This window comes from Notamacropus eugenii, chromosome X (assembly GCF_028372415.1).
Source record: "Notamacropus eugenii isolate mMacEug1 chromosome X, mMacEug1.pri_v2, whole genome shotgun sequence".
Taxonomy (NCBI): Eukaryota; Metazoa; Chordata; class Mammalia; order Diprotodontia; family Macropodidae; genus Notamacropus; species Notamacropus eugenii.
In genome coordinates, this window is record NC_092879.1 from 21894460 (window position 1) to 21966035 (window position 71576).

Below are 71576 nucleotides of genomic sequence, written 5' to 3' on the forward strand. Positions count from 1 at the left end.
TCTTGTTCTTTTAATCTGCCCATTTTATGTTTTGGTTATCAGTTTTATGGTCATGTAGTTGGCCAAGAGAGTTTCTAATAATTTCCTTTATTTCTTCATTTGTTAGGAATTTTCCTTTTTCATTTTTACACTGGTGGTCTGGTTTTCTTTTATCTGTTTTAATCAAATTAGCTAATGGTTTATTTTACTGGACTCCTCCCCCAATCCACCCCCCAAAATAACTCCTACCTTTGTATATTAAATCAATTATTTGGGGATCTTCTTTTTGCTTTTAATCTTGTTAAACTCTGATTTTCAGAATTTCTCTTCTACTGTTTAGTTGGCATTTTTAATTTGTTCATTTCCTAGTTGTTGTTGTTTTTACTTGCATGCTCAATTCGTTGATCAGTTCTTTCTCTCTTTTGTTTATCAAAGTCTTTAGAAATATAAACTTTCCCCAAGGACTGCATCTCAAAAATGTTGCTACGTTGTCTCATTATTGTCATTTTCTTTGATAAAATTATCTATTATTTCTATGATTATCTCTTTTACTCACCAATTCTTTCAGGTTAAGTTATTTGGTGTCTAACTTCTACTCCTTTCTTTAATGGAACTTTATTAAATAGAAACTTTATTTCACTGTAGTCAATGAAGAATGTGTTCAGTAATTTTGCTTTTATGTAGTTGTGTCTGAGGTTTTTATGTCCTAATACATGGTCAGTTTCTGTAAGGGTGACATAAACAGCTAAGAAATACATATACACACACACACACACACACACACACACACACCTATAAAACTTTCTATTCCTATTCAATAATCACAAGAGATGTAACATATCTAACTTTCTAAAATTCTATTAAGGGCCTTAATTTCTTTTTGTGTGTGTTAAATTTGCATAGATCTCAATGTAGGTACCTTGAGTTTCCCTGCTCTGCATCTGCTGCTCTGCCTGGTTTCAGCTCCTTGGAACAGATGCCGTTATACCAGGTACTCCCTGGTCTCCCCTCCCCCTGCTCTCCTGCCTCCTTTTGTGTGCATTTTCCCTCGGCTAGATTGTGAGGCAAGGATATTTTTATTCGTTGTATCTCTAGCACTTAGCACAGTACCAGATACATAGTAGAAATTTAATAAATATTTATTGGATTTGGATTACTATAATTTTATTATCTGTATCTCCATGTAAATTGTTTAGTTTTACCTTTATATATCTAGATGCAATGCCATTTGGTGCATATACATTAAGTATTGCTATTAATTCGTTGTCTATGATACTATTCAGTATAATGTAGTTTCCTTGTTTATAGTTTCCCTGTTTATCTTTTTTTATTCATCTATTTTTGCTATTGTGTTATCTGAAATTATGATTGCCACCCTGATTTTTTTTAGTTCAGCTGAAGATGATAGATTTGGCTCCAATTCCTTATTGTAACTGAGTCTTTATGTATCAAGTGTATTTCTTCTCAATATGTTGGATTTTGATTTCTAATCCATTCTCTATCTTCTTCCATTTTATGTGTGAGTTCATCCCATCCACATCCACAGTTATGATCATAAACTATATATTTCCCTCCCTCCTATTTTCTTCCTCTCTTTACTCCGCATTTCCCATTTACAAAGAACAGGGTGGTGAAAGAGTACTCCTTCTGACTCCCTGACCCTCTTCTCCTTGGCTAGACACCAATTACAAGCTCTCTCTCTCTCTCTCCCTTTCTCCCTCCCTTTATCTGTGTGTATCTGCCTGTCTGTGTCTCTCACTCTCTCTGTCTCTGTCCCTCTCTATGTCTGGGTCTCTGTCTCTCCACCCGCCCTCTCCATGACATTAGAGTGTTTGTTTGGTTTATGACTAATCCTCATTCTCCCTTTTCCCTTCTGTTACCCTGTTGAGTTGAATGTGTTTGTGTTTAGATGTGCTTTATCCTCTTTTGAGTGATGTATTGGGTTCAGTGAAGACTAGCACCTCTGGTGTGAGGGCTGCTCATTCACTTTTGGTGTGCACCTGGCACTCAACCTTCACCTATGGTTCCAAGAAGCTGTAGCACGCTCAGTGGCTACACTCTGGTAAACCCTCTTGGCAGATGAGCTAAACCAGGTTGAGGATAAGCAACAGGCCTCAGACCCATCAGTAAGTTAGGGGAGTGTCTACCCCAAGCATGTGAAATTTTCCCTTGGCAGAACGGGCAGATGAGAACAATTTGTTCCAGTGGCCATGAAGGTGACTGAAGCAGGCTCTGTGGAGTTCTTAGAGCTTCGTCAGACATGGAAGATGCTACAGTCATCCACTACATCCCAAGCCATCAATCGTTGTCCTGACTTTTGTCTCATCACTGGACTTCGATGACTCTGGAAGAGAGTGTTGAGGTTGAGTGTGTAACTCTGTTTCACTTAAACCCAGTTCATGCAAAAATCAAGATATTAACCCATAATGTCACCGGTCCTCTTTGAAAAAGGGGGATTAAGCACAGGAACAGGAACAACATCCTCCTTTGAGCAGTTCAGATTAAATCAAGGTTCAAGTGGCATGGACACTTCCCCTTTCTTTGTTGGTTGCATAGTCTTCTGATTAGGTGGGGTAAGCTCCCTCATTCTTCCTCCTCTTTCTTGCCTAGTGTATTTCTTTTCTCTTACTTTTATTTTGAGAACATCAAAATGTAACAATTTCCATGCTCTCTGCCTTGTTTAACTCCCTCTATGACCCTTGATCACATTGGGATTCTGAGGAAACATTTTTATCATCTTTCCTGATCCCTCTTTAATTCAAGTGCCTTCCCCATATTGGTTATCTCTAATTTATCCTGTATATAGCCTGTTTGTACACAGCTATTTGCATGTAGTCTCCCTCATTCAATTATGAACTCCTCAAGAGCAGAAACTGTCTTTTGCCTTTTTTGTACCCCTAGTACTTAGCACAGTGTGTGGCACGGAGCAAATGTTTAATAAATTCTCATTGACTGACAAATGGCCATTAATACAATATAGTACAAATAAGACCTAGGTATTGGCTCTGGTTCTACCACTAACTCATTGAGTAACCTTGACCAAGTCATTTTTCCCTCTCTGGGCCTCAGTTTCCTTAGTGAAGATTAGAACAGATACTCTCTAAGGGCCTTTCTAATCACAAAGACACTTGCCTTCTTACTAATTGCGTCTTCAACAATTCCAAAATCCACCAATGTTTCAGAACATGAACCCACGTGGCACTGTGAGATAGGTATAATATTTATTAGGAGGGAGGTAGAGAGGAAGAGAGGGGAGAGAGACAGAGACAGACAGAGACAGAGAGAGAAGAGAGACACTGAGAGAAAAAGATAGACAGACAGAGAGTGAGAGAGACACAGAGAGACAGACACAGAGAGATGGGGGGAGGGAAGGAGGAAGGGAGGAAGAGAGGAAGAGAGAAGAGAGAGAGACACCGAGAGAGAGAGAGACAGACAGAGAGAGATAGACACAGACAGACAGACAGACAGAGAGGGGGAGAGAGAGAGAGAGGGAGAGAGAGAGAGAGAGAGAGAGAGAGAGAGAGAGAGAGAGAGAGACTGCACTGTAATAACCCCTTGGCTACACAGAGAGCCCCCTACTTGGAGGAGTGAGAAGCATAACTTTCATACCTTTCACTATGAAGTAAACATACAAGTTATGGGGGGAAAAGACATATTCAGTGTTCTTCAACAATCTATGTTTGGCCCCAAGGACAAAGAGAAACAAGATTGTTAGTTCAGTCACTACCTTCCCAAACTTTTCACTAGAAACCACAAAGTTATTAATGATCTTTTAATTGACAAATCTCATGGCCTTTTGTCAGTCCTCATGCTTCTTGACCTCTTGGCAGCCTTTGACACTGGATACTCTCTTCTCTTTGGGTTTTCATGACACCCCTCTCTCCTGGTGCTCCTCCTACCTATCTGATTATTCCCTTCTCAGTCTCTATTGTTGGATCTTCATCCATGGGTATCCCACAGGGCTTTGTCCTGGACCCTCTTCTCTTTTCTCTCTAGACTATTTCACTTGGTGATTTCGTCAGCTTCCATGGATTGAATGACCATCTCTATGCTGGTGATTCTCAGATCTACTGTCCAGTCCTAACCTCTCCTTACCTCCAGTCTCCCATCTCTAACTGCCTATTGGACATCTCAAACTAGATGTCTTTTAGACAATGTACACTTAAATTGTCCATAACTGAACTCATATTTTCCCCAAAACCTTCCCCTCTTCCTAACTCCCCTATTACTGCTAAGGGCACCACCATCCTTCCAGTCACTGAGGCTCACAACCTTACCATCATCCTCAACTCCTCACTCTCTCACCCTCTATATCTAAACTGTTGCCAAAGTCTATTGATTTTCCATTTGTAACATCTCTCCAATATGCCCACTGTTCTCCTCTGAAATGGCTGCCACCTTGGGGCAGGCCCTCATCACCTCCCACCTGGACTATTGCAATAGCTTCCGGTGGGTCTGCCTGCCTCAAGCCTCTTCCCACTCCAAATCATCCTCTATGCAACTCTCAAAGTGATCTGCCTTAATTAAATACAGGTCTGGCACATTACTGCTTCCCCCCATCCCATACACACACTCAATAAACTCCAGTGTGTGTTATGACTGGTCCATAGGTATGCCTATCAGCTCATGGAGCAAATATAAAATCCTCTGTTTGATATTCAAAGGCCTTCATGGCATTCTTTCCCACAAACTTTTCCAGTCTTCTTACATTTTCTATCCCACCACCTTCTCTGTAGTACAGTGATACTGACCTCCTTGTTGTTCCTCAAACAAGACCCTCCATTTCCTAAATGGACATTTCCTCTGTCTGGTTGTCTTCCATGCCTGGAATGCTCTTGCTTCTCATCTCCACCTCCTGACTTCCCTGGCTTCCTTCAAGTCCCTGCTAAAATCCCACCTTCTACAGAAAGCCTTTCCTGATCTTTTTTAATTCTAGTGTCTTCCTTCTGTTAATAATTCTCTATTTATCTTGTTATGGCTTGCTTGTACAAAGATTTTGCATGGTGACTCTCTCATTATATTGCGAACTCCTTGAGGACAAGGATGGTCTTTTGCTTTTCTTTATATCCCCAGTGCCTAGCATAGTGCTTGATACAGTAGGTGTTTAATAAATGTTTTATTGACTGATTATATTGAGTGACTGGCCAGTGCTTTTGATGAGGGCTCCTTCAGATGGCCTCAAAACACCAGTCCCAAGACTCTAGTGCCTCAAGGATCCATGAGGTAATCCCTTACCATTTTTTCCAGCCTACCAAACCAGCCCAGAAGCAAGCCAGTTGATCACATATAGCTTTGTGTTATAATTTTCATATACCCCCTATTCTCATCTAGGCTGGACATTCTCTGAGCACAAATCTTTACATGTAGTAAGATGGAAGATAGATCTAGCCCTGTGATTTACTGATATAGGAAACTCCTACATAAGGACATACTATAAGGACATCTTTTCTTGGAATTTGTAATTTTTTAAAAAGTTCCAAAAGTCATATGGTCAATATGTATCAGAGGTAGGACTTGAACCCAAGTCTTCATGATTTGGAGACTGTCTGTCATAGTGGGTACAGTATAAATACTTATTGGGTAACTGATCAGGGAGTGACCTACTTGTGGATAATTGAATGAGATGACCACACTGATATCCCTCTCCCTAGCCAAAGGATATTAACAGACTCAGGAGGATTTAGATAGCTTCATGGATGACAGAACTATGACAAGTTACGGAGTTTGGGGTTCCTCCTCAAGCTATGAAGATGGTATCAGAGATGGTTACCATAGCCTCCCCTAGACTGTGCCTTGGTGTCTGATTCTGGGAGAACTTCTCAGATGCATATTCTTTAAGCTATTGGGCTTTCAAATATAATCCAACAGATCCATGATTCATGACTGAGTGTTCTAATTCATCTATGCCTGGCCATCCTATGAGATGTTGGTCTGTGTCCTCCTCTACATTCACCACAGGAAGTCACCCCAATGGATAGTACCCCCCCACACACACATATATGAATACACATATACACACAAACATATGGCAGAGAGAGAGACAGAGAAACAGCAAAAAATAGGGATAAGCAAGCTCAGTAGTTTGGTCATACTAATGTATAACATAGTCTGACCAAGGATGGGGAAAATGAGGCCTTGCGGCTGCGTGTAGCCCTCTAGGTCCTCAAGTGCAGTCCTTTGATTGAATCCAAACTTCACAGAACAAATATCCTTCATAAAAGTATTTGTTCCGTAAAACTTGGACTCAGTCAAAAGGCCACACCCAAGGACCTAGAGGGTCATATGTGACCTTGAGGCTGTTATAAACTGTTGTAAACTGTTATACGAACCAATAAAAATGATAATATGCTTTGTTATAAGGGAATGTGGAGAGAGGTGCTATTTCCAAAAATGGCTAATGTGAAAGAGCATCAATAAAATGATTTTTTTAAGAAAAGAGAAAGAACAAGTTTCAATGGAAGTGTATTTTGGTCCTTGCTCTTGAGGATACCAAAAGAGTTGCCCAGCCTCCTCAAGAGCAGGGACTGCCTTTTACCTTTCTTTGTATTTGCAACACTTAGCAGGTATGTAAAGTAGAAGTCAATGTTTATTTACTAAGTGTTTGTTGACTGATGGACTTCTCCATTCTTCTTTTTCTTTGTTCTCCCCAAAGCTCATTCTAATAAAGCTACTCTGCTTTCTCTTCTGAACAGTCAGTGCCTTTGCCTGTGATGTCCTCCCTACTCTTCTATCCAAAGCTTACCTACCTGCTCCCACCTCCTCCATGAAGCCTTTTCCATCAACCTCAGGCTACACTGATTTCTCTTTTCCTCGGATGCCCATTGAGGGAAGTGTCCATTGGGTATTTCGTCAGGTGGCACCTCGTATTGTTGCTTAACTAGACTGAGTTCATGAGGTCAGAGAGGGCTGCTTCTTCTCATCTACAAACACCTTTGGACAAGGCAGCAGATGTAAAAGGCCTTAAATGTTCACCAATCAGCATATACCTACAAAGTACTCACAATACTTGCAACACGCTGAGAATCCAAAGACAAAAGCGAAACAGTTTCTACTCTCAAGGAGCCTATATTCTAATGGGGAAATAACATGTGCATTTATAAATATAAACACAATGTGTGGAAATGAATAAAAGGTAGTTTGGGGAAGGACAGCAGGAGCACCCGAGTTTGGTGCCTGAATGGAGGATGGATTAGAGTGGGGAGAGACTTAAGGCAGGTAGATCCACCCACAAGCTATTACCATAGCACAGGCTTGAAAGGATGAGGGCCTGAAGTAGAATGTGGGCAGTATTAGAGTGCCAGAGGAGAAAAGGGCCAGGGCCGGGGTATTTGAAAGATGTTGCAAAGGTGAAATCGACAAGCCTTGGCAACAAGTTGGATCTGGGGAGTGAGGAGTCCAGGATAACACTTAGGTTTTGAGCTGGAAAGACTGGGAAGATGGTGGTACCCTCAACAATAGCAACAAAGTAAGGAAGAGGGGAAGGTTTGGGAGAAAATGAGTTTAAGTTATCTAAAAGATATCCAGTTTGAGATGTCCAATAGGCAGTTGGAGAGGCAAGAGACTGGAGGTCAGCAGAGAGATTAGGGCTGGATAAGTAGATTTAGGAATCATCAGCATAGCTAATTGAATCCATAGAAGCTGATGAGCTCACCAAGTGAAATAGCCTAGAGCAGAGGTTCCCTAACTTATTTGGCCTACCACCCCTTTTCAAAAAAAAATATTACTTAGCACTCCCATGGAAATCTACTTTCTTTAATCCTTTAGTGTTGCTTTTTTATTAATTTGCATCATTTCAAAAAATGTATTTTTTAAAAATGACGCATCTTAAATTTAATAATTTATTGTAAATTTGTGGAGTTTTTCCTACATTGAAATTTTGATGATGCAACATTGTGTCATATAGTATCACATAGTAAACAATATATAGTATCATATTGTAAACAAGTCATTACATGCACACATTTCTGCTGATGCATGCTGGACCTCCCAACAATGCGAGACATGCTCGTCTGCCATCATCTGCCAACACTTGCTTTTTAAGACCTGTTGGCCAACTTGACCACTGATTGGTTATAGCTTGCATTTTGTTGTGTTTATGTGGAAAATAATATAATCGCTATGACTTGTGTTACACAACAAATGAGACATGTGTGAATGGTTTTTCAAAATTCTCTTCTCTTCTTTCCTTATGCTTCCACCAACTGCTTATTTTTATTCAATGTCCCTCAATTGCACTGGAGGCTACTTCCATATCCCTGGATGGTTCCAGTGCCCCCCCCAGGGGGCAGCATCACCCACTTTTGGAACCTCTGGTAGAGGGAGAAGAGAGCCCAAGATAGAGCCCTGGGGGACACCCATGGATGAAGACCCAATAATAGAGACTAAGAAGGGAATGGTCAGGTAGGAGGAGCACCAGGAGAGAGGGGTGTCATGAAAACCTAGAAAGAAGAGAATATCAAATTGAAGAGGGTGATTGGCCAGTGTCAAAGGCTGCCAAGAGGTCAAGAAGTATGAGGACAGAAAAGGTCATGAGATCTGGTGATTAAGAAATCATTAGTAACTTTGGAAAGAGCAGTTTAGATTGTATAATGAGGTCAGAAGTCAGACTGTAGGTATCTTAAGAAGAGAGTGAGAGGAAAAGGAGTAGAGGCACCTATTTTAGACAACCTTCTCAAGGAGTTTGGCCCCAACATGAGGAGGGATATGGCATGATAGCTAGTGGTAATGGATATGGCATGATAGCTAGTGGTAATGGATGTCTCAAGGGGGAATTTTTGGAGGATGGGGGCTACATGGTCATGATGGTAGGGAGTAAAAAAGCAGAAAATAGATATAGAAAAATTAATGACAAGTGAGAGAGTGGGAATGTTAAACGGGAAATCTTCTAGAGAAGAGAGAATAGAATGGGATCACTCATGCATGGAATGGGGTTTGCTTTGGTACAGAGAAAGGCCACCTCATTTTGAGAGGTGAAGCAGACAGTAGCAGAAAACATCTGAGTGATAAGAATTGAGGAGAAAGGGAGAAGAAGCATCTCTTAGAGAATGGCCTCGGGTTTTTTTTTCAGTAAAATATGAGGCAAGGCTCTCAGCTGAAAACCTTGGTGGGATCCAGGGGGTCCATGGGAGGTTTAAGAAGACAGTGAATTAATTAGGGAGGGGTAAAGGGATTGTCTTGCAGCAGTAAAGACCCAGTTGAGGTGATGTAGTATAAATTTGTAGTGGACCCAGCTAGGGGAGTTCTGTGATTCACTCAAGTTTCCTTCAGCAGTCCATGCATAAAAGTGAAGGCAATGAGTGGACAGTGGAGCGATTCAAGGCTGAGGCCTGGCAGGGCAACATCATCAATAGGGTAAGAAAACAAGGGATTCAAGATGGTGGTATAGAGTTGAATTGATTTATGAATGGGTCAAGATGGAGAAGGGCGCTAGTAGCTAGTATAGGGGTAATAGGGCTGAGGGATTAAAAGTCATGGTGCACAGAAAGGCAGAAGGGGAGGGGGAATGACAATAAATTGAGATCAGATAAAAGATGGTAGAAGGAGAGAGGTGGTAAAGAGGTTTAAATGCCAAACAGGAATTGATATTTGATCTTGAGAGTAACAGGAAACCATTGGAATTTGGGTGGGGAGGATGAGATGGTAGGAAAATCACTTTGGTAACTATGTGAAGGATGGACTGGAGTGGGAGAGACCAGAAGCAGGGAGGAAAAATAGATATTATTGCAATAGTCCAGGTGATTAGGGCATGAATTGAAGTAGTGGCCAGGTGAGTAGTGAGGAGAGGACACGCCCAAGAGATATCACAGAGAGAGAAGCAGCAGGATTTGGTGATGGATTGGCCAGCTATGTGGTGCAGTGGATGAAGAGCTAGGCCTGGAGTCAGGAAGACCAGGTCAAAACCAACTTCGGATACTTAACTAACTGTGTGACCCTGGGCAAGTTACCTCACTTCTGTTTTCCTCAGTTGCTCCATCTTTCAACTGGAGATAATTATAATATCTGCCTCCCAGGGTTATTGTGGAGATCAAATGAGATGACAAAGTGCTTAGCACAGTCCCTGATGCCTAGTAAGCACCCTCTAAATATTAACTGTTATTATTAGTAGTAGTAGTATATGTGGGGTAAGAGTGAGTCACTGAGGATAGCCTAGAGGTTACAAACCTGGGTGATATGCCCATATGGTTATGACAATAATAGAAGTTCAAAATAGAAGTTCAAAAGAATGGTGCATTTTGGGGAAAAGAGAATTAGTTATGCTTTAGACTCAATTGCATTTGAGATGCCTCCTGGAAGGCTATCCAGTTCAAGATGCTCAGAAGGTGATTGGTAGTAAATGTAGAACTCAGGAAAGAGATCAGTACTGGCTATGTAGTTCCATAGGGAGCTGTAATGGAACTGTACTAGATTGGAGTATAGTCAAACGGTCTGACCAGATTTGTGTTCATCTCTGTGCAACATCAATGACTTGAATAAAGGAGTAGGTGACATGTTTCAATACAAAGCTAGAAGCAAAGAGATCTCAACATGATAAAACAGTGGGCCAAATCTAATGTTACATTTATTTGGGTTAAAAGTCAACATCACAAGCCCAAGCTGGAAGAGGCATGAATGGGTAGACAGCAATACATCTGAGAAAGATTTGGGGGTCTCAGTGGATTACAAACTCAATATGAGTCAATAGGGTGGCATGGTAACCCCTAAAGCTAATTTTGAAAGACTCCACTGAGAGGCACAATGTCCAGAGTGAGGGTGGTGATAGCCCTGCTGAGCCCTAGCTAGACATTTGGAGTCTTCTTTCAGTTCTAACTCTAAAGTGTTCAAAAGAGCAAGATGAGATGATGACAGGCCTCAAGATCATGCTGTATACCAAAATCAGTTGAAGGAATTGGGGATGAGTAGCCTAAAGAAGCCTTAGGAGGAACATAAGAGCTATCAATTTTTTGAAGGGCTATCACAGGGAGGAACAACGGGTTAGACTTATTCCGCTTGGCCTCAGAGAGCAGAACCAGGATTGATGGGGAATATGTTGCTAGGAGGCAGGTTTCGGCCCAATTTCTACCAGTTGCGGATTTCCAAAACTGGACTGGCCTACCTCATGAGGTAGTAGGTTTCCCCTCACTAGAGGTCTTCAAGAAAATGCTGGATGACATCCTGTCAAAGATGTTGTTGAAGAGATTCTGTCAGGTATGGACTTTTGTTGGCTTTAATGACTTCTAAAGTCTCTTCCAACTCATATTCCAAAAGCCTCTCCTCCTTCTCTTTCAGAGCTGTCAACTCAGTAGTGTCCAGGGTAATGCTGATCCTCTTCTCACCTAGATACCTAAAACACAGCCTTTGACTATAAAACCTCAGAGGTAGGGGTGGAGATAGGACATCTCAGGCATTGTGGCCTCGGCTACTGAATCTTCTGGTAGTAGCGGTATACATGGGTTGGATCTCATCCCAGCTCTGGGCTTCATCATCAGAACACTGAAGGAGCTCCGGAGCCCGATGAAGAAAGACCATGACTAGCGTGTAAACATCTCCCTCAGCCGAATGGGCAGCTTTGGGTTCATCATTAAAATATCGGCGGTACAGGTTACCAAGGCTGTAGCTCTTCCTGCCATGGTTAGCCCTGGTACTGTGGTGGTGGGCTTTATCCAAGCCCCTCAGTGCAGGGAGTGTGTCAAAGCAGATGGTACCTTCAGGCATGTCTGCACCCAGACGCTGCAGTTCAGTCCGAAGGAGGGGAAAGTCATAGTCGAAACCATTGTGGGCGACTAGACAGATTGGAAATTCCTGTCGCTTCAGGAACTCCTGAAGGGCTTTGATCACGGTGCTATCAAAGCCTGGCTTGTGGTTGCTGGTCAGGTTTCGATTACTCAGGCCTGTGATCTCTGAAGCCTTTGGGGTGAAGTCCCGCTCCGGGCACATGCACAGGGTCAGTTTATCTAGGACCCGAGGCAGCTGTAGGGCACCTGACTCATCCCTCTCCGGGTGCTCCAAAGAAAAGCGATGGATGGCAAACATAGAGATCTCTGCAATTTCAGGATAAGCATTGGGAAGGCCTGTGGCCTCCAAGTCCATGAAGACAAAGGTCTCACACCTTGATGATTCAGCCATTGGGAAGAATCTGGTACAACTAGAGCATGTAAAAACAATTTTTTTTTTAAATTGCATATTCAACCTTGTATAAAAAAGGAGTGTTTTTAAAACTCAGAATTAAGAGACCTGGGTTCTAGTCCAGGTTCTGATACCTGTGCTTATTCCCTTCCCTTGTCTAGGCCTCAGTAGTCCCCTTGGTAAAATGAGAAGGTTGGGTTAGGCAATCTCTTCCAGTTGCAAAAAAGTAAAAATTCTCAGTGTTCATCTTTGCCCTTTTGCTCCCATTATTCCCCCTCCCCCTTGAATGCTCTGATTTTCCCTCTCTTCTTGTCAAAATCCTCATAATCCTATTTATTCTTCAAGGCTCAGGTCAAGTCCCACCCTCACCTGGAGATCTTAAGCAGCTATTGCAGTCTTCATGCATCTCTGTTCCCAAGTCAGCAATCAATGCCAGAAGTACTTTTGCATCATGCACAGTAATGCTACATAGACCATGTAGAAGGCATTCACACACCATCGATGGTCCCTGGATCACACTGTGGGAACTACTACTAAATCCTTTATCACTATGCAGGGGGCTTGGGCCTTGAGGAATAGACACTGAATGCCTTCAGAACTTGCTCCACCGGGTCTGTGTTGGCCATTGAGTTTAGTGTGGCTCCTTGAGTGGGTGGTAAATGTGGGACACTCCACCTGGGATAGGTGGGAGTAGATCAGTCTTTTCCATGACTCAGCTGTTTTGGGGAAGCCTATAACTGATTTCTGGAAGCTTACTCAGGTGGACACTGCTTTGGAAGGTAAGGGTAACTCTAACTCTCTTACCAGAAAGATTCCTATCTATCCTATCTATCTTATTCCTATCTATCATTGTCTATGGTCTTCATTCTTCTATCCTACCAGTGACCAAGAGAGCTACTACCAAGTCTAGCATAAGGAAGGTAGGGGATAGAGATGGAAAATGGCTCAAGAAGGATGCACATGCTTTCACTTGGCTCTACCACCACCACTAACTCCTTACATATTTTGGTATCACCCCCACAGTGAGGACTAACTTCAATTTCCAACGAAGTGGAAAGATTAAACTGCTTTGGGCTTCCATTCTCTACTTCTCAGCCTCCTTTCTTGCTCCCCCCTCACTTCCTTATAAATCACAAAGACTTAAAAAGAAAAAAAAAGCAGCTACCAAGTATATGATTCATCACCGAAGAGACAATGAAAGTGCACCAACCTCCTGATTCTCCTACAGCACACGACAATCTGTGTCTCTCAGGTTGAAAGACTACAATACACTGTAGTGCACAGAGTACTCTCCTCAATGAAAGTAGAACAAGCATTCCCAGAAGCCAAGTCTGGGAACCAAGTATGTAAAAGGCTGTCTCAAGACTTAACTTCAGATTCTATTGCTGACTCACTGTACTGCCCTAGGCAATAAACTGGTTTGCCCACCTGGGAATGTGATCAAGTTTCACCCACAAAGGGTATGGCTCCAGAGATGAAAGGCGTATGGGAAAAAAGGTCCCTAAGTCAGTCAATGGATTTATCATCAAGCAGAGGTTGTGTGAATGCTTATTAGAAAAACTGAAATTTCCCAACCCAAACGTTTCCCCTTGGTTAAGTCCCTTTGGTAGCTGAATTAGGATTGCTGAGGATATAGATAAATCTGGCTTTCTGAAAATGTGCATAATCAAAAGGCAGGAGGAAAAAGGATGGTAAAAATCTCAGGACAAGCCACCAAAAAATAACCATTTGGAATACCCAGACCAGCTTTGTTACTTAAGATACTTTTAGGGCTACTGAAGAGTTACTTTCACAGAGCTGGAAGGGATTGTAGCAGTCATCCAATCCAATCACTCAAGATGATTGGAAGATCTGAGTGACAGCTCCTCACAGCATTACAGACCTGACAGGGACTTTAGCAACTGTATCTAGTCCAAACCCCTTATTTTATAGGAAAGGAAGTTGAGGCACAGAAAAAAAGGAATTGACTTACACAGGGTCTCAAAGTAAAAACTCAAATGTCTAAGAAATATTTGCTTTAATTTAGTACATATACATTACCTGTTGATTCATGATGAAAATAAATCCATCCCAGATATCGACACTGGCAAAGAAATGAACTGAAAGCCAGTTGGAAAGAGGGGCATTGGAGACGTCACAGTTTTGAGGGAAGTGGAAGTAATAGTTTGGGTTTGGGTTTTTTTGCCTTAATGCATCCCCAAACATTTCACACCGAAGATGCCATTTACCTACAGGGGTAGGGAACCTGCAGCCTCAGAGCCACATGTAGCCTTCTAAGTCCTCAGATACAGCCTTTTGACTGAGTCCAAATTTTCCAGAATAAATCCTTTTCTTAAGGGGATTTGTTCTGTGAAGTTTAGATTCAGTCAAAGGGCCACACTCAAGGACCTAGAGGGGATTTGTTCTGTGAAGTCTGGATTCAATCAAAGGGCTGCACTTGAGGACCTAGAAGGGATTTGTTCTGTAAAGTTTAGATTCAGTCAAAAGGCTACACTTGAAGCTCAGCTCAAGCCCCACCCTCACCTGGCGGTCTTAAGCAGCTACCTCAGTCTTCATGCATCTCTACTTTCTCTGCCCTCCTAGGGAGGGCACTTATAGGCAGAATCATACAGTATATTAGAGGGTCATAGGTGGCCTCGAGGCTGCAGGTTCCCCGCCCCTGGTCTAGAACAAAGGCAGCAGATAAAGCCCTGGATATGAAATCACAGGATCACAGAATTTAGGAAGAGAAGAAACTTCATCTCAACCTCCTCATTTTACACATAAGGAAATCAAGGCTCAGCTACAGGAAATGATGCAAGGCCACACTGGCAGCAAGTAGCAGAGCTGGGATTTGAACCCGATCTCCTGACTCCAAATTCTGTGTTCTTTCCGCTACATTGCCCTTCCAGCTTTAGTCAGAGGCCCTGGATTCAAAAGTCAGGTCTACTACTTTCTACCAACATGAACTCCCCCTCTAGGCCTCAGTTTCCTCCCCTGTAAAATGAAGAGGTTTACCTCTGCTATTCCTTCTAGCTCTGGATCTGATGACATGCCAGTTTCAAAGGAATATTATGAAGGAAACATCTATTTCTCACTGAAGGCTACTCCTATTTACAGAAAGTGGCTCCACTGAAATCTTCCCTTGAGGAAACCCTGGGAGCTAATTAACAACTAAGAAGACAGAGGTAAATTAGCCACCCACATGCTTGATGAAGGAGAAGAGGACTTACCAGTGGAAGAATATTCTGCTGACTTTCTGCCCTTCTAAAGTAATTCTTTGAATTGGTTTATGGGGACAAGTCCAGGGAAGTCTTATAATGATTGGCTGCTTGACCACACCCCCCATGTCATCACCGGCAGAATCTCTTGGGAAATTTCTTCTTTAAAAGACATTATGAATACCAGTGCTTCAGGAATGACAGCTTTACCACCCCCTTATTTTTATTTAAATGAGCTCTCTCTGACTCCCAGGCAGGATATGCCGGCAATGCTAATATGGACTGGAAAGGAACGTGTCATGTCATCCGATGAAATATCAAGTGTGGCCTTACAACTGGCTGTGGGACCTTACATAAGTCTTTTTACTCTTTGGGCCTGAGTTTGATCAACTGCTAAATGAAAAGAGGGGAGGAACCATAGAATATCAGAGTTAGAAAGGACTTCTGAGGTTGTGGAATCTGACCCATATGGGAATTGGAATTTCCTTCACAAGGCAATGGCTGTCCGGTCTTCGATAGAAGAATTCCAGGGATGAGCAAATCATTCCTCTTTAAGGTTGCCCATTTCTCCTTGTTAGAATTTTTTTTCTTCACCTTGAGCCAACATCTAGCTATCTGCTTATGACTTTTACTCCTTGTTGTTAGTTTTACCTTTTGAGGCCAAGTAGAATAAGCCTAACCCAAATTCTACAATGTTTGGTGGCCCCTCTCACGGCCCTGAGTCTTTTCCATGCTAAACACCCACAGTTCCTTCAGTCAATCCTCAGACGACGGTGCCTCCAGCATGCTCATTTGAAATGAGTTCTTAAGAGTCCCTGCCAGCTCAAAAAATACAAAAGGCTATGTTATATTTGACTGGAGAAGGGTATCACACAGGCAATTCAGTCAACAATGCTACTACTCCTTTGAAATCAAAGTACAGAAGAGACTGGGGGTGGGGAGGAAGCAGTTTACTGTAGGGGGCCTAGGTATGACTGGGATCATACCTCAGCCAGAATTGCAGAGCAGCTCCAAGGGAAGAAAGCAGAATTAAGTGTCCAAAATCCCTGGTCTAAGGTCCAGAACTCTGCCACTTAGCTTCCTGGCTTTGACCAAGCTTGTTTGCTCATCTGTAAAATGGGGGCATTAGTGTATTCCAAGCACATTGTCTACCCTAAGGCATTAGGCAAACCTAAGCTATTTTTCTTCTTTCCTGGATGGATTTAAAGCCAGTTACTTCCTAGACTTGGCTTCCCATTGGTTAATCATTCAATCAACAAGCATTTCTTAAGCACTACTAGAGGCCAGGCATTGTACTAAGCCCTGGGGATGCAGAAAAAGTTGAAACAACCCCTACCTTCAAGTAGCCTACATTTTAAGGAGAGGAAGGCAACATACAGATATAGATATAGATTGCTATTTATGTCTTTCATTTTCAAAGAGGACCAATGACATCACAGGATGATGTCCCGACTTGTGTGTGAACTGGATTTAAGTGAGGCAGAGTTGCACAAAGTCGTCAACCTTACTCTTTCTTCCAGTCATTGAAGTCCAGTGTCAAGACAAAAGTCAGGGTGACTGGCGATGTCCTGGGATGCAGTAGATGACCTTGGAGTCTTTGATGTGTGATGAAGTTCTAAGTGCTCCACAGTGCCTGCTTCAGCCACCTTCATGCCCCTTGGAACAAACTGTTCACATCTGCCCATTCTGCCAGGGGTAATCTGCACATGCTTGGGGTAGACAGCCCCCTAACTTACCAATGGATTTGAGGCCTGCCACTTACTCTCAACCTGGTTTAGCCCATCTGTTGACAGGCTTTACCACTGAGCAGGCTATAGCTTTTTGGAGTCACAGGTGAGAGTTGAGTGATATATCTATATCACGATATATATATATGTCTCTATATATATATCTATATCTATATCTAGCTCTATGCATCTATAAAACTATATCTAAAACAAAAACAAGGCAACCTTAGGGCTGGGGGAGGGTAAGACACTAGCAACCTAGAGGACCAAGGGAAGCCTCCCTTAGGCAGAAAAATGGTCCATGATGAAGATATCTGCTACACAAGAGTATAATTAGTGTTAAAGATAGAGACTGATTTTATCAGTAATGGGACCTACCAAGGGAGGAAACTCTCTACTAATGCTGATTGGTACCTTCTCTGCAACTTAGAGAGCTGAACCACAAGCCAGAGGTGTCAAACACACAGCAACACTCCTGAGTGTGCCTGGACCAGACGAAAATGTAATTGGCAAGTATTTAAGGAAATAAGTAAAAATACAATAAACCAGAGATAACATTGTGTTTTAAAATGAAGCCAAAATGCAGCCAGCAGGGATCCTTATATAAATATATTTCTATTGGATTTTGGCACCACTGGTCTCAATCAGTAAGAGGTTAAGTGACCTGCCCAGGGTCACACAGATCGAATGTATCAGAGGCAGGACTGGAACCCAAGACTTCCTGGTTTCAAGACTAGCTCTCTATCCAATTACTGAACTGCCTCTCAGTCAGTGTGAATGTAGAACAAGTACCTAGAACTGGTTTCAGAGAATCGTCACAGAAGCAATATCTATGAAGAAATGGCATTTGGAAAGGGAAAAGAATAAAACCAGCCAAAACAGTCACTGCTTGACAATGAATGTAACATATTGCACTGACTGCTACTTCCCCTACTTCTCAAACAAAATGGGGAAGAGGGATTCTCTTGTCTCCTCTTGCGGGGGGTCACAATTCAACCTTGGGTCCTGGAAGGCTATGGTGGAAGAGCCCCAGCTCTGTAAAGCCAGATCTGGCTGGAAAGATTTCAGGCACAGGCCCAGCAATAGACAGGGTCTGCCACCTGATCATCATCATCAGCCTAGCATTTTTGAGAACCTTATCACCAGGTGGTGAATATTTTTATCTACACCGATTCATGAAGTCATCTACTTAGGCACAGAAAGCTTACATGTTGAATCAGTGAAGGGAATACCCAAGTAGATTCAAGATACGAAGATACTGGATACTAAGCACCTGGGATTTTAATGTTAGGGGAACTCCTCCTATCCATGCATGTCACAACCCATCTACACCTTAGCCTTAAGTCTTGACTTGCCCAAGGCTCAGCATTTGCTCAACCTCACACGCTGGATCAAGTGTCAAAGGCAGGATTTGAAACTAGGTCAAATCATCTTTGTGTGAGACTTGGCAGAGAGGAGTAGTAGGGATCAAGGAAGTGGGACTTTCTGGTAAGAGTAGCTGCTGTCTTCCACTTTGCCTGTCCAAGCAAGCCTACTCTCTGGGCACTATTTCCGACTTTCCATAAGATACACAGTTTTTATTTCGTTCAGGAACTGTAAAGTTGACCCATCAATCAAGTATTTGAGTGTCTACTGGGCAAAGATAACTGCACTCACTTGGGAGAAGGGCTACTCAAACTATGACTGCTGCTATCCAGTTCATAGTGCCTGTGGTTGCCATGACTTTTCTCAGAATGTGTCCAAGATATTGCAAATTTGCTTCTTAGAATTTTGTAACTGCAAGTGCCATCCTCCTTCTGAAGGATGCTTGAGAACATACACCTGCAGACACCCATTCATACAGTCATAGTCATAACTGAGGCCACAGCTCCCACATCACCATCTTTGTGTAGCAGAAGTTTATTCCCCCTTCTATATAGCAGAGCTTCTTAAACTGTGGGTCATGACCCCATTTAGGGTCATGAAAAATTTGGCAACAGTAAAAGGTTTCCGAATGTGCAATGACCAAAAATTCATTGAAAATCAAACACATAATGAATCCAAGATGTTTCTGGCAGTGTTTGCGCGTGTTGCATCACACGACTTCACTGCAGCCTTGGTTCTGAACACACAGCATGTGCACTTTGCCCTGCATGTGCCCTCTGGCAACTCAAAGGCCAAAAGGGGTCGAAGTTGGAAAAGGGGTAGCAGTAGAAAAAAGTTTAAGAAGCCCAGCTCTATAGAATCTGAGTTAGCATTCCTATGTAGAAGAATCCCAAGGGGGAGGAAGGCCTACAATCACGTCCAAGAGAGAACCTTTGATCCTGACTTCAGAGAGCAGCCCAAGGTCATCTTCCTGGCAATGGTCACGTGAGTTAATGGCAGAACTCCCTGGGAAGAATTACATTTGTGTTCATTGGCTACTATCCCGGCTGCTATTCATCTAGCTCTAATTGCCTGTTATTTTTCCTTTGCTTTCACCCCTTGAAGTGGCCAAGGTCTGCCTAATTTTATCTTCATAGATAAAATTCATAGACATGTGTCTCCCTGGTTCCCGAACAGTACCCTAGTACCTGAGAAGCTAAGATCTTGCACATCCTGTTAAGGTAGCCAACCTTGAGCAGGTGGGGCTAGGGGAAGGCATGATCATGGGACCAAATCATGGGACTCCTTTAAATTATGAAAACCTGTTATGTATTAAGCCCTGGGCTTGGTGGAAGTGGAAAAGATACATTATTTTCTTTAAAGGTTCATAAAATTGAGTTGAGGAATAACACAAGATAAAGAAATGTAAAATGACTTAAGACTGAACAAAAGTGACTGAATCTGACTGGACCAGTCTCGCAGGATAGTTTAGGTTTGTTGACGGAACAAAATGACACACTCATAGGCCATTCAATAGTTAATAAAAACATTTCTCTAGCTATTCAACAAGGATATGTGATGAGGACACCTAGAGTTGATTCAGCTGAGCTAAGCTTCCTTGTCTGAGTTGTCCATTGTTATCAACAAACCTAGTATCAGAGAGCCCCAGAGCTCCTCCTGGATGCTTTGTACTCAGGTGACAAGGATGTGATATCAACGGTCTGAGTCTTTATTCCTCTGAGGCAACAAAGACTAGAGGGTGCTCTCAATGCCTTTTAAGGAAAAATTAGCCAAACTTGCATGAGGAGAGTGGTTAGGATACTACCACAACTGCTCCTAACTTGGAGTTGATAACTAACACAAGTATAAGAGCACTCAGCTTCTTCCTCTGATGAATTCAAGTCACTTAGCTCAAATGAAATACACATTATCTGTGAGGTTTCTCTATAAAAATATCTTTTATCATATGGATGGCACTCCCATGGCAGAGGAAGGGATACTTGAAATAAATACAGTAATGTAAGTAAGAAAATATCAATAAAAACTTATTTTTTTAAAAAAAGAGAAGTGGTGGTTAGGAAGAGTCAATATGGTTTCATCCAGAACAAATCATACCAGAAAATAACCTCATTTCCTTTTTTGACAGGATTCATAAACTAGGAGATGATGGGAATGCTGTGAATATGGTTTGGCTAGATTTCTTTTAGCAAAGCTTCTGATACAATGTCTCAATCTAGTCTTGTGGAAAAGATGGAGGGATGTGGACCAGAACACAATCAGACCAATTCAGAATGGGCTGAATGTCTGAACTCAAAGAGAGATTGGTAATGGGATCAGTGTGAACTCTCTAGTGGAATATTGTGGGGATTTGTGCTTGGCCCCTGTACCGCTTAACATCTGTATCAGGTCTTCCTGACTCCAGGCCTGGAGCTCTCTCTACTGGACTGCCTAGCTGCCTCAAATTTGTAAGCGACATCAAAGCCGGAAGGGATAGTTAACACGCTGGCTGACAATCAGGATCTAAGAGAGTCTGGAAGGGCTACATCAGTAGGTTGAATCTAATAAAAGAAAATGGAGATAAATGTTGAACTTGGGTACCAAAAATAAATACCACAGATAGATGGGAGAGGCACAGATAGGCAGCAGTTGTTCAGAAAGAGTCAGGGGTTAGTGGACTGCGATATGCACAAGCAATACAATATAGAAACCAAAAAAAGCTAAAGCAATTTTGTTCTGCATTAGGAAGGATGTAGCTTCCAGGAATAGTGAGATGCTAAGCACATATCACATCCATCAGACTGGCAAAGACGATGGGAAAGGAAAATTACAATTGTTCAAAGGACTGTGGAAGGAAAGGAACCTTAATGCCATGTTGATGCAAGAGTGGACTTTCATGCTACTTTGGAAAACACTTTAGGACTCTGAAGTCATTAACTGTGCATAGCCTTCCATCCAGTGATACAACTACAAAGCCTGTACTCGAAGGGGATCAAAGAGGGAAAAGACCTACATGTATAAATATATTTATAGCAGCTCTTTGCATTGTAGCAAAGAACTTGAAACAATGGTGGTGTCCCTCAACTGGGGAATGTCTGAACAGATTGTGGCATAAGAATGTAATGGAATATTATTTTACCAAATGAAATTATTAAAGTGATAGAGTCAGAAAAACTTAGGAAGACTTAAATGAACCGATGAGAGTGAAGTGAGCAGAATAAGGAGAACAACTCATACAACAACTAATACTGTGAAGAAAAACAAAGAAAAATTTAAGAAATCCAACTGATGCGATGAGCAAGCATAACTCCAGATGACAGGTGACAAAGCAGGCTACGAACTTCCTGATGCAGAGGTGATGAAATCATGGTACAGAACACTTTTGGACATAACCAACCAACGTATAGATTTGTTCTGTTGTGATAAAACTGTTGTTTTCTTTTTTGAAACTGGACAGAAGAGGAGGTTCTGTCAAAAAAAAAGGAGAAAAGAAAGAAAAAAGGTAACAATCTTTTTTTAAAAATATGCAGGAGGACAGAAGGCAGTTCAGAAAGAGACAAAATACGCAAGATCGGTTGGAAAATAAGGTGATGATTTTATTATTTGGTTCTTAAAAAGTACATGTTCTATGTGTTCCGTGTTGGTGCTTCTCAGATTCATACTGACAGAACAAAATGGTTTTTAAAAGAGCAAATAGATGCTTATCTCATGATCAAAGTCTTCCTCCTCATGTCCCAAACACCAGTGGCAGTCAAGTTGCAAGGAGCTGGGGAACCAGGGAATAGACACTTAGCTTTCATCCATACTTTCATCAGGTGTCCAAGGACAGTCTCAGGAGAGCATATATTTCTGTTTTAACTCTTTCAATTTTTCAACTGGGGGGGGGGGGGGGGGAGAAGAGAGAAGAAAATCAAGAAGTTGCATGAGTATGTGATTCTTGGGAAACTCCTCAGGTTTCCATCAGGAACCTGTCCCTTTGATCATTGCCCCACAACTGCCCCAAGATGGGCTCCTCCCTAAAAGCACTGCTGCTCAATGCTGCCCAGCCTGAGAAAGCAAGTCCCAGATAAAGAAAATCAGCTTTGCCACAGACACTGACACCTGCTCAAGCTCTTCTGATACCAACCTGCTGAATTTGAGAGAGAGAGAGACCTTTGGTGTTTCTGACCTTTAGTGCCACTGACTCTTCCCACAGCCCCCACTGTGCTGAAGCCACTCTCTCTAAAGGTCATTGTGGACCTTTTCCCTTTTTAAATCAAAGGGTCTTGCTCAAGTCTTCTTCCTCCTGCAAACTGCTGTGACATTTGCTACTGAGTTGACAACCCCACCCCAGTGTCTCACCTCTGAGGTTTCCATGACTTTACACTTACAAGTCCTACTCATGTGGCCACTCTCTCAGTCATGTTCATTGTCCTCATCCTGCTCTCTAACTGGGGGTGCTCCCTAAAACTGGGGGTGTTCCAGGCCCCCTTCTCCTCTCTCCCCACTCTTTTCCTTGATGAGCTCATTCAATCCTAAAGGTTCACTTCTCTCTCTGCAGGTGACTCTGAAACCTACATATCCAGGCCTACTGCTCTCCTTCCCTCTAATCTCTCACCTCCAACTCTAGCTCTAGGACACCACCACTGGAGAGGTCCTGTTGGCATCTCAGACTCTGGCTGCATCCTCATCTTCCTCCCTAAACCCACCCCTCCTCCAAACTTACCCTCTTCTATTAAAGTTCTCCAGCTCTTGGCCCAGTCTTTGACTCTTCCCCACCCCCCATTATCCAATACAAAGCCAAGTCATATCAGTCCTAACCTGACCCTCTCTCCTGTACACCTGCCTGCCCTTCTCTCCAGTCCCCAAAGTCCCCACCCTCATTCAGGCCCTCATGGCTTCTCACTCATTCCACAAGTATGGAGTAAACATGTACTACTAAATGGGGAGCCTGGGCCTCGGAGAGCCTCTCACCTGGGCAACTGACATAGTGTTCCCAGGGGAGATCCTGCCTCCACCCTTTGCCCTCTCCAAGCTGACAAAATGATCTTCCTAAGGCACAGTTCTGGTCACATCCTTCCCTTGCTCAACATCCCCCCATGGCTTCCTCTTGTTTACAAGATGAAGGAGGGACTCTCAGCCTGGCCTTTAAGGCTCTCTACAATCTCTCCATCCTATCTTTCCAGGCTTATTTCACACTGCTCCCCTTCACGCATTCCATATTCCATCCAAACATGAGGTGTCCTCTGAATTCAATAGCCCAGCTCCAGTCTCTAGGCATTTGCCTGGGCTGTCCTCCCCTCCCACACACTTGGAATGTCCTCCTCCTCCCTCCCCCTTCACCTCAGGTGCCAAATCTTGGGTCAAGTCTTTCCTGATTCCCTCCATACAATTTCGAACTCTGCCACTCCCAACCCCACCCAAAGCTGACAGGGTCTTCTCTCTCTTCATCAGTCTTCACTTTGTCTTGGTCTCTCCCTGAGTGCCAATGCCACCCACTTCAAAATACCAAGTATCTGGGAAGACATTGGCCCACCCTAGTAAAATAGCAGCTCCTTCATGGTGGTCTGAGTCTTTAAAATGCTTCTATGACTGGCACCTTGCACAAGAGCCACCACATGAATGAATAAGGCAGCCCACACCCCACTGCCCCAGAGATGGCAATAACCACTCCCATTTATAGAGCTCTGGAAGGTTTTCAAAGTACTTTCCTTCAAATAAGATAAAATTGGCAAAGTGCTCAGCAAACTTTAAAGTGTTATATAAATGACAGGCATTTTTAAAAAATCAATGTTCCTGTTAAGAAATGGATGGTAGGCCAGATGGATTGTCAAATCGTGGCCCATGATGGAGAAAACCCTAATTCACTTTCCAAGCTGGGGATGTCACTGGGCATAATCTGGCTTGTTGCTGGTTTGGGGAGCAAAGGTTACCTACCCAAGGTCACCATGTGGTTGCCTTCACCCAAGTAAGCTCTCTCCCGTTGTGACTGCTCTGTTATATCCTCCACCTTCATGGAGGTATCCAGGACTTCAGAGATAGCTTTCAGCTCCTGTGGAAGAAGCAGAGAAACAAAGGCCTTCATGCTGGGAACGTCAACCCTGAAAATGCCCTGCAGTGCACCCCATACCATCCACTGGGACATATCCCAACTTATCACCCACGATTAGGCACAACATCATACAGACCTGTTCCTCTGCTCCAAGCCTGCCACACATCAGTTCCAGAATGCCCAAAGGAGGGCACCCCTCCTTACTTGTGGATTCCTGGGGAAGCTCCAAATATCTGCAATGTGTCACAACACCCCTACATTGTCCTCCCCCGCTACAACCTTCCCCACAGGTCTCTATGTTCTCCTTAAGTATTCATATGTTTTGGATACTGTGCCTCTGTGATGCTGGAGACAGTTCAAATTAGCTCCTAAGAGCTGTGTAGGTTTCAGTGGGAACATTCACATACACCTCCAAAATCAACAAATGCTGACTTGTTTTGTTGATTGTCTAGACTTAAGCAATGGAGAAAATGTTAAGGAAGAAGACTAAACATAGAAGATTGTCATGTATACATTTTGTTCCTCAAAGAGTCAATTTAAACACTAACCAGCACACCATTGCAAATTATCCACAAACACGCAACTCTGTCAAAGGTGTGGAGTCCTTGGCAAGCTTCTACAGGACCCAATGGAAAAATGCAGCTTTAGGACATACTCTGGACAAGTGGGGAGGGGAGGGGGACCACCTGTATTCCCATCTGGCCCTGAGAACATCACCCTGACTCCACAGAGGTTACTGTCTAAACGACATAATGACAAGTCCCAGTTCAGATCAATATTCATCAGGGATGGGGCTGGCAGGGAGGTCACACAGGGCTTACCTGGTTACAGATGGTCAGATTCTCATGTACAGATTGAAAGAATGGGCCACACGGGTTGATGTTGGGGGCTGGGCGGTTACAGTGCTCATGAAGCTCATCCTCGAAAATGCGTATAAAACCAATCATAAGATGATGAAAATCTGAGAGAGTCAAGCCCAAGGTGCCATTACTTTGGCTGGAGATTTTCCCGTGACAGGAAGAACTCTGCAAAACCAGAAGCAAGAGACCAAGGCCTTCATTCTGTGAGCTTCCCAGAGCCTTTCTGGGGGCTTCCCCATTGCCTCAGGGCACACTGATACAACAGGCAGCCTGTGTGTATCAGTGTCTCCCTCTGTGTGACCCATTGGCATGAGTTCATTCCTGTAGCTCTAATGGAACCACCAAGCACTAACTGAACTCTTCCTGGGTGCTCAGGGCTGGGCTGGGTTGGGTGTTGTGGGGACTACAGAAGGACACATGGATGCTGCACCTGGGTGCAAGGCATGGGGCTAAGAAGACAAACACCAGACAGTGCTGTGACACTCAAGCTAGGGGCCCAACTAACCCATTTCCCGATAGGAAGGGAAACCAGATAAAGAGCACACATGGTCAGCAAGCAATGCACGTCAATGGCTGGATGAACTCCATTTATTTCCAAGGCAGAAGACCAGTACTGAAGGATTCCCTTCATCAGAACAGAAGCTCCCTGAGAGCAGGGGCTGACTCTGTGTTTGTCTTCATGGCCCCAGTACCTGGCCCCCAGGCACCTAAGAAATGTTTAGGGAGTGGAATTCTCTCCCAAGCTCTGTGAGGGGCCGTTCCTTCTGGTAGCCAGAGCAAGTCCCAACCCTGTTCTGGCTTCTGTGGGATCATCCCTTTACCTCTCTCAGACTCAGTTTACTCACCTGAATGGTGCGCCTGGTGACATTGGGCAAAAACAGTTTGTTGGCGCTGTCCTGGTGACCGAGGACCTGGACAAGGAAAGAGCCGGCATGTGAGTTCTATTCTTTTAGTCCCTCATCTTCTCCCAATTCAGCCCTGTCATCCCAAATTCCTGGGGTGGGGGATACTTGGCAGAGCACTCAGTACCCCAGCTGTCTCCTTCCCCTTCTTGTCTCACCTCTCCCTTATGTGCCTGCAGCATTTCAGTGAGCTTGGTCAGTTTTTCAGAAAGCTCTTCCACCTTCGTTTCCTTTGCCTCCAGGGGCCTAGGAGGAGAAACAAGCATCAGCTTCCTAAGCATACTCTCGCCACAGACCGACAGACGGGGCCGAGGATGTGGCAGACGGCTCAGGTGAGGGCAATGGGATGTACAGAGACTGGGGAGGTGGAGATTGAAAACAACCTCAGGACAGAACAGGGAGCAGATCTTCCCGGGAAGAGAATGAGTACCGGAGAAGAATGCTACATGGAGTGGGAGGGGAGGGCCCGCTTCTGAGGGGCTTTCCGACCTGAGGGAGGATCACTGTTTGGGACGGTTCCCATGGACTAGGTTGCAGGCAGTGAGGTCCCCAGAAAGGGAGTATAGGCAGATCGGATTGCATGCCTGGCTATTCCCAAATGTCTGTCTCTCAATGAAATCAGGCTAGGATGAACATCAAGCAGGGACAGAAACCAGTGGTCACAAAATCAGTGGTGTTGGGGGTGAGAGGACGGGGGCCGGAGAGCAACAGGAGATCATTTTGGTACTTCCTACGTCTCCAAAAGAGCAACGTGAAGCCTTGAGGGCAGGATGTTCTACAGAAAGGGCTTTGCCTAGTCAAGGTCCTGGGGGGCTTGGCAGGGCTGAGAGATGCTCTGTGTGTATGAAATCCTCCGGCTGGGGGTGAGGGCAGCTTAGAGCTCTGGAAAGGGGGAACCATCTCACTTCTCCCAATCCCCATGCCCTCTGTCAAAGTCCCTGCCTATCCATCTCCACTGCAGGGCCCTTTAAGGCACAAGGCCCAGAGATATGGCCCGCAAACGTTGGGGAAGGTACCCATCCATTCAATCCAATAAAACACTTCCTATGTGCTAGGCCCTGGAAACAGCATTGCTAGCTAAACAATGTGGGGACCAGGCTGTAGCTCCAGCACGGTGGTCCCTAGGATCATCGCTGGAGTGCAGTGAGCAGAGTGTGTCATTTGGAGACAGAGGAACTGGGGGGGAGGGGTCCAGGCCTGGCTCTACCACTTAACTAGCTGTGTGACCCAGAACAGGTCCCTTCTTCTATTTTAGCCTCAGTTTCCTCATGTATAAAGCACAAATAATCTGTACATGTCCTACTTCCAAGTACCAAAGGAGCATGTGCTTTGTAAACCCTAATGCATGAAACATGCCAGCCCTCAGCATTATGGTAGGTCTCCTTTTCTACATGATGAAGATGGTCTAGAGGCAAATTCAGCCTTGTCACTTGGCAGAGTGGCCCAGCCCACCTCTGGCTTCTTGGCTGGAGCTCACACTAATGATGGTGAGAAGGTACCAGGTCTCTCAATTACCCAAGAGCTGGGTGGGATTTTTATCAGGAGCCCTGCAGGGAATGTTCTGCCCTCTTCAACTCCCCTGGCTCAGCCTTACCCTCACCTAGCCTATCTTAACTCGGGGAACTTGCCAGGGATTCAAAACACCCTATGGCATTCATTCTGAGTACATCAGTGGCCTAAAGTCCAAACTTGACCCAACGTACAGCCAACTTGGGTTGCCCTTCTTAATAGGGGCAGATATTTTCACTGGGCAGGCCTATTTCTGGAAGGCTTCTCACAATGCCAAGCAGAAACTGGGTGGTGTTGAAGGAAGAAAAAAAGTGAGGACAGCTAAGGAGGCAGGGAAGGGAGTTCATTTTAGGTGGACTTAATTTTCAGTGAATTTGGAGTCCAAAAGTCATGTGCTGGGAAGGGTCTAGCATTCTTTCCACTCTACCTCTTGGGATGAGGCTTTGCCAAAAAGGAGGCGGAGAAAACCGCCAATTAAGTGTAGCCTGACCCTGCAGGTCACTGGAGGGCTCTGGACACTGGCTTTTCTTTCCCAGTCTCCAAGTACATACATTCTATGCAGGTTTTCCTTTGTCCCACGGGAGGGCTCCATGTCCAAAGGCAAGGGATTCAACTTGGGGTCTAGGATCTTGTGGACACGGGAATTGAAAACTTTCTTCAGCAGCGTCTCATTGTCCTTTGCTAACTTGCGGAAGTTCTCCTCCACACTGCAAACATCATAAATCACAGGGAGTTCCCCAGAGTCAGAGGTGGGGTAACTGGGGGCCACACCCTTCCCCATACCAGCCTTCAACCTCACCTGAGTGCCAGGGACAATCCTGGGCCTCGTGGAGGAAATTCCTTCCTTCAAAGCCACAGTTCTCCACAGGCCCTTGCTTCCTGCCCAGCCTCACCTAGCCAGCTCCCATGGGTCCCCAAAGCATCCTGACCATTCCAGCTCAGTGGCAGAGCCTTCCTGCAAGCCCTAAGAGATGCGCTGACTGAGCCACTCCTGGAACAATCAATCCCAGACTGCCCAGCGTTATTTTCTCGTCTCTTCTACCCTTTTTGCTCTCTTCCCATGATGCTGCTTAATCTTTCATGAATATATTTTGTCTAACAATGAGATCGTTACTTCTTTGAAACCCGAGGCCATGTCTTAAAATTCTGTCTCCCCCAGAGCATATAGCACAGAGCTAGACACAGAGTTGTTGCTCAATAGATATCTGTGCATTCAAGTCGTTTCAATCACCTATGAGCCCTGATGTGACAGAAGGGGAGTTGCCCTCTGAAGTCAGGCCTGGATTCCTGCATTGGGTGGGAAGTTTTATTGTATGACCTCTATCATCCTTTCCAACTGTGAGAATCTACACATGTGAGCCTGAGTGAACAGAACTGAAATCAAGGGAGTAGAATGGATCTCTGCCCTGACTCCCCCATTTCCCTTCCAGTAAGGGACCTCCTAGGAAAGCATCTCCCGGTTTTTTACCTGAAGAAACCGGTGACATATTCAGGACCCAGACTCATGACCTGATCCAGTAACTGATTAAAGAAATAAAGCTGTTCCTTCACACCAGTAGAGCCCTGGACAAAGAAAGTCAAATATAAGACCAAAAAGAGGCCCAGCTTTCACCACCATCTCTTAGCCTCAAAACTCATTGCCTCATGCTCTGTAGTGCTAGAAAGAATTCTGGATGGGGAGTTGGAAGACCAGAGGTCTTGTCTGGCTCTGTCGTTAACTCTGTGTAACCTTAGGCATATTAGCTCTTGGGGCCTCAGTTTCCTCTTTCGTCAAATGGGTATAACAATATCTGTCTCACCTCACCTGCACAGCCATTGGGGGAGATCCCAACATCCTTGAGGAGGATGGTGCTTAATTCTGTAAATGCAGACAAACACATAGAAACGCAGCTACTCCTACGTATACCTAGCTAAAAATCCCTTTTATCAAATCCCCAAAAAGTCATTCAACATCTGAGGTGACCCATTCCAAAAGAGTCAAGTCTGTAAACAAGGCCAATGGGCTTGGGTTTGATCCCTGAATTTATTCTGAAAGGGAAAGGGAAAGTGAACAAACACTTCCTAGAAAAAAGTGAACAGGAATCCTAAAGAGCCAGGATGAGTCCCACCAACCTGACCTCATTTCTTCTACTTTTTTTTTTTAATATGGTTTCATTGGTCGATTTTCTTTTTCTATCAACCACATTTCCCAAGGTTATCTCACTTCTCCTTCTCCTACCAGAGGGCCATCCTTTATAACAAACAACAGAAGCTAAAAAAAACACACAGCTAAACAAACTAACATTTCTCCCACCTCTTCTTCAGGCCAGCTCGCCTGTTCTGATTGGGCAGTTTTAATTGGATTGTGGTTATTTCATTTACGTTGTTTTGTTCGTTTTTCTGCTTACTTCCGTTTACATCGGTGTAGGACAGTAATAACAGCCTTTACATTCATGGCCCACGACCTGGTAAGTCATGCTCTAAGCAACGAATGTCTGTCTACCTTGTTTCCAGTCTGGGGCTGGAAAGTAAAAAATTACTGTTGGAAATATTGGTGGTGAGGGCACCTGGGCTGTTTCTTTTTAACATTACCTTCTTTGGCATATATGTCCAGCATTGAACTCTCTGGGCTAGACAGCAGTACAGTTGTGTGAATTTGGAGATGGTTGAAGAGCCAGAGCCCAACCAGTTCGGCTTAGAAGAAGGCCGCTGGTGGAAGCTCCCAGGGATCTTTGCTTGGTCCTGAGCTATTTCTGTTTAGAGTTAGAACACACTTAAGAGGTCACCTAGTCCAATCCCTTCATTTTACAGGAGGGGAAATGAAGGCCTCCCAGGGTACCTGCTCTTCAAGGCAATCTAAGAAAGAAGGTAGACCCGGTTCCCTCTCTGCTCTTTCACCCCCTTCTCAGTTACTCTTTCCCTGGTGCCAATGCTGTCAGAGTCCCCCTCCTATCTCACACATAAGAAAATAACTGGAACTGTATTCACAGCAAGGTATTACCTTTCCCAGGAATACTTACATTTATAAGAGACTGAGAAGGGTAAAAACTTAAGCCAAGTGAGTGAAATCTCTAACGGTGACATCTCTGCCCTTCCCACCTAGAAGGGCCATCATGTTGTGATGCAGAACAGCATTTCTCTGGCTTCAGATCCTATTTCTCCTACTTGGCCTATGCCCAAATTGAGATCTGCCTAGCGCCTGGGACAATAGTCTTGAGGAAAGCATTCAGGCCATTTTCAGGGAGCATTTCATTTAGCCCCACGGCCATCAACCCCTTCAAAGCCCAAGCAAACTCAGGCCACAGAGCCCAGGAAATGGCCAGATGATTAAGCCTCCAGGCTCAAGAGAAGCCTTCCATTCTAGAGGGCCCTCACTCTAACCCAGCTCCACTCAAGAAGACACTAAAGAATAGTTTAAAAAAGGAAGACATTATATATATTCTTGTCAAATGTCACCTGAACTGGGGGTAAGATGAAAACCAATTGCCTCCAAGTTAATGAAAGTCCCAGAATCTGTCACCCCTAGCCAGACATGGCTACTGGGCTACCGAGGGGTGCAGGCCTCCCCACAATACCCCAATGGGGGCTGGGCCTGCGTGGGAGGCCTCTTAGGAACCTTAGGCTGAGCAGTAAGCTTCAGTCCTGCAACTGTGCCCTCCTCACTCAAACCTCTATGCTAGATCCTGGTTCAGGAACATCCACTTTTCAGCAAGACTTCCCTGTCCAGAACCAATGCTCAAGTTCTCAGTCTCTCTTGTCCATTCTCCTGAGACCCCAGTTTCCTGATCTTTAAAATGCAGGAGTGGGCCTTATGGCTGCCATGGAAGGAGCAGAGGAAAGGTGGACTTAAATCAGAAAAAAATGGTATAGGCAATCTAGGGAGGCTTTGACTTGTAAAGGAGGCTAGCAATTGAATTTGGGAGAAACTGAGGAAACTTAGCAGGACTGGGGAATAACCCCAGGACCAGATTCTACTTCTGGTTTCTAGGAGAGAAGACTGAGGAAGCAGTATAGTACATTGGCAAAAGTGCTGGATTGGTATGAGAAGACCTGAGTTCCATTACTGGCTGTGTAATCTTGGGCAAGTCACTTAACATCTAAGCCTGAGAGGGATAAAGATGGCAGGGATGGTGTGCTCATGGAACATGAAAATGCCACAATGCTAGCATGGGGAGACAGTGAGTGACAACGTCAGGATCCCCAAAGCTTGTGACAGGCCAGGCCAGGGGGCTGATGCATGGAGAACTCACAGGATGGTAAGAATGTGGGCAGGCAGCAGTTTGAAAAGGATATGAGGATGTCAGTGGACCACTAGGTCAATGAGTGAGCAGTCAACAAAGTCCAGTGTGGCTAGAGTGTCGTGTGGATTGGCAGAGGATGAAAATCGGCTGGAACCGAATAACACTAGGTTGGAAAGGCAGCTAGGGGCCTCACTGGACAGTGCCAGACTTGAAGTTAGGAAGACTCAAGTGAAAATCCTGCCTCACACATGTACTGGCCTTGAGCAAATCACTTAACTTCCCTCGGCTTCAGTTTCCCCATCTATATACAGCAGGAATAATGATAACTGCACCTGCCTCCCAGGGCTGTTACGAGGAAAAAATGAGGTAACAGATGTAAAGCACTTTGCAAACCTTAAGGTGTTAAAAATCATGAGCAATGATTGTAGACAAGCTGTATGTAGAGGTATAGCTGACAGGAATACAAGTGCCCTTTGCCCCAGACATGGACATCTGTGCCCTATGAAGCCCTGATAGAAGACAGAGGGTGCATGAGAGGGGGCATATGAGAACCATCGCCATTTTCAGGTATCTGAAGGGTTCTAATGTGTAAGAAGGATTCCATTGGTTCTACTTGGCTCCAAAAGGGAGACTAGGAAGCAATGGGGGTTAGTTGGAGGGATCTCTTGCCTGTATAGACATCACTACTAGACTCCTCCTTCCTGACTTTGGCATTTTCTCTGGTCTTAACTTGTGGTAACAACCAGACCCTCTTCTGTCTAGAGAGATTCCATGCTTGGGATGTGGGTGGGACAGTGGCATCTTCCTTCTGTCTTCTTTTCTACTCAATTACCAGTTCCTGTGCGCCTACCTCTGGCATAGCCCCAACCTCTGTCCCCTGTCCCCTCCTCTCTGTCCCCACTGCCACACCCCCTTTAAAAAAAAGCCAGCAATTTTACTTCCCACTCATCCACACCACTGCAAGAGCCTCTCAGGTCATGCTGTAACCCCAGGCCACCTCCTCACTAATCCCCTGTTGGGGGAATAACCTTCTCCCCTCTAACCTCAGAGAAATGGGTTTAGCACTTCCCTAATGCACTTGGTGTGTACTGGGGGTACAATAATGACCTGAAGTATGGTGGAGGGAGTGGATGTGTGAATGCCCAAGGGTGCCCTCCTACTGCATGAGGGTAAGACTTCTGCTCATATGTAAGGAAGGAAGTAATACATGAATGAATGGGTCCCCTCTCTTACCTTAATGAGATCCTGATCATCTGGTCCACATAACATCAGTTCATGGCCTAGTCTAGTCATCTCTGTCAAGATGATAAGGACGTGGTTATTCTAAACACGAACTTGAAAGAGAAGACAGTTTAGTGCCATCCCCACGATGTCAAATCTCCCCCATCTTAGCTAGGAAGTGGATGACCAGCCCCTTTCCCACTGCCATTCTCATGACCTTCTCCTTCATACAGAATCCCAGCCATGTTCAATGCATGGGAAGGGGTTTCTCATTTGTGATGGCAGAGAGGGAGTGAGCAGAAGTTAGAACTAATAGGCAAGTCGTTGCTCAGGTAGCTCCAGGGAAAAGCATGAACAAGAGAAAATTAGACCTGAGTCCCAAAGAGAAAAACCTAGGGAGGACTGAGGTGAAACCAGAGAGCATGTAGAAGACAGCTTGGAGGGTCTGGGTTCTAATCCTATCCCCACACTCAACTAATCCTCAAACTTGCTGTGTGAGGTTGAGCTAGTCTCTTTCCCTTTCTGGGCCAGAGACTCTTCATCTGTAGAAGGAGGAGACAAGAGCACATGACCTCTAAGGGTCCCGACACTTGAAGGTCCTAAGTGGAAGCAATGAACTTCCTCTTATCAGGGTGATGTCATAGAAAGAACCCAGGATTCTGAGTCCAAAGAGCTGGATTTGAATCCCACTTCTGATAGTAGCTATAAGACCCTGGACAAGTCACTTCCCCACTTTGGGCCTCACACATAAAATGAGACACTGAATCACCTGGTTTCTGAGGGCTCTCCTAACTTTATATCTAAGATCTCTTAGGGGACAAACATTCAGTGATGCCAAGACAGGATGCCTGTCCATGTGAGCTCAGATTTGCAGGTTCAAGATCTGGAAAGAAATGAACCCAGTCTTCTCCAGGGGATGGGGCTAAAATCCCCTACTCCCTAAGATGAGCACATGTTACCTGGAGACAATCAGTCAGGCTACCCCCAGTCTTGGTGCATTTAGGACTATGGCTAGGAACACTTATCTATGTAACTGGTCATGGGAGTGAAGGAGAAGAGAGGGACAGGAGAGTGCTTACCTAACAAAAAGAAGAATCACTAGGATTTCTATAGTGTTTACTAACTCTTCCAAACCCAACGATGAGAGATTAAATGTTAATAGGGGACATGCAACCCTGACAGCAATATGAGGGGATGTCTACTTTGGGCAATGGGAAGCAAAGTAGGGATCAGTTGTTAGGGTCCCAGATTTTTAAACTCACTGAAAAGAGCCCTACTTTTCTGCATTTTCTTTAAAATGGAGAGGAGAACGAAGAAGGGGGAAAGAGTTTCCTTGGTGCTGAGCAAAGAAACTGGAAATCAGAGAAACTGATAAGGGCCAAGCTGGATGTCACACTAACCTCTAGGGAGCAGAGGATTTTAGGCACCAAACCATGGCCCCTAATTTCTCTCCCTGACCTTCAATCCCTGCCTCTGTAACATGGGGAAGGGACAGACCTGATGACTTTTTAGGGTCCTTCTGGTTAACACTCTGCGGTTTGATTTACAAACACAAGGTCAAACTGGGATGACTTTTGTGAAAAAGAACAACTAATTCATGTTCTCCTTCTCTTAAGTCATCATGCAAACTACAGCCAACTCTGTATTTACATTAAGCATGGGTGACCCCCTCTTTTTGGTCACCTCAGCCAGGGATGCTGCTTTTCTAACCATCAGCTCTGTTGTGCTCCTGGTTCTGAAGAGGGTTAACCTGAGGAGGTTAAGGTCAGCGCCCCAATCTGCTTCATTAGCCATGGCATTGACCAGGGCCAAATTTGGGGCAACATGCACTTTTCCCTCTTCAACTCATTCTGCTTTCAGATGCAGCCTTAAGTCTCCAATCCATTTTGAAATGGAAAAGTTATTCACTGTCTTCAGGGGCTGAGACTTTGCTCAAATTTTCCTAAAGTTCATAACTGGGTTAAGAACAGTTTCTGCCAAAAACTGAACGCAAACAGGAGGTTATAGAGAAATCTCTGTGAGACCTTGACTCCAGCGCTGGTTCTCAGGAACACCACATGCAACATCTGTATGCAGACCCAAGTGTACATATTTGCCATACACCCACACAGACTGCACTCAGGAAGAGACAAATAATGATTGACTCTCACCTACCCGCACCAAGAGAAAAAGTCTCCCTGAGCCTCTCAGTCCAGCCCAGCCAAGAAGGTGAGCTTTGTCTGCCTCTTGGATTCTCTGCTTTGGCAGGTCCTCCTCTCCAAGCCTGTCATGCGAGGCCTAATTCTAAGAAGCTGTATAAACATTCACAGACTTTTGAGCTGTTCCGATGGAAATAAAGTATAGCTACCAAGAGGAGCAATTAAATGAGTCTGCTTGTTAAGCAGGCTTTGGCTAAGTTCAGAGTTTTCCAGGCTATAACATCCAATGAAGCCCCTGATAAAATAAAGTGATACCTGTTATTTTCGCTTTAGCCCCAGAGTTCGGCACAGTTGCAAATGAATCCCCAAAGGAAGGATACAGTCTAAAGGGAAAGAACAAGCTGTCAGTGACATGATGCTATGGCCTGGAACGAACAATGAGTTTCACGGTCCCTTTCTGCTCTGGCTTCATTTTGTATCTCTAAGACATATAGAAAATCAAGAGATTTTTGAATATAAGGCAAGATATCTAGTTTAAGAGAAAGGGCCACAAAGGGTAGCATTAGGGCCTGGCAGGCATCCTTTGCCTCATTAAAGGCTGGGGCATCTGGATAAGATTTTCCCCCATGTTCTTCATAGTTTTATGGTTTTTATTGCCAGTTGTTGTTGTTGAGTTGGATCCGACTCTCCATGACCCCATTTGGGATTTTCTCAGCAAAGATATGGGAGTGGTTTGTCATTTCCTTCTTGAGGCTCATTTCACAGATGAGGAAACTGAGGCAAATAGGATTAAGTGATTTACCCAGGTTGCCCAGGGTCACACAGCTAGGAAATGTCTGATATCAGACCTGAGTTCATGAAGATGAGTCTTCCCAATTCCAAGCTCAGTGATCAGTTCACTGTACCATCTAGCTGTCCAGTTAGGGTTAACCTCTCCTGAAGGATAAGAACTCTACCCATCTATGATATAGGAGATAAATCCTAAAGGGTTACCGGAGACATACAGAGATTATCTGAGGGACACTAGGCTAGGCAGTTAATGTGTCAGATTTGAAACCATATTCCTGACTACAAGTCCACTACCAGAGGCCATACTGTCTTTAATGTACATAGAGGCATTATTACAACACTGCCAAAAGGAATTTTGGTACAATGAAAATAACCCTGGATTTGAATTTGAGGGATGCAGACTGGTGTCCAAGCTCTCTCACATCCCCTAACCTCATCTTTCAAATGGGAATAATCCCTTTCTCACCTCACAGGATTGCTGAGAAGATCAAATAAAATAATGGACATTAAAATGTTTGCTAAACTATAAAATGCTAGACACAGGAAAGCCATACTTATTCGTTGGACCTAGATGGGTATCTTTATTCAAATCTTGCTCCAAATACTTATTACTTTCATGAATCTATTAAATATTATATCAAGACACTATTTGTAACAGTAAATAATAACTTGATGCCTTGGCATCATGATGTGGTGGCAAGAATAGTCAGGAGAGTCTAGGATTCCAATCTCACCTGGGATGCCTCCTCTCTGCCTGGGACCTCATTTATAAACAGGGGATACTGCCCCCAACAGTACTTACAGGCTCTTGGGGTTGCTGTGAGAACCACATGAGAAGGAATTTAAAATGCTTTCTAATACTTGAAGCGTATATAAATATCAGTTATCAAAACAGTGTTATACCTTTATGAGAACATGACCTGGGAAAAATATGCCAATCCGGTAGAGAATCCGCTTGGTTATATGAACCTTAAGGTCATTGTAACCAAAGCACCACTAGTTACTTGGTGGCCAAGGGGCCACCAAGATCCAATCAGCTCCCCAAATACAAGAAGTCCCTATGTTTTGCCAATTAGAGAGTCTGACATTGTCTAATAAACATCTGCCCATCTGTCACATCTCCCCTATTTACTCACTCCTGCTATGGTTCTACCAATGGCCCCAAATATCTCTCGCTGAACTAGCCAGTGCGTACTCAGTCTGTGTTTCCCTTCTTGTAACCCATGACATCCTATAGATGTGGGGATCATCTATACTTGCAAACTCAAACCTTTCCAATTTGAGCAAGGGGCACATCAGGCAGCCACCCTCAAGGCCAATTGCTTGGTGCTCCATCTGCAACTGATGGATCCCATCTCCCAGTGTAACTGACATCAACTTATTGCAGGGTGTCCCTAAAACAAGGCATCAGCATAAGCAAGGAGCCACCTTAATTAAGCCCTTCGCTTCTTGGCTTTCCTTACTCTCAGAATGCCAAGATGCAATCAATTGTGCACAGCTGTGTTTCTGGACATGAACACGTGCAGAGTAAGAGCTTTTAGTCTTTTAGTGCGGGGGATGGAGGTGGTGGAACATGGGACTAAATGCAATTTATTGAACACTTAAACCCTTTTTCATGAATAATACTAAATTTCCCTGGTGTTCCACTCTCCTTTCTAAACAGATCGAAACTGAGGCTCAAAGAGGAAAAGGGAATTAACCAAATCCCTTCTGAACCCCTGCTCAGAAATTGTTCCAAACAAAACCCCAATGCTTCCCTAGCACTGTAAGGTAGCGTTTGGAAGAGCCAAAGTGACCAAATTCCACAGCTGAAGCCACATGTGCTAAAGCTACTCTGGGCCTCAGACACAAAAAGTCTGCCCCTGAACACAAGGGTCCTGAGGGCTGAGACAGGTAATTAAATGTACATTTTCCACACCTCAATTGTACAACCTGTTACTTATTAATCCAATCATTATCCACAAATGGGGGGGAGGAGGCAGCCTGTGTCATTTAAAATGGTATGAACACTGCTTTGTTCAACAGCTGTGCACACTTATGCCTAGTCTTGGTTGCTAAGGAAACATTCCCAATTAGAAGGCACAAACATAATGGAGAATACACATAGTCTTGCTATCTTTAAAGTTCTTTAAAAACAAACAAATCATTCCACCACCCCCAAACAAAAACCCAAATGGCCTTATTTGAAGAACTAGTTAATAACAAAGTTTACTTTATTGGATGGGCAAGGAACCAAGAAAAGAGTCAATCAACAAGAGCCAAGGTCTTCCCAAAGAGAGGAAGGCTCTCAAGGAGGGAAGGGAATCCATATGGTCCTTGCTTATACACAACAGGGATTCTGGACCAGGAGTTTCTGCTTCCTGTGGCAAGGCCTGCTGCTCTTCTAGAAGGGCCCCTAACCACCTGCCTAACTGAGGAAGGGTTCTATATGGGACTGCACAACGATGCTCCACACAGACACCAGGTCACCATGCAGTCTGGATCAAGCAGGCAAGAAAAATTTCAGGGAATTCTGAAGCAGGGAGGGGGAAAGGTTTTTAAAACCCTGAAATTTTGGAAAGTTTGATCAATATGTAGTACTTTCTTTTGTATCATTTTATGCAGAACAAAATGTATTACCAAATGCCCTTAGATGTTCTGGATTCTAAATGATTGGTTTGCTTATAAAAACATCCCAGTTCCTACATTTGGAGATGGTGAAAACCTGCTTCTGAGAGAGCCACACCATCTCCACTGTGGGCAATTTTGCCACTTGGCCACCTTCTCATGCTGGGCATCTCTTTCCCCGTATCCCAGAAGCTGAGAGTTGATGGAGAAACCCATGGTCACCTAGTCCAACCAAACTCAAAGGAATCCTGGCTAGAACAACCTGACAAGTAGTCATCCATCAGGTGTCTTTCCCAGAGAACATCAACTCAACAGAGCAAGGCCTGCCTTACTTTCCTTTAATGTGTATTATAGAGGCCAGAGCAGGAAAAGCTGGTTAAAAAAAAAAAATTTTTTTTTTTTGAATCAAGGTTGGAAAGAGGGGTTTGGGGTTTTGAAATTTTGCCAAGGTTTCAGATTTCTGGTCAGCAGACATTTTTTCCTTCTACATAGACTATTTTCAGCCTGGGCTAGGCAAATCTACCAGTCCTCTTACCTGGAAGTTCCTCTCCCTAAAAAAACAAACCAGACACCAAGTGTCCACCCTAATCTCCCACTTCTTTTCGATCAGAAGTCTTCAAGGCTCTCCTCCCTTGAGCAAGTTCTTTCCCTAACAGTTTCACCTTCCCAACTCCCTAATGAGTCTCTACTTCCATTTTCTTATAGCCCCAGTGGCCTGGGGCTATTTTCATGTGTCAGTATTTTATGCTGATAGGCAATTACCAGTATTTGCCCCTATCTCCAATCATGTTGCCAATTCTCCCAGGCCTTTTGGTTGTTAAGTTAAGGCACCTGACCAGTGAGATACACCGAGTGCCATTCCCATGCTTTAGACACATGCATCATGGAGGAAGGGGGTGTCACTCACTTTGAGGTGTTGGCAGTGAGTAGGGAGGGATCTCTACTGCTCTCCCTACATCCTGCCCAGGCTCACATAGAGGCACCAGCATGATTTAGGAGGAGAAAGATAGTTACAACCAACAATGTTAACTGTCCCACACAGGTAGAGCCCAGGACCTTGGCTTTGTCAGCCATATTCCTTCCATAGAAGTGACCTAATGAGCCTCAGAGCACTGCTAACCCTCACAGGGAAATCTAATTCTAGAGGGCAAACTGTTCTATGCTCAATGCAGTCACATGGACCTTGCAACCCTTAAGTTATTAAACCACTTATCTTTAGGATTCAATAACCAAGGAAGAGAACATCTGTGCAAGTTACTTCTCTAAGGAATAGATAAGCACAGGGCTTGCTGCATCAGACAGGTTTCCATGCCTATCCATGGGGCTGTCTGGCCCATCAAGGCTGGTTTTGCTCCTGGGGAGCCTCATACCCTTCTCTCTACTCAGCAGAGTAACTACTCCATTTGATTACAAAAATTAATGGTGCCACTGGGCCTAAGAAATATCAACTCCTGATCTTATCTCAAGGAGTAATGGCTTGGATGCAAACTCCTTTGGGGCCTGATGTGCCTAGACTACCCAAAGGACATGGTTCCAGTGGTATCTCTGCATCAGCCGGGGTATCACTGTCCCCTCTTAGTCCTTAGTGTTGCCAGCTAAGTCTAAGTCCTCAAGTACAACTGTTTGACAGAATCCAAACTTCACAGAACAAATCCTGTGGGAAAGTTTGGATTCCATCAGAGGGCCACACTTGAGGACCTAGAGGGCCACATGTGGCCTCAAGGCCCCAGGTTCCCCACTCCTGGGACTCTAAGCTTATCTCTTAAGGATACTTCTGCTTCCAGTTGTGCCATTCCAGAATTCTAAGGATTCTCCAAATTATTCATGAATGCAACCAGGAGCCAACTTGAACACCCAAAGACTTTGCCCAGCTTTAGTTGGATAGAGGGAATAGAAATCTGTTTGCAGGTTCTTGGCCAGTGTGGGGCTTTATAAGGAGATTGTGTAGTAAGACAGAAAGAGTGATGTAATCAGATTCAAGATACACAGGTTTGATCCTGCCTCAAACATCTACTAGCTGAGTGACCATGGATAAGTAAATTATCCTTCTCAGAGCCTCTGCTGCCTCATTTGGGGATACTTCTACTACCCACCCTACAGAGTAACTGTAAGAAAACCACTTTGTAAACCTTAAACCACAATCTATATAATAATAAGTTATTGTCGTCTGTGAATTTTTTCATCCATCCTTCCAGAGAGGTTTAGGCTCTCATCACCGTGTGCCTGGAGTACTGCAATGGCCTCCATGCTGGTCCCCCTCAAGTCTCTCCTGTCTCCAATCCACCCTCCCCACAGCTTGCAAAATGATCAGGTCCCTTTCCAACAAATTGCCGTGACTCTCTATGCTTCCAAGATCAAACTGAAACTCCTGGTCCCAACTGATCTCACTAGTCTCATTATATAATTATTATTCCCCTTCCCATACTCTGTGGTCTAGTCCAACTGTCCTTATTGTTCCACACACATAATCCCCATCTCCACATCTTTGTACTTCATACCTCCTGCCTAGAATGTACTCCCATCTCCTTTTACTTAAGACAACTCAAACCACATTCTAGATGAAACCTTTCATTTCCTGATACCTCTAACATACATACATACAAACATACACACACATACACACACACACACATATAAATACACACACATTTTTCTCCTCAAATGGAATTTTATCCCCTTGTGAACATAGACTGTTTCATTTTTTTCTAACTACAGTGCTTACTAGGGTGCTTGGCACTTAACAAATACTTGTTGATTTCATGGTTCCTTATGTGCCTGGCTCTGGACCAATTGATTGTTAATTAATTGCCTTTAGAATGATCTGGAGCCCAAAGAATGGAGTCCTCATTGATGGCAGCTGCTTTAAAATGTGATTAGCACCTTCTCTGTATGAGGAAGAAGAAAACTGCTCAAGACAGAGAAGATAAGGAGGCAGGGACATTACCTTGCAAATAACCATTCCAGAATAAGCAAACGGTAAATTGAGGGCGTACACAGGAACTGTTTAATTGTCCTTGGTTCAGAAATATACAGACCTTCAAGGAAGGGGCAGTCTATGTCCTGAGGGGAAAAAAAATCAGATACAATTAGAATAATACAGATACATTTAGAATATTACAGATACATTTAGAATATTACAGCCTAGAAGAGATCTAAAGAGGCCATATAGGCCAGCTCCTTCTTCTGCAGAAGTCTATCTACAGCATCTCTAAAATTCAGTAATCCAGGTTCTACATGACCAAGTCTTTCAGTAATGGACTATCTAATGATACTAGTTGTTTTAAAGATATGTCTAACTGAAATTGACCTTGTTCATTTCACACTTACTTACCATTACCTGTAAAGCATAACACTAGATAAAGCAGGGGATAAAAAAGATAAAATTAGAAACAATCCCAAACCACAAGGCAAATAAAATAAATGTGTGACTCTAAGGGAAGGCCCAACATAATAGAAAAAGAAAAGGTTTAGGAGAATAAAAGCTCCTTTCTGGCTGCAGTGAGGAGAGGCAGCTTCCTAGAAAGAGCCTTAGAAGGATGCTTAGGTGTTCCCCAAGTGTTATAAACCCAAAAGTCACACAAAAGTGGGAGTTAGTATTACTGGTGGGAGTTGGGAGAAGAGTAGGAGCAAAGGAAAGGAAGTAGATAAGCGCAGATTTGTTTGTGTGAGGCCAAGTGGTCCAGTTTCGATGGAGTGAAGGGTATGTAAAGGGAACTGGGGGAGATGAGGTTGCAGAGGTGTTTTTGTGGTCAGTGTGCAGTGTTTTGAAGGCTGGGTTAAGAGTTACTCTCTATCTGATTGCTAGGGAGCTCCTGGAGCTTATTGAGCAGTGCAATTGATAAGATTTTGGGGTGCTAGGACCCCAAGAATGCCAAGGCAGAGATGCCTGGAATAAATTCACACACTCAAGCCTTCTCTTAATCAAGTGGTAATAAATTTATTGTAACTTTTTAGCAAAAGTGGGCAAGGGTCCTTATGGAACCTTCCCAATAGTGAGAGTGGTGCTGGGGCTTGTATGGAAAAGGGGTATGGGAAAGGAATGCCAGGGAGATTAATTAGGGTCCAGGTGTCTTTAGGCGCTATGGATGGGAAAGTGTAGGGAGTATACCAGACATTGAGGGAGTTGTCAGAGGCATGGACCTTGGGGATCTGGCAGGAGGAAGAGTCCTTGGGCCAGCCAGGGACAAAAATTCTTGGGCAGAGCATCCTTCCATCCTGATAAGAGAATATGTTCTGCAACAAGAGAACATTTTCTCACAGGACAGAAGCGTGAAAAATTGGGAGGCTTCCAGTGACATGATCTTAAGGCTCGGGCCCCAGCACCCCATCACAATAACTGAGGTTCTGAGTTGGGCTACGGTTGCAGAACTATATGGCAAAAATAAGGAGCGGAGCAATCCTTCCCACCATACAATGTGGTCTGTGGTGAGGCCGATGGTCTGTTGAGGGAAAAGAGAATGAATGACTGGGGCGGGGGGGGGGGGGGGGGGGGGGAAGGAGGGGGCCAAGGGGACCCTCTTGCAGAACTCCTGCAGGAAGTAGGTAACTTCGAGGTAGAAAGAAGGAGGAAAAGCGTGAGAGGAAGGAGAGGGGTAGGGAGGGGGAGACCCAGAGTCCAGAAGGGCGCGCGATTCAAATTCAACGCTCACACCACCCGCCGCCCCACCCTAGCCTCTCCTACAGGAAACCCTCCGATGAGCCCGCCCCTTCTCCCTTGCCCAGCGTGACCCCTAACCCCGGCTAGGCCCCGCCCCTTCCTCCCGCACCTTTAGTCGGTCCAGCACCCTCAGAGCCTCCAGGGAGAGTTGGGCGTCCTCCTCGTCCTCGTCCTCGTCCTCGTCCTCGTCCTCGTCCCCGTCCCCGTCCCCGTCCCCGTCCTCCCACTCCTCCTCACACCGTCCCGTCCTAGAATGCGCCACTGTCTGATGGCTGTTCCCGAGTCCCGGCCAACGCCCGGCCATTGTCCCTCCAGCTCCTCGCAGTCAGAACCGACTGGGCCCAATATCCGCGCGCTCACAGAGCGCCACTTCCTTGGTGAGAGCCAATGACGTCACCGAGTCGCCGGCCCCCGCCGCCGTCGTTGCCCCAGGACACCCGGCCCCGCCCTCCCTGACGATTTCGCCTTCCCATTGGCTGGGATTCATGAAGAGGGCCCCGCCTCCTTCCGCTTTCTCTTTCACACCAGGGTGGCCGATTGGACAGGTCTCAATAGGTTTCTGGAAGCTGAGGACTCACTGGGATGGGTGGGGAGGAGAGTGGCAGACCAAGGACAACCTATCCTTCCCCCACCCCCTGTCCACAGTCTTGTAAATCGTTTTAGCGAGGGGGAAACAAGGCCAGAAAGGGGAAGGGGCTTGGCCAAAGACTCCCAGCTAAGGGCGGGAAGGGAGAGCCAGGACTTTGGGGTCACTAGGTGCAGCCCCCCCATTTGGAAAACCCCCATAGAAAGGGCGAATCTTGCCTAAATAACGGTCTTGTGTGTGTGTATGTGCTACCCCAGGCCCCCGCTTCTGCATGTCTAGGCAGAGCTATCCCCAACTCCGCCCTGCCCCCTACTCCCCAACCCCCCCCCCCAACCATGCTTATCTCTCCTTCCCCCACCCAGAGCCAAGTAGCCCCCGGGGAAGTTTTGCAGCAGCCGAATTAGGAGCAGCCCTGGGCCAAAACAATCCTCTACAGGCTAGAGATCCTACACTGCAGTGCCCAAACTGGAGTGGGGTGGGGCTCCCTCTAGGGCTAATCTCCCCTTCAACCCCCTCCTTCCGATAGGAGAAAGTGCTTGCTTGTTGTAGCACCCTCCTAGAATTTAGGGCTGCCCTGAAAAGGCCCCCAGAAATGAGCTCCTCCCACCCCCTTCACTTTACAGACAGAGAAACTGAGGCCCAAGATGGCCAAGGGTTTAGAGGCTTAAACAGGCTTTAAAACTGTCAGGACCCTTAGCCTCTTGTTCGGCCCTACATTTGGGGGAAGGGGAGCCAGGGAGGCCCAGACAAGGGAAGGGACTTGCTCAAGGTCACACCAATAGTCCAACAAAACTGCAGCTTGAGCTCAGTCATAGAATTGGCATTCCCACAATTACAGATTTAGAGCTGGAAGAGACCTTAGGAACCCTCTAGTCCCACCCCCTCCAGGAAAAAAAGGAAGTTCAGTATCAGGGAAAGAGTGAGAAGCAGAGCTGGGATTTAAATGCCCATGTCCTGGACCCAGACCCATTGTGGAGGCTCCAAGTGTCTCCCATCTGCAGCTTCTCAGATGGGGTCATCCATCCCCTCTCTGCAACACTGACTAGAAACTCACTACATCCATTCCATGGGCAGGGAGCACGAATTGTTACAAAGTTTTCCTCCGTGGGAGGGAATCCATCAACCTGTGACTTCCACCCACTGCTCCCTGGAGCAGTTCTACCTGTTCTACCCCTGGAGTGAGGAACAAATTGAATCCCCCTTCAAACGTCATGCTCTCCCTTTAGACAAGAAATGCATCTTGTTAGACTTCTCCCCCTTGGCTTACTCGTCAGAATCTCCTGCCACCAGCATTTAGTTCACTGGGCCAATGAGAATATCCATTTGAAATCTGCTTTCCCAGGGTCTAGGACAAGGGTAGGGAACCTGTGCCCTCCAGGCCACATGTGGCCCTCTGGGTCCTCAGGTGAAGTCCCTTGACTGAATCCAAACTTCAAAGAATCAATCCCCTAAGCAAAAGGATCTGTTCTGTAAAACTTAGACTCAGTCAAAAGGCCACACCCGAGGACCTAGAAGGCCACCTGTGGCCTTCAGGCCTCAGGTTCCCCACCCCTGGTCTAGGATATGTTGGAGCTCTAAGATAATATTGTATTTTCCCTCTGCCATCCCTAAGTCTCCAGTCATTCCCCAGTATCAACTGGTTCTTCATAGTTGATAAGAATCAGGTCTGGAGTAACTGTTCACCTCCTGATTTCCTCTGTCTCCTGAGAGATCTAAACTCTCACTGGAATGGCAGGTCCAGATCATCCAAGCTCCCTGTCACTCCTGTGTCCTGCCCCAGTGCTAGCCTTGTCATTTACATTAGTAAAGCATAATCCATTTCCTCCATTTGTCCCCAGCTGTAGCTGCTCCTTCCCTTTTCTTCACCCAAATGCTCTCCACCATGATTTCCCCTCACATGGATTCCCACATGTGTGTCCCCTCTTGGCACACTCTTCTTTGCCTGCAACCCCATCAGAATTATTTCCGTTGATCAGGGACTACCTTTATAGTCTCTGATAAGAGTCCCCTCTCACTTATACCTGAGGTTAAGGTATATCTTTCTGTTCCAAACGCTAACGTATATTTGTGCATGTTGCCCAAACTCTGTGTACTACTACTGTAAGAGGCAGAGTGTTATTTCCTCCTCAGCATTACTTGGCACATCCTCCAGCATGTTAGTTTTTTCTGGGTCTCCCTAACATTCAGTTTTCCAGTCCTATCTGGGCATCTGCCTCCTTGCTCCTCAAATTTCAGTCTAAAGCTCTCCTGGTGAGGTCAGTGAGCCTCCTGCCAAACATGTTCCACTTAGCCCTCATGAGATGTGACTTGCCAGGCCCTTTCCAAGAGCCTGTTTTTCCCATATCTTAAGCCATGGTCCAAAAGCTTTCTCTTCCAAAGCTATTACCTTCAACTACAGGAGAAGATGCAAGTACCGTACATACCCCCAAGTCTTTTTGTTTTCCATCCAAGAGTTCAAAGGCTCTCCAGAGGCAGCTTGGTCAAGTGGAAACTGGCATCAGGGACCTGGGTTGACCCTTTGGCTCCTATACTTGCTGTTTACAAGACCATGGACAAATCAGTTTTTCTCTCTACTCAGTATTCTCATCTAGAAAATGGAGGTAAATCATAGTATTTACTCCCAACAAGGCTGTGGTAAAATTCAAATGAGATAATGTTTGTGAAGTGCTTTGCAAACCCGGAGGTACTACAGGAACACCAGCTATTATTAGAGATAACATTCCCAGCTTCTTCTGATGGTATTATTCAATCCCCTGTGTCCTGTTGACACCATCTGAATATCCAGCTGTTTACTTCTCATATCTTCCTCTTTCTCCAAAATCCCATACATCATTGAGAAGAGAGAAAGCAACATGTATGCCCCCAAATTATTTTGGTTTTCTAACAAGGACTCCATAGTTCCAGAAAATCCTTTCCAGGTTTCTTCTAGTGCTGTGATTCATCTCTACATCAATCACTAGAAGTAGGACAAAGAGGTGGAGTAGACTGGCAAAGATGACAGAAAAGGAGGAAGCAATATAGCTCAGTTCATTCCCTAAACTGTATCAACAAAGACCAATGAAAAGCACTAGAATGTGTTGTGATCAGATTACCCAAGAAGTAACCATTATTTTTCTAGCTCATGTCATCATAGGGAGACATCCAGGGACGTTAGGGTATGGGAGAAATGGTTCAGCCAGGAGGGCTTATATGATACTGTCCAGCTCCAGGACTGGTCTGAAACCTGCAACCAAACAATCAGAAAACCTGCAGTTCTGTCACTCTAAACCTTGAGAGCTTCCCAGCTAGGTGACAGGGGCCAGGACCAGCACCAGGGGCAAGCCTGCAGTCATGTCAGCCAGACTCATACTATGTGTTTGTGGAGCAAAACAAAAGGGCAGTGATCAGGCTTCATCATAGATCATACTGCTTAGGATGAGCTAAAAGTTTACAGTTCCCTGGCTTGAGAAGTCCTTACAGTCTTACAGTTCTCTAGAAATGCTCAAAACTTGCCTCAAATACAAAGTTCCAATTCAGGAAAAGACATTCAAGATAAAGAACTATTATGGAACCAGAGATGCTAGAGACATAAATGAAAAAAGAGAATAATTACACACAACATCTACAAGCAAAGCCCCCAAAGAAAAGCACAATTTGGTGACCAGATCAACTAGAACTCCGGGAGAAAAAAACGAAGCAAGAGTTTAAAAATCATATATGTAAATCTCTCGGGTTCGGGTCTCAAAGAAGTGAAAAAGAAAAAGAGAATACTAGAGGAAAGACTTAGAGAATTAACAGCTTAGTAGAAGAGGTCAAAACTTTTCCTAAATAACAGACTCTTTGAAAATTAAATTGGACCAAACAGCAGTTAATGTCTCCATGAGAAAACAAGAAATATTTAAAACAAGGTCAAAATTCTGAAAAAAAAGAAAATATAAAATATTTCATATAAAAAACACCTGATCTGGATAAGAGGACAAGGAGAAAAATATATGGAAATCATTGGACTATACAGAAAAAGGTCAAGAATCTCTATGAAAATAATGAAAAATTGTGGCTGGAGCATTACTCCATCTCAAACTATACTACAAAGCAGTAATCATTCAAACTGTTTAGTACTACTTAAAGAGTAAAAAGCTGATCAATTGGACAACATAAAGAATCTAAAGAACTCAATAGGTTAGCTTTTGATAAACCTAATGACTCTAGATACTGAGTTAAGGACTCACTGCTCTACAAATGCTGCTGCGAAAACAAGAATGTAGTATTTATTAAAATATATTAGAATATATACATGTAAAATAATTAGAATATAGTATTTATTAAAACAAAGAATATAGAAAACAAGAAAACAAGTATAGCAGAAATTAAGGTTAGACCAACACCACACTCGGTATACCAAGATAAATTCCAAATGTATACAAGACTTGGATATAAAAAGTTACATTGTAAAGAATTTAGAAGAGTAAGGAACAAGTTACCTTTGAGATCTATGGCAAATACAAGGGACAGACAGGCTTACAGAAGAAAAAAATGGACACTTTGATTAATTCCCCCAATCATTATTAATTATATCAATGCAAATTAATACAACTCTGTGTTTCTGTCTCATGCCTTTCAGATTGGGAAAGATGACAAAAAAAGGAAAATGACATATTGGAGGGGCTCTAGGAAAGCAGGCACATTAATTCATCATTAGCAGGGCTATCAATTAGTTCAACCATTCTGGAGGGTAATTTGGACTTATGTCCAAAAAGTCAGTAAACTGTGCATGACCTTTCACCTAATGATAAAATTACTGTAACCCAAAGAGACCAAAGAAAGAGGAAAGAGAATCATATGCACAAAAGTATCTATAGCAGTTCTTTGTGTAGTGGCCAAAAAATGGAAATTAAAAGAGTACCCATCAATTGGGGAATAGTTGAAAAAATTATTGGAATGTTATTGTACCATAAGAAATTATGAAATCATTTCAGAGAAAACTGGGAAGATGTATATGAACTGATGCAGAGTGAAGTGAGCAGAACCAGGAAAACAATTTATATACAATGATACCAACACATAAAGACAAATAATTTTGAAATACTTAAAAACTCATCAATAAAATGATAAACTATGATTTCAGGCGACTAGTAACAGCATGCTACATATCTCCTGATAGACAGTGAAGGACTCAAGATACAGAATTAAACACGTATTTGAATATGCCCAATTTGAGAATTTGTTTTGTTTGACTACAAATATTTGTTGCAAGGGTTTTGTTTTGTTTTTATTGGAGGGGGTGATGGGAGATGAACTAAATAAATATTCATGAAAAATATGTGCATTGAAAAATAAAAACAAGTAGGTCGATCACTTGCTGATGAATTCTTTGGCCATGGTAAGCCATGAAATTCTTTATGGACAATCTTTGTGTAATGACTAACAGATTGATATGCTACCAGAAAAACTGAAAAATATGTAAGTTGATGCTCTCATCACAAGTGAATGTAAAGGACTTAAAGAAGTTTCAGCTAAATGGAAATGTTGTTCGCAGGTTCTCAGACAGCGAAGGTTAGTTTCCTCATCACTGTGGTGGAAGGGGCCTACCTTCTTCATCATCACTACCAACAATTGCTGACCAACTTACCACTAAGAGAAAGATGAGCAAGGAGCCCTGGGAGCACCAACTTCCCACCCCCACCCCAGACTACCATTCCTTTTTCCCATTTCAGACCTCATAACCATCATCCAAGAAAGCAAATCCTGTAGAAAGGGGCCAGCTATCCCCATCAACTGTCACCTGCAGGACAGGCAGGCCAACCTTGTTGAAGTAGTGGCAAACCCCAAGGGAGAGACAGGAAGCAGTATGTTCCAGGAAAGTCAGAACACCACCACCATTCTTGCACCCTAATAAAGACAGCCCAGGACAGCAGACCTAAGAACCTTTGGAATGACAGTGCTTCCAGACCTTCCATCATTCCAGGAAGCAGTTCCTTCAAAGATGCAGCCAAGCATATGAACCTGCAGAGCAAAGTTCTGGACATCAGAGTTCTTGGCAATTTCAGGTAACTCCATGTCAGGAACTAATATATTTTTATCGGTGAAAATGACATTAAACAAGAGATATTGCCATCTGCTTTGCCACTGTGAAGTTCAAACAACAAGTACCAGAGGACCTCTCCATCTGACTTGCCCTGAAACCTTCCATATGTGCTGTCTCCCCCTTTAGACTATGAGTTCATGGTGTGACATTTCTATTTGTTTCCCCTCCACTTAGCAGCACTTAGCACATATTAAGTACTCATTAAATTCTTTATTCATTCATTCAGCATATATGCCAAAGCAATAAGAACCATTTCAGGGAGAAAGATAAGAAAATGCATCTCCCTCTCTTCTTTGTACAGGAAAGGGTCTCTCTACATGGAACTTGGAGGATTTGTTGATTGGATTTGCTGAAATCCTCTTCATTTGCCTTTCTTTTGTATTCTGTGGTACAAGAGCTGGCTCCCTGAGACAGATGGAAGGAGGGCTTTATTTGAAAAGTAAACTATTAGAAAAACTCAAGAAAATATTGGTTTAAAAAGTGGGTGGTGCATTGTGAGTTTGATAAGTTTCAACAGGTTCTCTATCACATCCTAGATGAATTTCCTTTACTTTCATTTCCTCCCCTCCCCCCTCCTTTCTTCCCCTTTCCCCCTCCTCTTCTCTCTCTCCTTCTCTCTTCTCCTCTCCTTCCCTCTTCCATCCTTTTTTCCTATCTCCCCTCCTCTCCTCTCTTCCCCCTCCTCTCTTTTTCTCTCTCCTTTCTTCCCCTATCCCCCTTCCCCTCCCCTCTTCTCTCCTCTCCTATTCTCCCTATCTCACCCAGGCTGGAAGTACAGTGGCCACTCACAGGTCCAGTCCTAATACTGAACTGCACAGAACCTTTCATTTGCTCTATTTACAACCTGGCCTGGGTCACCCCTCCTTAGACAGTCTGGTGGTCCTCTACTCCCAAGGTCTTCAAATACTGGCACAGACTCTCAAAAGGCTTTAGCCCTAGTATAAGTCAGAACTTCTCGATTCAAGAGATGCCCCAGTCTCAGCCTCCCCATCAGCAGGAAGTCCACCATTCACAGCTGGACACACTTACCAAGAAGACTGAGAAATCTGGTTTTGGCCGTGTCAGGCCTTCCTCTGGTCACCTCCATCCATCCATTTCATGGGGGAGTCCCTGCTCAAAGGGTCACTGATGTGATTCCTCATATTTCATGAAATCCATGAAGCCTCATCCTCCATCTGTGGAGCACTGTGGCCATTACTTCTTCCTCAAGAGAGCCAAAGCCCTGCTCTGCAGGAAGATTCAAATACCTCTCACCTCTTTTCTGTTTCAATGTCTTTTCTTTCTTTCTTTCTCTTCCAAGTGACATTTTCCCACTCCCAGCCTCTTGTCGCTGATTTCAATTTGCTGCCATAATTCCTGGGAATTTCCCCTTCTGGCTTTCTGCTTATATCTCCTATTTTGTTAGGAACCCCTTGATCCAGCGAGGACTCCTGATTCTTAGGCCACCACAGACTTGCCTTAACAGATGATGCTATTGTTTTATGCCATTCTTAGGGGGTTACTCTCCCCATACCATTCTTTGCAACCTTTTGGAGAAGGTTTCATGGTACTATCTCTTAGAATACAGCAAAAGACATGGAGCCAGAGCTGTGTCTCCAATAGCTGGGAAGGGATGATATGGGGTCATCTATATTCTTTAATCTTTTGGGACCAAATACACATAATTAGAGATGGGTGGTCAATTCATAGACTCCTAGATGTAGAGCCAGAGGGGCTCTCAAAGGCCAACTAGTCCAACTCTTTCATCTTACAAAGGAGGAAACAGGTCCAGGGAGGGGAAGGAACTTGCCCAGGATCACAGAGGTAGAACTTGACCCTGGGTCCTCTTTGACTCAAGCACTGGGGCTCTTTCTACTCACTATACCATAGACAGGGATCACTTGGGGACTGGGGAATAGAGCAGAGTTCTGAGGTCCTGGGAAGAGGGTCAAACACACCCCTTTGCTCTAAACAGAGAGTCCCTTCCAGGGCAGGTACGGAAGCAGATGCAAAGGAGAATCCAGCTTCAGCCACCCAGATTTCTGTCTGAGAGTCATGACATAGCCTGTACCTTCCTCAACTCACACAGAACCACATCTGGTCTGCATCTGTACCTGAACAGGAATGCCCTCTACAATTTACATAATAAACAAAGGGCCGCAGTAAAATTCAGCATCTGCCCAAAGGCCTCCCGGGTAGGAAATCTGCCGCCTCCAGAGGCTGCCCCTTCCACCTGAAAGTTAGGAAGTCTGTCCCAACACTGAACCCAGATCAGTCTCCCTGCCACATCCATATCCAGTAGGAGAATTGCTCCTGGTTCTGGCCCCCAGGACCAAGCTGAATAAGTCAAATCCTTCCACAAGGAAGCTTTCAAAAACTCTGAGACAATTATCTTGTTCCTGTTAATAGGTCTTCTTCTCTCCTTGCTTAATAGATCAGTTCATTTAAGCCAGTCTCATATGGCATAGTCTCCCATCCCTTCAGCAACTTAATTGCTCTCTCCTGGACTCCCTCCGGTGGGTCAATGTTGTTGTTCTTCTCCCAGTGCCCAGAACTTGATCCAGCGCCACAGATGTGGTGGGATCGGGGCAAGGGACAATGCTCTTTAAGACATGCCTCATTCTAAACCTTTCTTCGTGTCACCTAATATTACATTAGCTCCTTGGGCAGCTGTGTCAGTCACCATGGTAGCTCCCAGGGATTTTGCAGTCTCCAAAGAGCCCTGGATGGGTTCCCAGCTAACATGACTCTCTCTCCAAGCTACAGCTCTCTGGTCCTGTACTCTCAGAACTGCTTTTGGGAACCCAAGTGGGGGGACATCACTGATGGGAGGAAATCCTGTTTCCCCTGGAGTATGAAGGATTCAAGGCCTCCCCCTCAGCTACCAGCAGCCCTCACAACTTCTCTTTACCCTCTTCCACCCCAGCCACTTCTATCTCTGGGAAGATGTTTGCATTGGAGCACTGGGTGTCCTTCAGCCTCTAATGTCTTCCCGTCATGTCATTCTCTCTTAAATCATCTTCCAGCTCCTTCCTCTTTGGTCATCTCTACCCCTCTAGAGGCAGCTGGGGAGAGCAAGGAAGAGAGTGCTGGGCTTGGAGTAACGAAGAGCTGAGTTCAAATCCAGCTTCACAACACATTCTAGATGGGCAAGTCACTTAACCTCTGTCTGCCTCCTTTTCCTCAACTGTAAAATGGGGATAATAACCAAAGGATATTGTGAGGATCAAATGAGATTGTATTTGTAAAGGGCTTAGCATAGTGCCTGGCATATAATAGGTGCTTAATAAATGATTGCATCCTTCCTTCCTCTGACTTTGCCCCTCATGCCCTCCCCTGCTTGTTACTTAGCTGAGACCTATCCACACAGGTAGGGCTCTTCAAGGCCCAGTTCAGGTCTCACCTGCTTCCTTGCCTAGCCCCACCTTCTGAGTAAAGGCTTCCTGGTCTGTGCTGATGACTGGATCCTTAGTATGCAGGGTCTGGTAGTACCTGATGTCTTTCCCTATGGAATGTCATGTATTCATAAAAAACATTCCATCTCCAGCCCACACACCTTTGTCCAGGGTGTCCTTCATGCCTAGAATGTTCTTCCTGCTCACCTCCACCTCTTTGAAATTCCAGCTCCCTTCAAGGCAGGGTCATTGTTTCCAACTGGTCTTTCCTGAATCCCTAAATTGCTAGCCCCTCCCCCCAAGTACTTCGCATTTATTTTACTCATTGACATTGTATATATCTGTCTGTCCTCCTGCCTCAACACACACACACACACACCACACACACACACATATACATACACACCATAGAATGCAAATTCTGTGGTGGAGGGGCTGCTTTTTCTTCTTTCTGTCTTCATATTCTTGGCACAGGGCCTGGAATATCACAGGCATTTCATGCAGATGTATTTCACATAGGATTTAATTGTAGTTATGCCTGTTTTCCAGTCACATTAGGAGAGACCCAGGACAGGGAAAGAAAGAAAGAAAGAAAGAAAGAAAGGAAAGAAAGAAAGAAAGAAAGAAAGAAAGAAAGAAAGAAAGAAAGAAAAGAAAGAAAGAAAGAAAGAAAGAAAGAAAGAAAGAAAGAAAGAAAGAAAGAAAGAAAGAAAGAAAAGAAAGAAAGAAAGAAGAAAGAAAAAAAGGAAGAAGGAAGGAAGGAAGGAAGGAGGAAGGAAGGAAGGAAGGAAGGAAGGAAGGAAGGAAGAGCAGGAGAGAGAGGAAGGAAGGAAAGAAAAGAAGGAAAAAAGAAAGAGAGAGGAGGGAAGAAGAACGGGAAGAAGAGAGGGATAAGGAAAAAGAAGGAAGGAAAGAAGAAAAAGAAACAAAGGAAGAGAAGGAAAGGAGAAAGAGAAAGATGGAGGTAGGAAGAAAGGAAAGAAGAGAGAGATAAAGAAGAAAGAAAGAAAGAAAGAAAAAGGGATAGAAGAGAGAGGAAGGAAGGAAGAGAGGAAGAGAGAAAGGGAGAAGGAAAAAGAAGGAAAGAAGTAAGAGTGAAAAAGAGAGGGAGGAAGGAAGAAATGGAGGAAGAGAGAAAAAGAAGGAAGAAAGAGAGAGAAAGAGAAGAAATAAAGAAAAGAAAAAGGAAGAAAAGGAAAGAAAAGGAAGGAAGAAAGGAAGAAAGAAAAGAAAGCTAGACTTCTTGATCTATCCATCTCATGGTGTCAGGGAGCCTGGGGACTGACACACAGTAGGTGCCCAATGTAGAGAAGCAGGTGATGTCCCAAGGTCATCTCAAACTCCTTCCTTCCCAAGTAGAATTCATCCTCCTCCTACCCACCCCAAACCCAGCCCTCTTGTTCACTCCCTTGTCACCAGAGCCCCACCCTCCTTCCAGTCTCTCATCTTTGCCTAACCCTCATTGTCATCACAGACTTGGCATTCTCTGGGCCCACGTTCCCACCCACTCAATTGCTTGTCTTTTTTCCTTCTGTCACAGCCCTTGTCTCTTGTACCAGCTTCGGGACCCCATCACTTCTCACATGGACTATTCCAACAAACCTTCTGTGGGGGGGGGGGGGGGGGGGGGGTCCTGGCCTGAGCACTCTCTCCTCTCCACCCCACACACAACTGTCAAGGTGATTTGCCCAAAGAGCAGATCTGACTCTGTGCCCTCCCAGCTCAAACAGCTTCACAGGATCCTTATTGCCTCCAAAATCAAACAGAAATCCCCCCAGTTGGCATTTAAAGCCTCCATGGCCTGATCCCAGTCTTATTTCCCATCACTCCCCTCTAGCCAACCTGGCCTTCTCACTGTTCCTCCTACACATCTCCCCTTGGCTCTGCTATCCTCAAAACCTAGAATGCCCTCCTCCCTCACCTCCATCTCCCAGAATCCCTAATTTCCTTCTCAGCTTAGTTCAAGCACTACCTTGAATATGAGGCCTTTCCTGACCCACCCAACTGCTAGTACACCACCACCACCACTTCATTCCACCCTGTTGCTTAGTATTTATTTGGGATAGATATAGTCAATGACTAGACTAAGGGGGTAAGATCTATTTCCCTTTTGATTCTAAACCTTCAGGGCCAGCACAGTGCCTGTCACACAATAGGCTCTTCATAAACACTTGTTGGCTGAATGAAGCTGAATCATTTCTGATGGGTTCCTAGTCCCCATCTTTCCCTTCCCCTCCTCCTTTTCCTCTTGCTCCTCTTGTAATCCTTCCCAGTCTTCCTCTCAGTACAACCAAGACAAACATGGGGGGGGGGGGGGAATGGGAGGAGGCTGCCAGCTGAAAGTCTAGGAGCTGCAACCCCCTTGTGTTCCCCCCAGAGCAGGGGCCTCAGGACCTTGTCTGAGTGATCTGACCCTTCACTCCAGCACTCCACAGCTGAAAAGTTTAGAAGGTGACCTGGGTGGGAGTGGAGTGTGTGTATGTTTGTCCTTCGTTGCCGAAGAAGACCATGCCATCAGAGAAATGATGACATGACTTGTACTTGGCTTTGTTTTGAGTGAGGGAGGGCTGTGCAGGTCACCAGCCTCACTTCTCCTCCAGAGCCATCTGAATCCAGTGACCAGATATTCATCAGGATGACTAGAGATGACTCAGGATGAGGCAATTGGGATTAAGTGACTTGCCCAAGGTCACACAGCTAGTGAGTGTCAAGTGACTGGGGTGAGATTTGAACTCAGGTCCTCCTGACTCCTGCACTGGTGCTCTATCCACTTCACCACCCAACTGCCCCATGGGAGTGGAGTACCTGACAGCTAAAGGGACCCTTTGGACCCTCTGCTTTTTCTGGCTCTGTCTCATTCTCTGCCTCTGGGACATGTCTCCTGTCCCCTTTCCTAACTCTATATCTATGACATTCATGGGACATCTTCATACCACCACTAGACCTCCAGGGACACCCATGAAAAGCTCAGATGGGACCTTTCATATCTCGTGTCCCAGGAGAGCCCTTGCTGCCTGAGCCCTGAATGGGTCTGAGCTGATAGTCTTTGGGTCAAGGGCCCCCCTCCCTGCCACCTCAGGTCCCACTGTGCCACCACATTATTTTGGCCCCCAGAAAAGAGGTCAGGAGCTTGGGGAAAGGCAAATTCTTTGCTCTCACATCCTCCTCCCCTGGCCCTGGAAATTTCCCACCAGTAGCCTTTCCCTCTTGCTCCCACTCTCCTCCACTTCCCATTAGGAAATCCCTCCCCTTTCCTCCCCCAACATGGTCCTGGCTTTTCCCATCCATTCTTGGAGCTGGGAGGACCCTCCAACATCATCTTCCTGATCCTCCCATGAGACTAAGGAGGGAACTGAAGATCAGAGAAGAAAAGAGATTTGGCCAAGGAGGTCTCCTGACTCCCCAGCAAACTGCCCTTTGGGGAGGACCTATAGAGACAGGTCAGACAGGCAGGGTCTGAAGGAGGCAGGTCTTGGCCTTGGCCCCAACCCCCCAGATCTGAAGTCCCTGAGCTTCTCAGGGTTGCGATGATAGGGGGCTCGTTCTCTCCCACAGAGAGCTGCTATGTCCAGGACTCTTCTCCCAGAAATCCATTTGAGGAGAGTCAGCTTGCTGGGATTTGAGGAGCCATGCTCAAGCTCTGAGGGTGCCCCCCTGATAGAACTCTCCCTGCCCTGGTCAGGCAGGGTTAGGTAAGATGATCCCAGCCTCCTCCTATCCAAATCACTGTCGTCTGGGGCCTAGTGTAGAGAGAACTGGGATGTGAGGGGGGCTCCTCCAAGGTTGACTCCTTGTTCAGCCTGGAATTGCTGGCCTGTGTAGGCACCTGGTCCAATTCAACTAGCACCTAGTCATCACCTTTGAGCACTTAGGAGGTATAGGCACTATGCTCTGAGCTGGGGATGCAGTGACAAAAAAGGAACTGTCCCCTGCCCTCAAGGAGATTATGTTCTTTCCCCTCTCTGAGGTCATGGCCCTCTAGGTCTTGGAGACAGAAGAGATCTCTGGGTCATGGGGTCTAGCCCCCAGCCCTTGACTGGGCAAAGTCCTGTCAGTCTCATTAGAGACAGAAAACAATTGAGGCCTGGGGAGTTTCAGTGAGTGGCCCAAGGTCACAGAGCAAGTTAGTGTTTGAGGGAGACCTGGAACCCAGGACCTCAGTCATTCCTAGGGCAATGCTTTTTAAAAATTGTGTGGAGGTACCCTCCAGAGTCTCCATGTGCCCTGCCCTCTTGCTCCTCAGCCCCAACTCCAGACCCATAGGCCCAGAAGGCTAGTTCTAGACATGTTCTGGCCTCCTCAGATTCTTCATAGTCTTGCTGGCTTAAGTCAGTAATGATTTCTTTCCTCAAAACTTCCTTCCACTGGGGGTTGGACTTTGCCTCTGGCTCAGTTCCTGATGGAAACAGAAGGCTGCCAAGGGCTTTGGGTCGCTGTTTTTCTTTAAGGAAATTTTTATTTCAAGCACAAGCCTTCTGAGGCTTCCAAGTTCTTGTGGGTTTCTCTGTGGACCTTTCCAAGGGCTGGGGAATTTGGTGGGAGAAGCCACCAAGACATGACAGACTCACACCTCCCGCCTCTCCTGCCTCTCCCACCCCTAATCCTCCACTCCTGAGATCGCCTTTCCAGGAAGAGACTAGACCTTGTGTGCTCTGGAAGCAAGTCACCCCACTCCACCCAGTCCAATAGAGCCAGAGGAATATTCCCTCCAGCCTGAACCAGTGCCTCCCCCTTCCCCTCCCCCTGCACATACCTTAAACAACCTTTTTGAAGAGATCAGGGAATCGTTGGGTCCTTGTGGGGTGAAGGGCACCTCTGGAGATCATTTCACACATTCTGCACCTCCTCCTGGTAGGTCATTTCAGCCAGCCTTCTACGTCTGAACAGGGGGACACATCAGCCACCTCTGATGAGAAAGCTCTGGGGAGAGAGGGAGTTATAGGCAGAGTCAGGCTTGAACACACAAGCTTCAAGCCACCCCTTTACTCTGAGGGAGTGCAAAATCCAGTCTTCCACCCTCTTCCATCTTACCTGATGCCTAGCCTTTATTCTCAGCCACAGAGAGAGGAGCAACAAGAGGATGAGCAAGAGGGGATCTCCATGGTCTTTGAAACCAAACTTATCTTTCCCTCCCTTTCAAACTTGCCCAAAGTACCACTTAGGCCCCTGGGCTCCCAATCTAGGTGTCATCCTCAACTCCTCATTCTCTCATCTACCATATGCAATTTGTTGCCAAGTCTTGCCAATTTCATCTTTCTGCCATGTCTTGTTCCTACCCCTACTCTCCTCTTACACCACCATCATCCTAGTGTGGTCTCTCATCACCTCTCTGGATTATTGTGATAGCTGCTGATGGGTGTGCCTGCCTCAAGGCTCTCCCCACTCTAGTCCATCCTCCATTCAGCTGCCAAAGGGATTTTCCTAAAGTGCAGCTCTGACTGTAACACCCCTATACTCCATAAACTCCAGTGACTCCTGATTACCTTCAGGAACAAACAGAAAATCCTCTGGTGTTCAGAGACCTTCATAACCTGTTCCTTTCTCAGCTTTCCAGTCTTCTTACCCATACTCTTCAATCCAATGATATCGACCACCTTGTTGTTCCTCACCCTCCATTTCCCGACTCCTGGCATTTTTACTGGCTGTCCCCCATGCCTAGAATGTTCTCCCTCCTCTTTTCTGCCTCCTGACTTCCTTTAAGTGCCAGCCACAAGAAATCTTTCATGATTCCCTTAATGTTAATATATTACCTCTGAGATGATCTCAATGTTCCCCTGCCTAGAACTTATTTGTAACTGGTTGTTTGCATGTCATGTCTCCCATTAGGTCCAGAGCAGGGACTGTCTTTTACCTTTCTTCTCATCTCCAGGATTTAGTACAGTCCCTACCTAGCACAGGTAGGTGCTTACTAAATGTTTAGTGATGGACTGTTGGCCTTCAGTCAGTAGCACCTACTAGAACACATTCATGATTGCTAATTGTTCAGTTTTCGATGTGTACACTTCCACCTGGAAATCAGCAAGCACTACACTTTGGGGCTTGCTTTATTATTTTATTTGTTGTCTAGAGTAAAGAAACTGATGGAGAAAAATGTTAATAATACAGATTAAATGTAAAAATGTGTCGGATGCTGATTTTTCCTGAAGAGCTGGTTGTTAATATTTGCCAATCCACCCCTGTCTTGGCACATTTGAGCTTCCGTAATGACCATCGGTGATTCCCTATCACCACCACCTTGCCATATGGCAATCAGTTAGTCAATCAATTAATCAACCAATGAGTATTTATTAAGTACTTATTCTGTCCTAGGCATAGCGTGTGATACTGAGACCTTCAAAGAGCAGCTACCAGGAGTCCAGAAGATGGCGCTCAATGTGGAGCTGGGAGAGGAATACAGGAGTCTGTTGAGGCCTGGCTTAGAGGGCATATGAGAGTAGCTTTCCACTTTCCTAAGGTTCACTGTTTAGAAGAGGGAAGGACTTGTTCTGTGTAACTCCAGAGGCCAGAACAAATTCTGAATAGGGAGTAGAGTGGAGGCTGATTTCTACTTGGTGTAAAGACAAGCATTCAAATAAACAGAAGAGTCTCAAAAAAAGGAACTAGTTGTCTTGGGGGGGGGGGGGTCAGAGGGCCCCTAGCTCTAGAGCTGAAAGGACCCTCAGCAGTCAGTTAGTTCAACCTCCTCTTTTTACAGAGGAGGAAACTGAGGCTCAGGGAGAAAAGTGACTTGGCTAAGGTCACACACAGAATCCTAGACCTAGTTCTGGAAGGACCCTCAAAAGCCAGCTAGTCCAACCCCTTCTTTCTACAGAGATGGAAACTGAGGACCAGGCAGGGGAGGGGCCTTGCCCAATATCACACAATTAATAAGGAACAGAGGCTAGATTCAACACCAGGTCTTCCAATGTCAAACCCAGAACCCTTCCCTCTGCACCACGCTGCTTTCTTGAGTGAACTCCCTGGCAGCCTGGAGAAGCTGGAGGACCACCTGCCGGCCCTGTTGTCCTGAGGCCTTCTGTACTAAGTAATAGCTGGGCTAGATGGCTTTTGAATGCTCTCCCAGGGCTGTTTTCCTGAGGCTCTATGAAATTGTCCTTATTGAGGGAGCAATAGGGAAGGGGAGGCAGCCCTGAGTCTGTGACTTCCTGCTCAGTATCTCCAGTGCTCTTCCAGGTTTTGTGGGGAGCTGCTATGGTGGAAAAGCATCTTGTGGCCAGAGCCCAAGTATCAACAGCAGCCAAGAGGACTCAGACTGGGGCTCTCCTTTCCAGATCCAGAAATAGGAGGGAAAAAAAGCTTAGAGGAAACATGAGGTCACTGGACAGACCCAGCCGGGCCCCCAGGGCAGTCTGTGGGCTGCAGGGAGATGTGGGAAACTGTTCTTAGCAGGGCCTCAATGATGTGTCAGTGGCTGGAAAACAGGTTGGAAAATGAGAAAAGGTGAAAGGAATGGGCCTTACCAAGCCTGGGGAAAATGAGGTTTGGAGGAGGAATGGGCAGGAGACAGGACAAGACAACCTAATTTCTCTGTCTGGGGACACTTGGAATTGGGGAGCCTGTGTGGGCTTGACTCCAAAACCTGGCTGTGCTGGCCCTGACTGCGGATTGAGGGACAAACCTTGAACACTGGGAGAAAATCCTTGGCCTTCTCTCCCCATGTTACAGGCTCTCCATTTTTGTACAATGTTGTGCACATGAGGATTTAGAGAAGCAGGGAACCAGGCAACTGTAACCCTATCCCCGACTCCTCTCGCCAGGTGCAGGCTGCTCCATGCCAAGCACAGCTGGATGGGAGAGGGGAGAAAGGGCTGGCCGCTCTCTCCTTCACCTCCCTATGGTGGGTTCTGGGGAACACTGTACATTACAGAAGGAGAGGAGAATGTCCGGTCAGGTGGAGGAGGGCCTTCTTGAGTCAGCTGACCAACCTAGTTCCAGCTCTGGCTCTTCCACTGACTCCCTTCGCGTGACCTTGGCCAAGTCCCTCTTCCTGTCTTGGCTTCAACTTTCTACTCTTTAAAGTGAGGGGCTGTGAGCTAAATAACCTCATAGGAACCTTCCAACTCAAGCATCCTACAACCCTAAGATTTCTTAACAACCAAGGAAATGTAGGACAAGGAATAGGGGGTGGCATAGGAGGACAAAATGGTCAGCAGGATTGCTTTGGGCATCTACTGTCCCCTTTCTCTAGTTACCCCTCAGTTGCCCAGTACCCTTCCTGGTACAATTCTACCCAGTCTCTCCCCTCCCCGGGCAGCCCCACATTCAGGTTCTTTCTTGTCTCCTCAACTCCCTATCCTTTGTGGTTGTTCAGTTGTGTCCAATTCTTCATGACCTCATGGACCATACTGTCCACAGGGTTTTCTTGGCAAAGATACTGGAGTGGTTTGCCATTTCCTTCTCTAGTAGATTAAGGCAAACACAGGCAAAGCAACTTGCCCAGGGTCATACAGCTAGTAAGTATCTGAGGTCAGATTTGAACTCACAGTTCAGTTCAAACTCCAGGCCCAGCGTTCTATCCACAGAGCCACTAAACAGCCTCCAACAACCCTGGAAAGGGTTGTTGTCTTTTATTGACCCCCATCTTATAGTGGAGAAAATGGAATTAAGTGACTTACCCAGGGTCTCACAGCTAGCAAGTATCTGAGGCTAGATTTGAACTCAGGTTTCCCTGACTCCAGGCCCAGCATTCTATCCACTATGGTGCCACCTAGCTGCCTCCTTCCCTATCCCTACTCCCAATTAAAAGGAACATGTTCTGAGTCCTCTTCTTGCTGTCCTGCTCCTCACTGTGTGATAAAGCCAAGCAGAAAGGATCATTAGCCTTGGCTCCCAAGTAATAGAATGCCCCAACTTTTCTGCAGTGCAGGGTCTGTCTAGTGTTGGCAGCAGGCAAATAATAATAGGAAAAGGCTGGATTTGGGTTGGAGTCTGAAGACTCCAAATCTAAGCTCTGTTACTTACTACCCATGGGGCCTGGGGCAAGGTACTCAGTTTTATCCTCTGTAACATAAGAATGTTGGTCCAGATGGCCTCTAAGGTCTACCTGGAGGCAGTTAGTGAGGCAATACAGTAGATAGAGTCATAGCTCTGGGGTCAGGAAGACCTGAGTTCAAATCCAGCCTCAGACATTTCCTAGCTGTGCGACATTGAGCAAAGTCCCTAACTTCTACCTGCCTCAGTTTCTTCAACTGTAGAATAGAGATAATAATAGTACCTATTTCTTAGGGTCATTGTGAGAATCAAATGAGATTTAGTTGTAAAGTGCTTAGTACAGTGCCCAGGATATAGTAAGTGCTTAATATTTCCTTCCTTTTTTCCTCCCTTCCTCCCTCCTTCCCTTCTTCCTTCCTTCCATCGTTCCTTCCTTCCTTCCTTTCCTTCCTTCCTTCCTCCCTTCCTTTCCAATTCTATAGATATGATCCTATGAAAATATAGACTTTATAAGCTCAGGAATGGGGGGTGGGGGTCTTATCCCACTTGTACTCGTAAGTCAGGTCCTTGAATAAGGCTAACTGTACCACCCTCTCAAGGATATAGGAGAAGTCCTATAGGGTTGGGATGTTTTTGTAATTCTATCATCTCAAGTTCCCATTCCTAAATGTTCTCCCTATATCTACTGCCAGTGACTAGTACCCAAGCATCATGTAACTAACTAACATAAACTAGCTTTTACAAAGGGATATTTTGTTGTGTTTGTCCTTCGTTCTCGAAGAGGACCATGATATGAAGATGATGACGTGACTTGCAGTTGACGTTGATTTGAGTGCAGGAGGCTGTACAAAGTCACCAGACTCACTTTCTCCTCCTGAGCCATCTGGGCCCAGTGGCCTGATATTCATTAGGACGGCTGGAGATGGTCCAGGAAGCAATGTGAGACTCTGGCCCTTTCAGGTTAAGTTCTTATAACATTCTCACTTTGAGCGAGATACACCCATTCAATGAATGGGCTTCTTTAAGTATTTACTCAATGGATGGCCCCTTTAATCAAAAGAAAAAAAATCAAACTGGGAGAAGACCCTCAGAGTTGCCGGGTAAAAGAGAAACAATTACTATTGAGTATTTAAATCAACTCTGTGCTAGTTGGGTGCCGACTTGTTATGGAGTCTATGAGCTCCAGAGTGAATTGGGTTTGAGGCTTGTTCTTTGAGCTAGAAATAGAGGAAGAACAGAAGTACATAATATCCCTCCAAACTGGGGTTGTGTTGTATCCTAATACTACCTTGGTCCCTTGAAAGAGTGGACTCAAACTCAAAGCAGTTGCAAAAAGCACATCTCCCCAGTTTTCCTTGAGTGCCACACAGTTGATGGCTACCTTTGCTTGGTTGCTGGGTCAATTCCCCGCTGTAATGGTAGCCAGTTGCTCCTTAGGGCCATGCCTTGGCTAGACTCAAATTCTGATCTGGATTCCGGAACTCTGGTGGTTCTCTCAATTCTTTGTAGCTCACAGTGTCTCAGCCCTTTTCCTAAGGTAGGAAAGGACAGATATAACCCTGATTGAAGGAACAGTGGGATTTTGTGCTCATTATTTCATAATGACCTGGGTAGGGGCTTGACCTCTCTCAGCAGTAACAGCATGCAGCAGTGAGAGAGATGGCTGGAGCCCCTCCACCACTGGGAGATCCACACAACAACTTATGTTCCCCCATTGGGCACCAGGGAAGGAAAAGGGCTGAGATGCCCCCAAGGGATTTTTTGTATGTCCTTCTAGGTCTGCTCAGCAACCAATCAAAAGTCCATTTCTTCACCATGTGGTTACTGGATCTGAAAATTGTCATTCAAAGGGGCTCCTATTGGCTACTTTTCCATTATAAAAAATGCTTCCAGGAGAATCTTGGATTGGGGGTGCTATGGGATGCTATGGACAGTAGAGGGAGCTTCTTGAATCCTGGGCACAGCTGATTAGGAACAATGGAGCTAATTTTCCCTTTATGGATAAGAAGGAATCTATATGAAAGAGGGGTGTGGGGGAGGGGGGAGGGAGAGAGAGAGAGACAGAGAGACAGAGAGACAGAGACAGAGACAGAGAGAGAGAGAGAAAAGGAGAGAGAAAGAAAAGGAAGGAGGGAGAGAGGGAGAGAGGGAGAGAGGAGGAGGAGGAGGAGGAGGAGAGAGAGAGAGAGAGAGAGAGAGAGAGAGAGAGAGAGAGAGAGAGAGAGAGAGAGAGAGAGAGAGAGAGAGAATGTATGCACAGGACTATGGAGCTCTGTGTGGGTACATTGCATAGGCATGAATATGTGTATGTGTGCCTAACAATACACCCTTGGCGGTGCATCTGGGATGCAGGTTCCCATGTGAGAGTGAAAGGAAATGAATGGCTGAATAGCTCCAGAGTGACTGCTGGTCTAGACGGCTTGGCAGGGTCCAGAGGGCTGACGCACATGGATCTGGAGATGTTCAGCCTCTAGCTCTGAGTAGCAGTAGGAAAACAAATACGCCCAAACAATATACCAGAATGGAAGGGATCCCAGGCAGGCAAGGGGGTTGGGGGGAGACTCAGTCTTTCCTCCTTTTGTCCCCTTTCTCCAATGCTGCCCCCATAGCCACAGGGGTTGGGGATGCAAGGATGCTGAGGGACTCCCCTGGAGTTCTTAATGGGCATCTAGCTTTCTGGGGCAAAGAGAAGAGTGAAATTGGGCTCTTGAAACTTGACTGTCACCTTTTCCCTCCTCCTTTCCCACTCGCCTGATGATGTCCGGAAAGGGGCATCCAACCCTGGCCACATTTGGCAAAATGGACTCTGGTCCCCAGCCCCACCCACATCCCAGCCTGACTGGGACCACAGGCTTGACCACATTTCCCCAAACCAGCTAGGGGGCAGGGTGGGCACTGCACTGCTCACCCATTCACAATTTACACCCTCTCTTCCCCCAGCTGCTTTGATATATTGGGCAAGGAGATGGTTGAGTCCCTCCTTGCTTATTTATTCATGGTGAACTAACCTCGAGTTCTAGCAAAGAGAAGAGGCTTAATTGGAAGCAGCTGCTGAGGTTTCACTGGCATGGAAACATCAGAAAACTTTGCTCTAGGGGTAGGGTCACCCCAAACAGGAAGGGGATGGCAGAAAGTTTGTCTCTTGGGTTTCTCAGAGTTTTGAGGGGGAAAGAACAGCACCATGGCTTAACTAGAGAAGTAAAACACACACACTCACTCATACACACACATACACACACACACACACTCTCAAACGCATTCACAGACACATGCATATTCACTCACACTCCCATAAATGCATACTCACACACATGCACACTCACACAAAATGTCACAGAGTAATCTGAGTTGGAAGGGGCCTCAGTGATCATCTAATCTAACCAATACCCCCCAAAAGGACTCTCACTCCAAGTCATAGAGCCTCCAATTGCAGGGAATCGACCATCTCCCAAAGTAGCCCATCCCACTTGTTGATAGCTTTAATTATTAGAAGAGTTTTCTAGAAATTATATTTTAATTAAAAAGAGGGAAACATTCCCTTACAAGCCTTACATGTGGGGACCACCTCCCTGTTCAGTGTTACATAAATATTTCCTTGAAGAAAAATACCAATCCAGATACCTCAGCAGCCTTCACTTTCCAGCAGGAATGGAGCCAGAGGCACCTTCTAGCCCAATGTAGAAGAAAGCTTTTAAGAAAGATACCATTGCCGACTTTGGTTGAGCCTATCCAATTTCACAAACTCAGTGTCACCTTCAGTTCTACTCTTCCTCAGACAGATCTCATATCTAGCTTCTCATATCTCTCATTTACATCACCTTCCTTCCACTACCATAGCCATCTTTCTAGTTCATACCTTCAGCATCTCTCTCCCAAACTATTAAAATAGTTCTCGAATTGGTCTCCCTGCCTCAAATCTCTTCCCACTCCAGTCCATCTGTGGTTTTCTTCAACCATAAGTCTGACCTTGTCTACAAAAACACCCCGCACTCATACACATCCCACACTTCCACCCACAAACTCTCTCTCTCCCCCCTTTCTCCTCTCTCTCTCTCCCTGTCTCTCTCTCTTCCTCCCTTCCTCTATATCTCTCTTTCCCCCCTTCTCTCTCTCCCCCTTCTCTCTCTCTCTCTCTCTCTTTCTCTCTCTCTCTCTCTTTTTCCCCCCTCCCTTCAATAAACTAGACTGGCTCTCCTTGACCTCCAGGATCAGCTATCAAATCCTTCATTGACATTTATAGCCTTTCCCAACTTGGCCTGCCCCAATTTCTCCCCCACCCACACTATACAATCCCACCAAATCGACCTACTTGCTGCTCCTTGCATAGGATAAGCCATCTCCAATCTCCATGCCTTTGTTTTGGATATCTGCAATACTCTCGCTCCTCATCTTCACCTCTTAGACTCCCTGACTTCCTTCCAAACTCAGCTCAAACATCAACCTGGTGCAGGCCCTCATCATCTCATGAGGGGATTATTGCAACTGACTGCTGTTTGATCTCCTTGTATCAAGTCTCTCCTCACTCCAGTCTATCTTGTTCTCCTATTTTACTTAGAAAATCAGAGTCCCCTACCTTGAGCTTCTTTTTCTCCCTTTATTCAACTATCAAATTGATCTTCCTTGAGCATAGATCTGACTGTACTTTCCCATTCAATGAACTACAGTGGCTCCCTATTACCTCAGGATCAAATATAAAATCTTTAGCCCTTCACTACCTGGTCCTTTCCTAACTATCCAGTCCCTCATACTTTACTCTGCCCACACACTTACTCCATGATCAGGACACTGGCTGTTCCTCAAATAAGACTCTCCATCTCCCAAACTTTGAGCATTTCTATTCCTGGAACTTTCCCTGCTCATTTGAACCTCCTACCTTCTCTGGCTTTCTTCAAGCCTCAGCTAAAGTCCCGTCTTCTGCAAGACACCTTTCTCAGTTCCCTTAATGCCTTCTCTCTGGGACTGTCATCAGTTTAGCCTGTCTAGATCTCATTTGTCCATGGTTGTTTGCATATGGTCTCCCTCATTAGACTGTGAGTTCCTTGAGAGCATGGACTGCCTTTTGCTTGGCACATGCTAGGTGCTCAATGTGCTCATTGACTAGTTGATTTTAGTTAATGGTCCTTCTCCAATAAATTTAATGACAAAAGGCCAAAGACCTCCATTAAGAGGAGCAATCAATCAAGTCACAACTCTTGGGCTATGTATCAAAACAGCAAGCCAGTTTGGAGACAGGATCACAGAAGTGGAGAGTTGGCAGGGACCTCAGCCACCATGTAGTTCAACCCATACAAAAGGGTTCCCCACTATAACTACCCTGTGAAGGTCATCTAGCCTTTGTTAAAAGACCTCCAAGGAAGGGGAACCCGCCCCCCCCAATCCCACTTTGGGGCAGCTCTAGCAGTCTGAAAGCTGTTCCTGACATCAAGCTGAAATTCACCTCCTGGCACCTTCTCCTTCTTGCTCCTGGTTCTGCCCTCTAGGTCAAACAGAACAAGTCTGGCTCTTCCTCCACCTTAAAGGCCTTCAAACACTGAAGACAGCTCTCATACCCCTCTTCAGTCTTCTCCTCTCTTCTCCAGGCTCAACATGCCCATTTCCTTGGGATGATCCTCCTAGGGCATGAATTCAAGGCCCTGCCCATTGTGGCTGCCCTCCTCTGGATACTCCCCAGCTTACCCATGCTCCTATTAAACCCACAACTGAACACAGTACTCCAGATGAGGTCTGACCAGGTCAAAGGACAGTGGGACAGTCCCCCCCCCCCTCCAGTTCCTAGAAGCTTGGCCCCTCCCAACACAGCCCAAGATTTCATCAGGTCTTTTGGCCTCCACATCCCATGGCTGACCCTAGCACACATTCAGCTTGAAGCCCACTAAAACCCCTAAATCTTGAACAGAACAATTGCTGTCCACCCATGCCTCTCCAATCTTACACTGGGGACATTGATGTTTTGTGCTCAATGGTCAGATGTTACTTTTTTCTTAACTAATTTCCATCTTGTTAGATCCAGCCCAAGGCTCTGGCCAATCAAGATCTTTCTGAATCCTGACTCTGGCATCCTCAGTGTTAGCTCTCCCTCCTAGCTTAATGACATCTACACATTTGATGAATTTGCCATTCTCATCTTTATTCAAGGCACTGACAAAATGTTCAATAGCACATGACCAAGCACAGATTCCTGGGGCACTCCACTGGAGACCTCCTGCCACATTGGCATTGGATATCACCAATCACTCTGAGTCCAGCCATCCAACACATCCTGAATCCAGCTGATGGTCTTATTGTCTAATCCATGTCTCCCCATCTCCTCCAAAAGTCTTGATCAAAGATACTTGGACAAAGGCTTCCCTAAAATCTAGGTAAATGACACCCCCAGAATTCTCCTCATCTATTGGCTTAGGGATGCTGTCCAAAATGGAAATGAAATTAGCCTGGTGTGACCTGTGCTTGATGAAGTCAGGCTGGCTCTCTGTGACCACTGCTTCCCTTGCCAGATACCCACCAACCATCTCTTTAAAGGTCCTTCCTAGAATTTTCCCAGGAATCAAAGTCCAGCTCCTTGGCCCATAGTTTGCAGGCTGTTCTCTTCTGTTTTTTAGAAAACCCTTCCATTTGTCTGTCTTCAGTCTTGTTGCTCCTCTCCTGGTCTCCATGCTCCTTCAAAGATTGCCCAAGAGATCCCTTGGTGATCCCACCTACCAGTGCTTTCAGTAACTGAGGAGATCATCCATCTGGGCTGGGTCACTCCATTCCTCCAGGGCCATTCTCTCCCCATGTCCTTACTCACCATGGTCATCAGCTCCCTGTGAGTTATCTCTATTCTATCATTTCCAGTGTGGGGCTTATTCTCCTTTCCAGAGAAAACAGAGGGAAAAACCAATTAAGTGGCTCTACCTTCTTTCTCGTCAGTTACTGACCCATCCACCTTGATGCAATGATCTTATTTCTTCTTTGTTGTTGTTGAGTTATTTTAGTCAGACTTTCCTGACCTCATTTGGGGTTTTCTTGGCAAGCATATTGGAGTGATTTTGACATTTCCTTTTCCAGTTCATTGTACAGATGAGGAAACTGAGGCAAACAGAGTATGTACCCAGGGTCACGCAGCTAGTCATTGTCTGAGGTTGGATTTTAACTCACAAAGATGAGTTTTCCTGAAGAGGCCCACTGAGTCACCTAGATGCCCATCCTGTCTTTGATCTTCCAATATAACTGTGTAAAAAACCAAACCAAACACCTTTCTTGTCTTTATCTTGCTTTGCCAGCCTCATGTCATTCTCTGCTTTAATGTTCTTCACACTCTTTGTACAAGACCATGCCACAATCTTACATTCATCTTCTGTTATCTGGCCTTATTTCCATCCTCTATATACCTTTCTTTTTTAAAATTTCAGTTGATTGCTGACTTCTCTGTACACCCACAAAGATCTTTTCAGGTAAATACCATTCTTCTTCCTCATTGGAATCATTTTCATTGTATCTTCAGAATTTCATTTTTGAATCTCATTCATGTACTTGGCTTCCCCTGACGCATTTTGCTTCATAATATCCCACCTGTCCTTCCTCTGAATATTTTGACATCTGCTTTCCAAAAATCTAGCACTCAGTCACATTATTCCTGGCTTTCTTCCTGGTCACAAACTCTAAGAGGGAATACTCCTTAACCCCTCTGGGTTTCTATCACTTCCATGTCATCAACCAGGTCCTCTCTCTTAGTGAGATCAGATCTAAAATAGAATTTCTTCTTGTTTGAAGGATGAAATTATCAATAAGGCAAGTCAAGAACTTATTAGCTGTTCTGCTTCTGGCAGAAAGAGCTCCAGCAGATATCTGGGTAACTGAATTCCCCCATTTTTCCCATAGTTTGCCTCTGTGCAAGACTTACTACCTTTCTGTTCAGGTGGTCTATACCTGTTAAAGACCTTAGCTTAAAAACGCCAAGGTCTCCCACTGCATCCAGGGCCATCTCCAGTCATGCTGATCTATCTTTCCACTGGCCCCAGATGGCTCTGGAGGAGAAAGTGAGGCTGGTGACCTTGCACAGCCCTGCCTCACTTAAATCCAATCCACTTGCAAGGCTTCACCTCCCTGATGTCATGGTCCCCTTCAAGAACAAAGGGCAAGCAGCAACAGCTGGTCTGCAGTATGATCCAGTAACAAAATTAGTTCTTTTCCCTTTCCTCTATCTACACCAAAGCACTCTTAACCATGTTTCCCCTTCTGGTTGCCAGTTTTTCTCACCAGTGTATCTTAAAAAATGCTACCCCACCTCCTTTTTACCTATGCTGTTTCTTTTGAATAAAGTATGCCCATCCAGGATCATGGTTTAGTCATGAGGGCATGAAGTTCACTGGTTCCTTCCTTGGATTTTGGCTTCTGTGACTTTTGTGGCTGCAGATGCTATGCTTTTTTCACTGTGGCTGCTCTCTATAGTTTCAAACTCAAGGGTTGTACATGGGCAGTCTTCTCCTCCCCGCCCCTTTTTTTGGTTTAAATCCCATTTGATTAAAATTGCACGACATCCAACAAACACATTTGGAATAAGGGGGTTGAGAATTGACTGGCATCCAGGGATTAGAAGTTACAGGACAAGCATTCCCCTGTCATCCCAGAGAAACAATTGGAGACTATTGGAGTGTGGGAGCCAGGAGCCAGAACTGAGTCACGTCCTGGAATTCTAGTCACACCACAGTCTAGGAGATACAGACTGAAAGGAAGTGATGAGGACCTCAAGAACTGAACTGGCCCTGCCCAGTACTTAGCATGCTGATTTTAGAAGAATCCTAATTGCCAGGGTAACAAGAAAAAGGAGAAATTAAAAGTAGAACTGAGTAGTGGCAGACAAGGGAGAGATCAAGGAGGACCATTGGCCCTACAAGCATCTTGGAGCACAAGCCTTAAACCAAAGCCAACAGTTTTATCTACTTCAAGGACTCAGGGGCGTTCCAAGAAAAGGTCTGCTTTCCCTAGCGTTGCCTCCCAGTGCCTATCCATTAACAGACACGCTCAGATTCTCCGCAGTTTTTTTACCAGATCATTTCCAGTAACCTGAATTTTGCCTCAACTATTAAGAGACCAAAGATAGGTACAGGCAAATATAAATTTAAAGACAACAAGTCAGACCTCTGCCTAAAAGTTAGGATTTTTCCTAACTGGGGGCTCTGAGCAATTGTGATTGTACTTCTACCATTTCAAAAAAGTAGCACAGGAGACAACCACATAGACCAGGGGTGGGGAACCTGCAACCTTGAGGCCACCTGTGGCCCTCTAGATCCTCAAGTGTGGCTCTTTGACTGAATCCAAACTTCAGTGAAGTCCCCACCCCTGAATAGACCTTAGGC

The 71576-nt window shown here is 45.1% G+C and overlaps 2 protein-coding genes across 2 annotated transcripts; both read right to left on the reverse strand.

Annotated features, from left to right (window-relative positions):
- Nucleotides 1-10512: 10512 nt before the first annotated feature.
- Nucleotides 10513-15333, reverse strand: TREX2 (three prime repair exonuclease 2). The gene is made up of 2 exons (XM_072625889.1): nucleotides 15294-15333; nucleotides 10513-12100 (listed from the first exon to the last, which is right to left on the reverse strand). The coding sequence occupies exon 2, from the start codon at nucleotides 12079-12081 to the stop codon at nucleotides 11356-11358; it is 726 nt and encodes a 241-aa protein (XP_072481990.1). The 5' UTR covers nucleotides 12082-12100; nucleotides 15294-15333; the 3' UTR covers nucleotides 10513-11355.
- Nucleotides 15334-21920: 6587 nt separating this feature from the next.
- Nucleotides 21921-43722, reverse strand: HAUS7 (HAUS augmin like complex subunit 7). The gene is made up of 11 exons (XM_072626619.1): nucleotides 43393-43722; nucleotides 41571-41686; nucleotides 35546-35613; nucleotides 33105-33166; nucleotides 29120-29214; nucleotides 28203-28358; nucleotides 26301-26388; nucleotides 26086-26151; nucleotides 25202-25405; nucleotides 24266-24380; nucleotides 21921-22224 (listed from the first exon to the last, which is right to left on the reverse strand). The coding sequence occupies exons 1-11, from the start codon at nucleotides 43585-43587 to the stop codon at nucleotides 22181-22183; spliced, it is 1209 nt and encodes a 402-aa protein (XP_072482720.1). The 5' UTR covers nucleotides 43588-43722; the 3' UTR covers nucleotides 21921-22180.
- Between the last annotated feature and the right edge of the window lie 27854 nt (nucleotides 43723-71576).

Coding starts and splice junctions, on each gene's coding strand:
- TREX2 (XM_072625889.1), bottom strand. CDS start 12,081: ATGGCTGAATCATCAAGGTGTGAGACCTTTGTCTTCATGGACTTGGAG.
- HAUS7 (XM_072626619.1), bottom strand. CDS start 43,587: ATGGCCGGGCGTTGGCCGGGACTCGGGAACAGCCATCAGACAGTGGCG. Junction 25,406..26,085: donor TCACCAGGCGCACCATTCAG/GTGAGTAAACTG, acceptor CTGGTTTTGCAG/AGTTCTTCCTGTCACGGGAA. Junction 24,381..25,201: donor ATCTGACCATCTGTAACCAG/GTAAGCCCTGTG, acceptor CTTCTTCCACAG/GAGCTGAAAGCTATCTCTGA.